Source organism: Labrus mixtus, chromosome 4 (genome assembly GCF_963584025.1).
Source record: "Labrus mixtus chromosome 4, fLabMix1.1, whole genome shotgun sequence".
NCBI lineage: Eukaryota > Metazoa > Chordata > Actinopteri > Labriformes > Labridae > Labrus > Labrus mixtus.
This window is the reverse complement of record NC_083615.1, coordinates 22,425,108-22,486,055: the sequence shown is the minus strand read 5'-3', so window position 1 is coordinate 22,486,055 and position 60,948 is coordinate 22,425,108. Positions and strand designations below refer to the sequence as shown.

The 60,948-nt window shown below is 39.6% G+C and overlaps 1 protein-coding gene across 1 annotated transcript; it reads left to right on the top strand.

Annotated features, from left to right (window-relative positions):
* Positions 1 to 368: 368 nt before the first annotated feature.
* trhr2 (thyrotropin releasing hormone receptor 2) lies at positions 369 to 28,905 on the top strand. Its single transcript, XM_061036395.1, has 5 exons — positions 369 to 751; positions 2,701 to 2,833; positions 3,133 to 3,284; positions 6,728 to 6,851; positions 26,786 to 28,905. The coding sequence occupies exons 1-5, from the start codon at positions 369 to 371 to the stop codon at positions 27,314 to 27,316; spliced, it is 1,323 nt and encodes a 440-aa protein (XP_060892378.1). The 3' UTR covers positions 27,317 to 28,905.
* Positions 28,906 to 60,948: the final 32,043 nt, after the last annotated feature.

The window sequence follows — 60,948 nt, the reverse complement described above, 5'->3', positions numbered from 1 at the left end:
TGACTCTGGTATACGAAAGTCCAAAGTCAACCCAAAGGTTGTTTTGTTCATTAAACCCCAGTTCATCCAATTAATTGAACTCATTTTCTTTTTCTATAGGTGACTCAAAGGTGGTGGCTGGATGTCCTGGGGTGATTATATTCATCATGCTTTTCTTTATAACTTCTCTACATGAGATAAAAAGAAGTCAGTGAATTTTAATCATTAAAGGAAATAACTCATAGTGAGCAAAATTAACAACTGTTTCCTCCTCTGTAGTGATTGACTCAGACAAACCTGGCTTTGAGTGGGAGTTAATGCTCAAAATGAAGAACATAATCTTTGATTAACGGACTGTAGGGGAATAATTCGGCCATTTATTAACAGACATGACTGAAAACTCAAGCTCCAGAATGGACACCCCAACAAACATCTCTCTGAGTCCCGGCATCTCCGTCTCTGACTCGTTGGAATACAAGACGGTGTCAGTGTTCCTGGTCTTGCTTGTGTGTGGCGTCGGCATTGTGGGAAACATCATGGTGGTCCTTGTGGTGCTTACAACGCGCCACATGAGGACTCCCACCAACTGTTATCTGGTTAGCCTTGCTATAGCAGACCTGACTGTGCTGGTGGCGGCGGGACTGCCTAACGTGGCGGACAGTCTGACGGGGACTTGGGTGTTTGGCCACGCCGGCTGCCTGGGGATCACCTATCTTCAGTACCTTGGCATCAATGTGTCCTCCTGCTCCATCACTGCCTTCACTGTGGAGAGGTGAGGATAAACAAACAATGATCTTTTACTGTTCCTATACTAAGCGGTTATTGGTATTTATTGGAATGCCTTTACTTTATACTGAACAAATTGTTCTGGGATGATACAATAGTATACAAACTCACAGATCCATCCATCACATATCCAAGACAAACACAGGGGGGTTACAGGGAGATGTCACAGATGCTAAATATAATATAATCGTCATATGACTGCTGTAAACTAACCCTAAGAAAACAAGATTTATATGAAACAAAGATCACAGATCTATAAAACAATATATTCTGAGGGATGCAAAAATGTAATTATATTTTTAAAGGTGAGAAAATAGGCAGGAGCAAAGGACCCAAAAGCAGACCATCCAAACAAAAGCTAACAGGCGTGATTTGGCATGTTGGCATGCAGGTAAAGCGCTAACAGGAAACAGAGGAGAAGGTAGGCAGGCACACTGGTCTGAATAACAAAAAAGTGAAGAAACAGGCAGGTTATCAAATTATCAAAATCATAAGAACCAAAAAACAAATGTATTAAGCTTAACAGAGAGGAGGAACTGGCTTTGAGCAAAGTAAATAGTCTTGTTTATGTCGGGTGAAGCTGATGGGTGAGGTTTCAGCTAACTGCTACGCTGAGTAGGACATGGGACAGGTGTCTAGCTGGAGAAAGGGGGTAAAGTCTGAGGGCATCCAGTAGAGAGGTAGAAGATGGCAGATGGATCAGGAGAAAGAAGCAAGAGAAAGGAACGTAGTCTGGAAAAAGTTAGAGACGGCAGGAGACAGGAAGTTTGAGATTGGGCTTGGGATGTGAGAATGGAAAGATAGTTTGTTTAGAGCCTAATCTGTGTCAAATGCAAGGATGGGAGGTTAGGTATAGGTTCCAAATGAATATTAACTCTCAAAAAATATCCTCATAAGCTCCTTTCACATATTCACCTCTGACGTAAAAAGCAAGTTGCAGAGTAAGAGTGTAATGTTGGCAACATATCCAAGATGGTAGACAGAGCAACAGATGTAACATCATGACAGTTTTTGTATTTATATCAATGAATCTTTATATTCACAGTATTAATGAAAGAGTGGAAAAGAACATGCTGGTGAGCAGGAAAGAGTAATAATGAGCTTCATTAAGGTCATATGAAGACATTCAGTGGATTGCATATCAGGTCTTGTTCTGTATTTTTGTCCAGTGTTCTGGAGTAAATCAGCATGCCGTTACATAAAATACACTGTTAACCTTGGATTAATAATGTCTGGGGTCAGTGATGTCCACTCATCCGATTTGATTCATTTTTGCAGGGACCATAGCCAATTAGTTGAAGCTATAGTGAAACGAGACAACCAGAAGTATTTGTTTAAAAGTTAGGATTTAGACATCTACAGTATCTTACATTTACAGCCCCATTGGTGACCTCAGGAGACTGCCCTTCCTGAGCCAAATCAGCAATTTAAGCAAACACAACTCATGTTAAACCGATAATGCCTTCTGGTGGTTGTAAGAATTGCAATGGGGGCACACCGCTGTTTGTTCCCCGTTTCATGAATCGTCGAATGTGCAGCAGCATTGATATCTGTGCATGCAATTTGCTTTATTAATATTACTGTAATGTATTGAATAATTGTCCCCTCTTATGCACAAAGCAAAAAAAGGGTTAATTAAACCAAACAGGGATTAAAAATAAATCCCTTGTACAACCAGGAGTAATAATATGAAGAACGGACTCAAAATATTTTCAATTATCCTACTTACTGCTGGGATGAATACATTAATGTCCTCCAAAACAGTTTTAACACAGCTACAATAAATGTGATGCCCTGCTTCAGCTTAGCAAGAGGAGGCAAGAGGAGGCCCTCAGTCACGTCAGCAAAATGTCAAATTCATGTTTCTGTCAGTTACATTATTACTTTGTATGGTCAAACAATGTTGTTGAACCTTCATTTCCTTTTTGCATGCAGGTACATAGCTATCTGCCATCCAATGAAGGCTCAGACAGTATGTACGGTTTCCAGGGCCAAGCGGATCATTGCCGGGGTTTGGATCTTCACCTGCGTCTACTGCATGCTGTGGTTTTTCCTTGTGGACATTCAGGTTAGACAATTATCTTCTGCATTTCCTTTCTTCGGCTGTTGTCTTGCTGAGGGCTGCAAATAGATAGAAAAGAATAAAGGTTTGTTTTTGACTCAAAACTGAAGGGATTGCAAAATGTAATCGAATTATGAGTCATAAACAGAGAAATAAATAAATAAATTGTGGGCAATAAAGAAGGGTTTGAGAATTCTGTACTTTTTTTGGGTAGTAGTAGTACTAGTTCAGATGTGAAAGCTTGTTCTGTGTTAGCCGGCGAGCATGTGTTAACGCAGTCTCTCTGTGCTAACTGTGTCATTCAGGTCAGCCAGGATGGACATGTGCAGTGTGGCTACAAAGTGAAACGCGAGCTCTACCTGCCGATCTACCTCATCGACTTTGCCATTTTCTACGTCATCCCGTTGCTTCTTGCAATTGTGCTGTACGGCCTCATCGCACGGATCCTCTACCTCAGGTAAGTTCTTTGAAATGTCATACTTTTAAGACTTGGAGGCAAGAAGTGGCTTTTTGGATAGGCCTTTTGTAGAGAAAAAAAAAACATGATAAAGCACCCTCTGTCCATTAGATGGAGAAAAACTGATGCAGTGCCATAAAGGATACCCAACATGACATTAAATCAAACAGAAATACTCAAAATAAATGACCATTTGAGACTTACTCTAAAAGTGTATTTGTCTCATAGAGTCTCGTGTTAAAATGTCAAAATTGACAGTAGATGTCTTTCTTATTCATGACAACTCTACAAATGGGGAATTAACTCATCTCATCTGTTTATAGATTTGAAGTTACACATTATTTTGGACGTGGCCCAGGCTGCCAGGAGTCTCAGAACTCAGCTAACTCTAGTCCCTTGAACTAGCCTTTGGAGGAATAAGAGAAACTGTTTACCCTTGAAAACATTTTAGCCCCATCCTGACTACTGTTTTGAGCAGTGATATTCACACCCCTGTGACGTTTCGCCTACATCTGTATATCGCAGAGGCGTAATGGGGGGACGAAGTGATCCCATCTTTGTACCGTCTTCAGAGGTAACAAAGGCTCTACAGAGGCGAGACAGTCTATGGGCGAGACAGTTTCAGAGGAGCCAGCAGGGGAGTGCAGCAACACAGAATGTGCGTGCGGGTCTGACTGTGTCTATGTGGGGTTCCGGCCGTGCCGTGCTTCCACAACTCTGTGAATGTGAATGTGAATTCACAGACAGGGACACCAATAATACAAAGTCATGGACTCAATATGAATGTACAAAGACATGATGACGGCTGAGCTTATAGTTACAGCACTTTTTCAAAAAAGCAGCCTGAAAAGAGCGAAAAGAGGATTTTTCAATCCCTCACTACTCAGGCAGCGCCATCCACTCATCCAATTAAGGTCCCTTCTGGTTTGAAAAAAAAAAACTATGGTGACAGCCACATCACTGAACTCAAGGCTTGAAAATGCCTGTTAACAAACCAAACTGATGTCACACTTCTAACTTATAGTTAATGTAGATGCTGAGTTGTTTTCAGTAGTCATACTTCCTTTAATCTGAGTTATATTTATTGGTTTTGTCTCACCCATAAGCGACAGTGCCGGTATATGTCTCCCCCCCACCTAGCTCTTTGAGATATTTTGGCATCTTGCAGCTTTTTGTTTTGGCTCAAAAGTGGCAAGCAGCTGTTGTCAGTGAAAAAAGCTCTGATAAATGTGCTGTACAGAACCTTGTCCGTATGAATGTCTACTCCAGCATATTAAATACAGAAATAAAATAAATATAAGGTTCTGGTTGCTTTTGACATTTCCTTTAATAACCATGTTTTGATTGGGAACTAGTTTTGAATTTTGGAAAGCATATTTATGAATGCCTTACATCACATCATGGGGTCCAATTCTTCATCTTTAATTCAAAAAGCCTCAGGCAGAAAAGAGAGGAATGGATTTTGTGCTGTTTAATTGATTTTCTGTTCAAGTTGTGGTGCCGCCACAGGTTGTCCCACAGGTCCTCCACGCTGTCACTGAATTGTTTGGATTAAACAAGAGAAATCCTGAAAAAGTTGTAGTTAAATTATATTACAAACTGACATTGAATATTAATATCAAGCTCTTGTATCAGTTAATGTTCCACCTTTTTTTTCAGCATTTCATTAGTGCAGGGTTTCTTTTCTTAACTGGAAAGAACCCTGAAGCAAATGTTAATCAAACCACCTCTCAACACTTGAAGTTTCCCTGCATTCATGTGGTGCCTGAATAATCTAAAAGTTCCCAACTGGGAACATTTGCATGAATGCTTTTTAAAAACTCTAAACAACATTGAATATCAGGGAAAATCTTTGTACACAGCTTGAGATGATATATATTTTTGCAGGCTGGTGAAGGTGAGGTTGGGTTGATTTGAATAAACTTAAGTAGTATCATACTAGCTGAGGAGGAGTGATTACTCGGTCAGAACTAGCTTTTGAATATTTTTTATTATTGCATGAATTGCATAGACTTTTAGCTCATGAGTAATTTGTATTACAGTAGGCATTTGGTTGTAAGCATTGACTGTATATGAAGATGGACAATGCGTCTCTGCCTCCTCTCATGGCACAAGGGGTAAAGCCAAAAATATCACTGACATATTGTGCTAGTGACATCATTTGGAGTCAGAGTTGTGGAGACTCAAGACGGGATTTGACTCCTGTCCCTTCTGAACAACACATTTAAAGGTCACATGTCATGCAAAATACATTTTAATATTGTTTCTGAAACCAATATGTGTCCCTAGCCTGTCAACAAATCCCCCAATTATGAGTAAAGTCCATCCTCTTCGTCTTTTGCCTGTTCCACTTTTCAGAAAATGTGTGCTCAAACAGGCTGTTTGGAGATTTTCTCTTCATGACATCACAAAGGGCAGTAACCCCTCCCCCAGGTGGGTGACACTCCCACAGCTAGGTGTTTGTTCTGTCCTCTGAGTCTGCCCTTTTACTGTAAACAATATGGCATGGTGCAAGGAAGCCGAAGCCATCCAAGGCCTTCCAGAGGGTTGTAGTTGAACACAGCTCACTTAAATTTAAAGCTTTAGACACAGAAACAGTCTGTTCTGAGCAGGGCTGAAATAGAGGGGGTTATAGGCATGATAAAATACAGGATCAGAGTGGATTTCTGGCAAGAAACTTCAAAGAAATATTTTGGGGACCTCTGAGACTTATTTAGACTTGAGACTTAAAATGAGTATAATATGTGACCTTTAACTTACTGATAAAACCAACACAGTGCACAGCAGAACAAATTCTTGTGCCGGTTTGAAGTAGACAGTCACGCTCATGGAAAGTTCAACTCCTTGTGTTTTTCAGGTTTCCTCTCCCTATTCAATTTCCACTCTGCTAATATGGTGCAAACACCACCGCAGTATCTGCTTTTGTCAACAGATTTCCACCAAGACATCTTATCCCTTTTTTCAACATCAAATAACAAATTGTTACTAAAGTTCTCAGAAAAACAAGAATACTCAATAATTGTAAAAACAAACTATAATGACAGAAACCATGTTTTAAAAAAAATATCAGACATTTATTTTGATTTATAGTTTGACTCTTGTCCCATCTGTTAACATGGTGGAGCCAGACCACATGATCTACAGTATATTGCAGCCAGTCAATAGTGGGAGCTCCAAATAGTTTAGCTTCACTTTTGGGGAACAACTTTATACAGCCTATGATTTTAAGTGTGAATTGCTCAACCGTGAAGAGAGACCTAGCTCAGAACTGAGAAAAAGAAAACAACACACCTCTCTGTAGTATGGCTGCTGTTTCCACATTAGACTTTTGCACAGGTGCACTTGAATGAAGGGTGAATCGACAAACCAAAAGTACCCAGCAGCCAGTGCCTGTTGTTCCCCTTTGGAATGATCACTCTAACCTGTTAATCATGTCCCTGCAGCCCTCTGCCCAACCAGCCTGACACCAGAGCCACCACACTGCGGCGGAGCTGCCGGGAAGCCTCTGAAGCAGGAAAGGGAGGTCGCCCAGGCCGGCCAAAGAGTGCGCTCTCCTCCAGGAAACAGGTTGGTCCCACATTCCCCCCTCCCCTTAACCCTTTCTGTGCCCCATATCCTAGCTGTTCACTCTGCTTTTTATCTATGAAGTAATTGCTGTGTGATACATTTGGTCACATTTAACCCCTGACACATCCTTACCTGTGTTTGTGATCTGCTGGGAATATATAGAGGCCATGATTTCCTCTTTAGTGTTGATGATATCACTGAAAAAGGGCTCTCTTGTTATCTCTGTCCAGGCTGTTGCGAGGCCCTGAAGATGATTTCGGTGGTAATGGCTTCTTTTCTTTAGGCTGAGTAATCAAAGATGCTTCTCAGCACAAAACTCCCTCTCTATAAGATTGCTGCTTTGTCTCTGTGTTCTCGGACGGAGAATAAATTCTCTCAGGCCTTTTGGTCTTAAAAGCATCTACCTTTGAATCCTTGTACCCATGAAAGAGGGTAATGATGAAGTTCTGTTTTAACCCTGAAGGGCATCATTTTTTGTCTTCATTTTGTTTCTTAACACTAGGACCATCAACATTCTAGACCCCCCTCCAAGCGCCGAAGTTAAATACAACTTACTTTTACCTACAAACCAAATAGGCTATCAGGATAAGGCAGGATTGGTAACCTTTTAAATGTCGCATGTCAATTTACAATATCTGTCGCTTTTTTAGTGCTCCGTTTTTTACTGCTGCGCCACGTCTCCTGTTGCTAAAACACATTCTACAATAATGAAACATACAGAACTTTTAGTCTATTATATTGTTGGCTATATTAGGCTATGCATTTTAATAAAAACACTGCTAAAAAAAGAGATAAATACCGATGCTCCTCCTCCTCTCTGCAACTGGGTTTGTTTCCCCAACATAGAGGAAATCATTGACCAACACACGCACGCCAAAAACAACAACAACAAAAACACGGCTATCTATGGGCATGACAAACTATATAGCCTACAAAAATAACTGCAGAAATCCATAACAGATGCAGCGGCGAACAAACAAACAGATGAACAAATGAACGATCGGCATCTCGGACAGCGCCGCGGCACGTAATGTACATACCTGCTGCAAAAGTGCTCAACATTTACGGTGCACTTCCCACTCACAGGGTGCTTGCACCCCTTGCAGGAGACAATGGTCATATTCTTCTTGCAGTGCGTGTTTGTCTGACACTGCCTCCTTCTCAGCTCTTGTGGATGCTGTGGCTCAGTGGGCACCGACGTCAGACTTGACACGCAGGTGTTCCTCTCTCTGTTCCTTTGCCGGCTCAAGAATGAGCATGTATCTATCTGTCTATGGTCTCTATCTATCTATTTGTATATCCTATCTATCTGTCGCTCTTTGTTAAATTCCTGTGCATATATATGAAGTCTATAAATAGAAACAATAACTATTAAAAATTAAAACGACGCGCGAAAACAATCCAGGGAAATGTATCATTTTCAACTGCCGTCAATATGAAGGCGGCGGCGGCGGTTAGAGGTATAAATGCTCAGAAATCTTGTGTGTTTTATTTTAGTTACACATATGCTTCAGAAAACATAGAAGACACATATTTAAGAAAAGTCATTGGATGAGAGGCTCATAGTTTTTATTTAAAAAGAGTTATTTGTATTATAAAAACCCAAACTGTCCGTCAGACGGTCTTGGTGGTTCTAGTGTTAAAATGGGATTTTAAAAAACAATAGTATTAGAGGTTTTTGTTCGCTATAGGTTTTTTCTTTTATAAACAGTTTTGCATATGACCCTTTACATAATCATGTATTCAAACTGTAAGGAAGAAGATAAATCCACTTTTCCCAAACTTTTTCACCATTTTTTTTTTTTTAAAGATTTGGAATTGCTGTGTCATATATATAAAGAAAGCATAAAAAAATGTCAGTGGGATAATTTATTAATTATATTGGATAGGTCTTTGGTTAAGGACATTTTTACTTTCAGGAAAAAAAGCAAAGAAAAATCCTTTTCAACATCATACTGTACACTCAACTAAGCATTTATTCTTTTTCCTTCATCCTTTTCTATTTCTGTGTGAATTTCTACAGGCTGCAGTGCACATCCCAGTCTTATTCAAGTAAAAACTATTAAAGCAATTTCATTAAAGCTGTTTTCACAAATACACTCCTCAAAAAATCAAGATATTCAGGAAGACTGCTCTGGATATTCTCCTGACCTGGCTGTTCACATATGCACCTCACAGCGGGGGACTTTCCCTGTCAGAGGAGAGGGGGGGGGGGGGGGGGGGGTCTCATGTGATAAGACGAGACGTAAAAAAATAACGCAAAAGAATTGGACGAAGCAACAGAGTCCGCTATACGACGCTATAATGAGAATATTTGCCTTTATATCAATGCTACATTTAGTTGATGTGGAAAAAATACTAGGAGGCTGGCAGGAGAAACTCTGTGTGAAGTCCGAGTGAACATTTGTGTTGTAACATGTTTTATACTTTTGTGAGTTTTCAGTTTGTGCTCTTGCAGAAAAAGAGTTCAATGATTCATTGAATCCATTCATTTATGACATTATCAACAAAATAGGGGTTATTCTCAAGTACCAAACAGGAAGCAGGACGCAGGATATTAAACATTTGGTAGTCTCCGGGGAGTACTGCTGTCACCCTGTGCTGACTGATCGTGAGACAAATGGTAAGTGCTGGATAGCCAGAGGAAATAAATGATCAATAGATCATAATTCTAAAAAATCTAACATTTGTTGCCTGTATCACAATACATTGCACAAATAAAGCGTGCAGTGTATAATTGTAATCTTGTAAGTAGGGATGCTGTTGAACACTGAGGGCTTTATTCACTTAGAATCGTTTGCAGAATAGCTAATAGCTCTGAAAATTGTGCATCATTTGCTCCCGCTATCTGCTCCGTCTCAAGGTGTAATTCACTTAGCATGTAGTGCTAATGATATTCAGGTGCAAACACGCCAAACAGTTTGCAGCTTGCTCCTGTTTTGCATCTGAATGTGGAGAGAAGCCTTAGGCACCTCCATCCTGTACAGGGTGCTGCTCCCTCATGCTGATGGAGATCTTTTGTGTCCACATGTATCTGCTAGATAATGAGCTGAAAGGCGGGGGTGAAACTTTATTTCAAGTTTATTGTGAGGCCAGACTGGAAAAATTAAAAAGGAGTTTCATCGTTTAAAACATAGCTTTTTCCCTGAATGCAACAAGCAATGGCAACTTAAAAGAAAAAACACTGCAGCCTCATCATGCCTAACGACTCCAGACCTCTCCACACGTGTGGTTTAGTATCATGTTGCTACAGTAACAGCCGGGGTTATATAACCTCTGAATGCATTATTAATAGTCATCTCAAAGTCATATTTACAGACGTTTTTTTAACAGATAATTCATTATCAAGTCACACAGAGGCTGTATTATCTTCCTGATCACAGGAAAATCTGCACATGACATCTCTTATAAACACTGTGGCGCAGTTACCACCCGGTTTCAACACATGGTCATTTTTCCACTCTAACTGCGTGTGACTGTTATTGCTGATGTTTGTGAATTAGAAGCTTTTTGGAATGAGGCCAATTTGCATAGTAAGGGGCCAGTTTTTCTCCAAATCACTGCATAGAGACTCATTGAAATAAGCTTAACCAGCACCAGCAAAAAAACAACAACAACAGGTTTGCTCTGTAGCGCAGTTATGTGTGCATTTAATTCTTTGTGTGGGTTTTGAGAATGAGACAGCGTTTTTTTGACTCATTTTCACAGGTTGAGTGGGCGCAAAAGTCGTGCTTCAAACTCTTTGAAAAGTCGTGCTTCATGTGACTTAAATCGATTGATTGTTTTTGAAGTGAAATGATTAAGTTGAGTAAATAAATTACAAAAGCGATTAACAATTCAAACTCTAGAAAAAAAAAATGTATGCAAAGTCGAAGTGTGATTGAGTGTTTTAATGTTAGTTGAGAAAGTCTTAAATCCTCAGATTTGTGCCCCTTGGCCCCCACCTCTGCTGTGCTGTCTGTTTGGAACCACCTGAGGGAAGCTGTTCAGGATTAGTTGTTGCTATGCTGTGCTGTGCTACACCCTGTGGGGCTTTATCCGACAATGCAAAGATGTTTTAAGGAATAGATGGTCCTCGTCATAATGTACAACAGCCAATATTCTTTTTAAGACCTCTTTAATAAGTACTACTTCAGACATGGAAATGTCAGTCTGTGGCTGATAGAAAGTGATAGTCCTCTTCCTGAATTAAGTTATGAAGGTACATCAGACACATGTCCAATACAATAAATAAATCCATTCTTATCAAGTGTTTGTTAGTTGAGAAAAGAAAAGTTTTATTAGGCAACATTGTATTAGTTAAAAATGAAATCTCTATGGTTTTAACCAATTAGCAGAACTGACCACCTTTAACATTCAATTCAACAATGATAAAATTGCAGCATTACTTTACCAGGTTTACATATTTCTGTGCTGTCTGATATTAGGGACAGAAAGCTGGATGTATCTGTTAGCAGAGCTTCTTGCCCTTGAAGAATAACACTACTGGCAGGACAGATTCCAATTAAAAAGGTCAGTCGCTCGTTTTAAAACTGAGTTCTGCTGGTACCAGGGCTTTGACGTGGCACGGCGACACATTGCTTGTCATGAATTCTTTTGATTTCCAACTATCTCCTTTTAATTTCCTCTCTGAGCTGTGAGAGTTCACTGACATGATGTCACTCAGCCAATTAGCTTCAACATCCAAACCACAAAAAGCGTGACCTTTATAGAAAAAAGGTGTCCACAATATATAACCTCTGAGAATCTTTTTTGCTTTTACATATTTCAATGTTTTCTTTGATTGATTTTTCAGCCACTGGTAAGCCACTCTAAAGTAATGTTTTATGAGCTGGTTCGTGGGTTTTTCGTGTTGTTCTTTCACCGGATGAGTGTGTGAATGAAAGGATTGATGGTGCCAATGTTTGGTGTAATACACCATAAATCATGACAATACAACAACAACAACATCAACAACAGCAGGGAAGAAGGAAACTGCTACCAAGTAATCATATGATTGAGAAGATGAAAAATTGGTGAGACACATTGGAAAAATTTAATGTAAAAAACATAACTTTGTTGGATGACATACAGGTACCTCTTAAGTATACAGTCAAATCCATTTTTTAATGAATACTTCAATACCAAGAATATCCAAGATCATCCACTGCTGTCCAAAGATTTGGTGATAAATTCTCTACTTTGATAAATGTTTAACTGCCTGTAAAAAGTTCAGGAGTTTCTCTTCTTGTGCAAGTGTGAAAAAGCTGCTGCTCTATGTTTTTTAGGTTTTGCTGCCTCCAGTTGGTTGACATATCATTTTGTAGTGAACTATGGCATCTGCCGTATTGTAACAACACACACACTACTGGAAAGGTTACTTGTTGCAAACAGTTCAAATTAGGCCTGTAACCGTATTTTCATTTGTACAGACTTCATGGTTAAGTGCATGCAATCATACAACAGATACACCTGAGTGGATAGAAAAGGTAATCACACATGGACGTATTCACACCCCAAATCCAGGCGGCAGTAATGCTCGTATGCTAACCTCCTTTAAACAACAAGTGAAGGAGATAAGGCAGACAAAACAAAACACACAAGGAATCAGAGTAATATGACTCCGCTAATCTAGAAGAACCGCCTGCTTCTTTAAATCAGTTGTGTGGGGAAACGTGGGGTTCACAGTGCAGTCGAACACATGGAATATTTGAATTCATATCATATGGCATCACCCAAAGGTGCCAATGACGGAGATAGGCAAAAGAAGGACAATCCTCCAAACAATCGTATCCACACTGTTTTTAAAAAGCCACTAAATGTGAAAGCAGAGAGGGTCAAAGACATTACTGAAGCTAATATATTTTTAAGCATCTGGCGCATATGACCAGGCTTCAACAAGACCTCAAGCCTCATTACAATGTCCCATACTTTGTTCCCATAATCCACTCTGATGTCCTTTAATGGCGTACACAAGTGGTGATTGAGCACGAATAACCGCTGTACCACTAACAACTGTGACTGCACACTTGACAAATCATAAATATGGATATGTCCAAGGCTGTATAATTTTTGATGTGAGATATTTAACTGGTCTTCTAGAATATATCGCTGTGTGTTTAAACCGGACCCTCAGATAGCGCTATTTGGGTACTCTCCATTCTTACATAATCAGTCTCTCTTTGCAGAGATGTATGGAATGGTAATTGCTAAGAGAGTGATAACAAAGTCTGTCAGACACTGTGCCTTAGTCCAAGACCTGGCTAACTGACCTCACTTGTGTACTGCACATGGAGAAAATCCGCTATGGCATGATGGACAGTTTTTTAATATTTTCCAGCATCTGGCAGCCTTTTTTTGATTACCTTGCCCGATTAGATAGAGTTCCCGGACAAAGGTTTTACAGCCCACTACTTACCTTTCTGTAAACGTTTGTGTTGAGATATATTGTGCTAGTGATGCAATGTAGCATATGTCCTGCAATTAAAGCCCTGTTTTGTTTGGTTTTTGTTGTCCCGTACCGTGCTTAAGTACAATTAATTCCAATTCAATGGGAGACCACCATTTGCTCAGCTGGCTCAACAAATCTGTGATTGAGCCATATTGGCATGTATAGTATATTGGCCCATCCATCCATTTGTCAAACTCTATGTGAGCTTGATGAACATTGAAATATAAATTAATGAAATGCTTTCCATTTTCTTTTTACATAAGAATTCACATTTGAACCGGAAACTCATTCTCTGTTGTGTTTTTTTCCGAGTAATGTGACACTTAGAACTCCAATCTGACATATTTTGATTGGGAAAGTTTACACCACAAGATTTTTGAGCAGCCACTACAGCCCATTTTGTGGCTGCAGGCTGAGTTTAGCACAATTTTAACTTTTTTTATTTACCTATTAGTCATTTAGACCCTGAAACGTGCAAAAAGTGAAAATCAAAAAGAAACAAAACAACCCTTCAAACATAGACCCTATCATGTTTGGGGTTTGGGTGCTTTACCTTCCTCTACAACCTTTAGCATATGTTGTTCCTGTGTCACTTTGCAGGAGACACAGACCCTGCAGGGACTGAACTCTTATCAAGAGTAGGAAGGAGATCTCAATCTCATGTGTTCAAGAGGCTCCATCTAGGAGCAGCAGATTTGCATAATGTGATTTGGGATTTACATTGAAGTGTGCTCAGTACTGCAGATGATTTTACCCTCAGTTCTATAACAGGCACTTCATGCTCTTTCATTCATCTTTTGATAGGCCGGCTCAGTCAGATGGGAGATTGATAAAGTTGTGTATGCCAAAGAATGGCACTTTTATGATTGGAGATTAATATAGCACATTGTGCTGTGAGATTGCTGTATGGTTTTAATATCAGAGGTTTTTCATTCCTGTGATCTCCTCAAGTGCATTTGGAAGGAGAGAACTGTAAGTTGCCACAGGCGAGCCAATGGCATTGAAGGGTAACATTCTTTGACCCAATGTGCCCATGGCTGGAATCAGTCACTAAGATGCTCTTTCAAGCACAGAATCTGATCTCTTTGTATTAAGTCTCCTACCTAATAATTTCAGTCTATATGCATACTCAAAAGTCACCAGACACCCTATGCTTATTATTTAATTATCTCAGCACTGAAATAATTGGAGTGCTCTCCTCCCCACCTAATCCTGTTCAATTAAACACTTTTCTTTTTATCTACCTGTTGAGGTGGCTCCCACTAAAAGCCCCTGGAAAACCCAAATCCACAAAAAGCTTCTAACAATTTTATTTATGATCTTATGTACATACAATAAACGCTGTAAAAGTATTAGAAGTTACCTCCCAACCGTTTTGAAGATTTTGTCATTTAAGTTTTTGTATATTTTCTGACTTTAGGTTTTAAGTGTGCGATGTTAGCTCTGAGATTTATTACGCAATACATTTCAAAACAATAATAAAAACATACATGCATGTCCTACCCAATCAAGTGCAACAAAAATACTCTGCTCCTACCGCTCAGCCTTCATGCTTCAGTGGGCCATTCCATTCCTGGCTGCAAATCCACCGGTGAGGATGACAGCTTGTCTTGCGGTGGTTTTGTAGAGACAGAGGACTACATTTTGGCGAGCTGTGCCATAGTCATGCCAAAGAAATCCTGCATACTGCACTCATCACCCCAACACTGGTTAACCAATTTTGTCTGGAAAGCTCCGGCTTTGCTTTGCCTTGTCTAACACCTGGAGCGGTGTCCTGCTTCTCTGCATGTCAATCTCTGTTCCTGCCCACTGAATGCCAACAGTTGTGGGCTAGAGTCCCGCCTCGCTTGTTGTCTTGAATTGAAGTTTCTATTCAAACAAACCAGCGTCGTCAAAGTTTATTTTCCAATGTGGATGATTTTGACATAACAAGAGAGAAATGATATTAAAACGTGACGCTGCAAGGTCTGTTAGCGTGGCTAGGTATCCCAGGATGCTTTGAGCAGCAAGTCAGATGGTGGCAATGGGTTGCATTATACGATGAATGGGGGCAAATTTTGAGAAACATAATGTGAACTGCCCCGCCCACACAGTCCTAAGAAATGACCTAAGCTGCAAAATAAGTGGTTTTTGAACAAGGTTTTCTAATAGTTATGAATGTTAATTTTCACTCATATTCAATATATTTTTGTATGCTCAATGATACATTACGATCACATGTGCATTGTCAGTCAGGTTTCAAGGGGCTTTTACACTTAAGGCATGGAATATAAGCCTTTTCTTCATTCAAATTTGCTGAGAAGATGCATGTGCATTGGATACCAACCTGCCACAAAACTGATACCAGCAGGCAAAAAGCAACCACATGTTAGATGAAATGTGAAAGCAGGGTAAAGGTGGGTTATAAACTTTAAAATAGCCACAGATTGAGACATGGATGGAAGGGTCAGGCCGGGAGGGAGAAGGTGTGTAGCATTACTTGCTACTGATAAGACTAATCACTTGAGTCTTACAGGCTGACTGGCTCTCCCATTCTCTGTCTCACAGGGGTTTATAAATGTCTGAGCTGTTTCCATGGTCACAAGCCAGGGGTGGGATGAAGTGGGGAGGAGGGTCAAGGCATGCTGACTGTGTTTCACACACAAAGAAACGCTCACACCAGCACCACTTTGCCTCTGGAGGTGGAATGCCGATGCTGACCATTTATATTTGTGGTTTCGGAATTTTTCATGTTTAAAATGTTGTGCTTTTTAGCCGTTAAAATACCCTTAATGAAAAGACAGTCACGACTTCGTTTTTTATTTATTACAGACTGGGAAAGTTTCAAGTTACTTAAAGAAGGTGTATTACTTATCCATTTGAAACATAATATACCGGCATTGATGCAGGAAATTAATAGACTGTATAAACATGTATGTAGTCTCACTGAATTCACACATCAATTTCTGCAGAGGCGATTCTGTCCCGTATAGTTTTTACAAATAAAGATAACCAAACTAACCTGATCAAACAAAGAAACCAACCTCGCTCTGCTCCGTATCAAATACGCGCTGGGTCTATTTTCGACGGAGCCCGCTGCAAGCACTTGTCAAGCTGAACAGAGTAGATCGAGCAAGAGACAGATCGAGACATAAAAACAGAAATGGGAATGCACAGAGAACCCAGTCAATTTCAAATAAAAAAACAATATAGAGACTCTCAATTGTATATCCCATCATCACTCTATCAACATACCTCAAAACAGGCACCAAACAAACAGCAAATCAACCTCGGAAAGACAAAGCAACATGTTATGTGCATGTTGTTCTCCGTATTCCCGCGTGATCTTGTAGTTCTCCTTTGATAGAGCTCCTGCTGTGCCGTGCTTCTGCAGCGTTGTAACGCAATGTGAATTCACAGACTGGGACACCGTCATTATGTTGTTGCGGAATCAACATTAATGTACAAAGATGTAATGACATCTGAGCTTAGGTACAGCACGTTTGTGCAAACACAGTATGATGATAATGTTAGTAACCCTGACCTAGGCCAAGATGTAGACTAGGGCTGGGAATCTTTGGGTGTCTCACGATTTGAGTCTAAAAGTCTATTTTTGAATTAGTACATACTTCAAGATCTACTCTGGGCGGCAGTAGCTCAGTCTGTAAGGACTTGGGTTGGGAATCGGAGGGTCGCCGGCTCAAGTCCTGGCACGGACCAAGTCCGGAAATTGGTCTGGTAGCTGGAGAGGTGCCAGTCCACTCCCTGAGCACTGCCGAGGTGCCCTTGAGCAAGGCACCTAACCCCCCCCACCAGCTCAGGAGCGCCCACTGTGGGCAGCCCCCTCACTCTGAGACCTCTCCAGTAGTATATGTCCGTAGGATCCTGTTTGTGCATGTGTGTGTATATTTCAGCCTATGTTTGTGTAGCATGTTTACTAGACAGAGTGTAAAAACGAATTTCCCCTCGCGGGATCAATAAAGTATAAATTATAATTATTACTCCAGTCATCTGTGAGACTGGCTGAATTTCTTGCAGCTCCATTTAGCATTCTACTGAGTTAAAGAGCTAGCGATAGCACTTTGGAGGGTGTGACTGATTAGCACTTCCCCCAGATTTTGTGAAGTTATGATTCCATTTTAAATCTCAGAAGATAAGAATCTTGATTTTTATATAAATCGATTTTTTTCCCCACCTCTAATCTAGACTGCTTTGATTTTGGGGGCATTAAGAAATGTTGCCTCGTCACTTACTGCCAGACCTCAAGAACCATTACTGGGGCACTCTATGAGTGTTTTTAGGACTGTAAGCTATGACATGTACCATTATCTAAAACCATAGAATCTAAAAAAACATAAGCCAATAATGTCTTGGGAGTGGCCGGGAGGCCAACCAGACGAGCAGAGCCGGGTCAAACTCTTGTGATATCACGCATTGACTATTGCAACTCTCTACTGGCAGGTCTTCCTACAGCACTATCAAACCCCTGCAGATGATACAAAATGCAGCAGCACGACTGGTCTTCAACCTTCCTAAAAGAGCACATGTCACTCCGCTGTTCATCTTCTTACACTGGCTCCCAGTTACTGCACTTATCAAATGTAAAACTCTGCTGTCCAATCGGACTCAAAGCTGAACGTTTGCACTTACTGACATTGTTTCCTTTTTTTCTAGATCCTTGCTTGAGTTGTACTTACTCCCTGATGTACGTCGCTTTGGATAAAAGCGTCTGCTAAGTGAATTGTAGAATTGTAAAAGCCCAGGGACAGAGTCACTGGGGAGTACAGGGGCAGGTACACTGGGAACCCGGGAGGCCAAGGTAGGAAAATCTGCTGCTGGGGCTGAGACATTGGCTGGCACACCAACTCCTGGGGCAGTGGAGACTCTGGGGTGCCGGACAGTGGAGACTATGGGAAGCTACACTGTGTACTGTAGGTAGATAATGGCGATGTGAGCCATTATGGCCTGGCCTCCACGATTACCAGGTTAAATTGCCAAGCAAGTCCTGGTTTATTGAGACTGCTTAGCCAATGGATGAGCATGCTGGGAAGGCACAAGACTGGGAAGCAGGAGAACTGAACAAGTCTCCAGTCCACTCAGGGAGTGAGCCTCTGAACCATGGCTTTGAGAGGATTTCCATCTGAGCTGTAGAGAGGGCTTCCTCTCTCTGTACTCACTACAATTGGCATGTGTAAAGTCATTGCGAAGGCATTCCAAAATCAAAATAATAATTCTGATGGGTCCATTTTGGTCAGTTCATTCTGTAACGTGTAGAAAAAACTAAAAGAGGACTTTTGTGCAGAACTAAAAAAAGATTTACTTAAACAAAAAGGCAAAAACAAGGCTTGTTTTTAAAATAAAACAATTTTAGTTTTTCAAGTCACTTTTCATTGGGTTTAAGACTATGATGAATAAAGTAATTTAAGTCAATTTTAAGGTTACTTGAGGGATGAAGGGATGAGGGGATAAAGGGTGGGGGTAAGGGTTAGCTGTGCTCTTTTTTCAAACTGAATATGCTTTGCCATAATTAGCTGTGCTCAGAGTTGTTGCAACACGGTGAACATGCAGTGCGTGCACACATTCAGCCCATTATGGAAGACTTCTATCAAGATAAATGACCTTAGAATAGAGTGATGGGGCAGCAACACAGTATCTCAACTTGCCGTGTTGTGTCCCCATGAGCAGTATCCCCCCTACAGGAGATCAAGCAGGTTACCTTGAACTTTTAGAGTGATGTTGAAGTGTATGGCAGACTTGTCTTTTGAGGCAGTGACCTTTAAAGTTGCACAAAAGTTGTGCTGTCACAATCAATAAGAAGAGAGGTGTACCAATAATAAAATGCTCCCTCCTGTAGTACACATCAAGTTGTTCTTTGTCCAACTAAAAATATAACCCTCTGAACTGTTTTTGCAATTGTCCAGAGATCAGCACTTGTCACGAGCTGAGCAAACTGAGTCTGACCTTGTCTCTCTGCTTTGGGGTCATTTGCCCACTTGAGTGACTTTTGAGCTTCTGCAGAAGTGCCTTGTAGCTCTCCCACTGGAGACCACTAATGCCCAGTCAGGAGATGACACAAATCCTTGAGACTGCCTTTAAGACAAGTTCAAATGGAAAGGAAAAATACTCAGTTTGAGAGTTTTGTTGTTGTTTCATTTAATGTCAAACCATATTTAGGAAAGATGTGAATGTATGGTATGGAGGTAGCTGCAGGGGAACTGCAAAAAATAATTTTGACTGGCTTATGTTCAATGAAGTGTGAGCACACAGACAAAACGACCTTTGCTGACGTAGCAAAAACAGTTGAGGTCAACTGATGATATTCAGTTCTTAACTAAAATGATCTTGTTCCTTGTTATTTAAAAAGAAAAATGAATGAAACCAGAAATTAACTCAGTGTTAAGCAACCGTGATACCGACTGCATTTCTTATGACCCAAACAGGTGACTTTTATTATATTATATATATTATTTATTATTCTCCACAAGACTTTAGGTTTACCATTTGTCATGTTTACGGTACACAAGGCCTACACAATGTTAGGGGAACAATATTACACAGTTTTGTGGAATTTTTGACTAATTCTGATTGAATACGAGATGTATATAATACATGTTTTTGCATTGAAAAAATGTGGTGTCATCTATCCTATGTGACTCAGTATCATCTGGTGTATAATTCAAAATGGTCACACTAGAGGCCTAGTTAGTAAAAACCATAAAACTTTGTATGGCTCACAAGGAAAATAAAATCAGAAAAAGTTACAAGAAAAGTGCTGATTACAATTAATCTTACATAAATGAAAAGAATAAAGATTACTTACTTTGTTTGATAATTAAGAATCTTACAAAATATTCAGGTTTGCAAGGTAATATGCTGTATCTTAGAGAAGCTAACACTTCAACATAGCATGTTTCCATAATGTCTGATAGTAAGGTCATTATATGATTAAATTCAGTGGATGTCTAACATATTGCTTCATTAGCCCTTTTTCCTACATGCACATCACAGGAGCCAAGAAATGATTCAAAAAGAAGCGGCAGACGAAGCAACAGAGTCGAAACCAACTAAATGCTCTAGTTTAAAGGTGATTCTGCAACTAGTACCAAGATGATGGAGCACACGCTCTAAAAGACAGAGTGAGTTCGTAGAATAACATACACGCATAAGTCTGTCAGATTGAAGGCTAGAGCTGCTGAGAGCTTTAGGTATCAGCAGAAGATAAATAAGAAGGCACTTCATATAGTATGGCCTTATAAAGAAAAAAAACAATGCGCCATCCTTCAGATGCATGTGGAAGAAAAAAAAAAAAAAAAAAACTACTATCTCATAAAAAACACAATGATGAGCACAAAAACCCAAACCAAAGGCAAATCACAATGCAGCATGGTACACTGAGTCCAACATTTCTACTGAGCATGAGGTAGCATGCATATAAAGAAAATCGTCGTAGTCAATCACTGAACAATTTGTTGCTTGGATGAGTTTCTTCCTAGCAATTAAATAAAAACAGCTTTTGTTTCTGTAGAAATAAACTTTTTTTTTTTTTTAATTTAATAATTTTTTTGTGTCCACATATGCTGCTCACACCAAAAACTTCAGGAAGTTTCCAGGGGCCATATACAAGTACTTGTACTAAGTATAAGTGGCTCCTCGTGACAAAATTCTAAGAAAATTCTTAGAATCAGGACATTTTCTAAGAATTTTCACTCAAAGTTCAGACTACATCCTTGTACAGATAAAACTTATTCACAAATTGTCTTAGCCCTTAAGAGAGCTCCTGAGGTGACAAACTGTTAGTAGTAGTGGGGGGAACTTTTAACAGGATGATGAGTTTCTCTAGCTGAGGAGAAAATTGAGAAATGTTCTCCAAACAGGACATGAGGAATCATCTTTTTGACTCAAAGCGGGCCCAACAGACAAAAATGATTTGTGCAGACATTTCAATCCATCTCTGACTTTATTCAGTACAAAGTGAGACATGCATGTTGAGTTTCTCGACATGTGCTTACCTCCACAGGTGCATCCGATCACTAATTAAGGTCCTTTACATGAGGTAACGATTAGCAGGTGAAGAAGCTGCTGCACAAGTGGGCATGTGATTTCAAACTTTGTGCAGGATAAATTATTTTAATGTACGTCTTACAAATGATCACAAATGATATGTTATGTTAATAATTACATAATGTCTGACTAGATTCTATGTCTAAAAATGTTAGGCTTAACCAATCACAGCTTCTGAAAAAATGTCTCATACCTAGCCACAGGGTCAACCACACTTCCTCACTAAGATAAAAGTTTGTGTCTCTTCCTTGCTCAGAGTTGCTCTGAGAATGTTCCTAAATCACTCCTAAGCTAAAAGTCCTTTCTAGGAATTTTTAAGCTAAGTTAGGTGCTCTCTGAGATGATTCTCAGAGTGTCTGTGAATATGGGCCCAGGAGTTTTGTCAAAATTTTAAAGCACTATAGGCTCTTTTACAGCCAATGAAAAATAATACAACATTTGAAAGCTCTTTTACAATGCAAACCTAGTGAAACACAACTTACACTTAATACTTATTTTCAGGCTCATGGGAAAAAGATTCCCATCTGTGAACTAGCTCATTGGCTTTCCAAGAACATAAAAAGGTAAACAGGTATACACGAATTGTAATCAAATATTATGAACCCTGTTTTTTTGTTTCATTTGAATACTCTGTCTTCTTTTTAATCTTTTTTCCACAATAACTTTGATCTCCTATTGGTCTCCCGTCACTTGCTATGCCTCTTTGTTGTCTCTTAAATTCAAAGACACAAAATGCCAAATCTAGCTAAGAGGCCTTATTTACCCCATTATAATGTACTGAGAGACATCCCCATCCCCCAACAATCAAAACACTGTCTCTTCAGTGACTGTTTATGCAATATCCAGCATGTTGCTGATGACTCCAATAATCATGAAGCAATCACAGCTAATCACAGAAATTATAACCATATTAGGCTGGGCCTTGGAGCTTTGGCACAAACGTTCAGCTACTTAAGCATTTCTGCACAGTTTGTTGATTGTTGTGGATGAATATCAATGTCATTTCAAACCAATTTTAATGGCTCACTGTATCACACCATATGAAGAACCAAACAACACTGCATTTTTTTCAATGCTGAAGCTTGTACAATGTGCTCTTAGCATTAGTCAGCATAGATCAGAGTTGAGTTTGGGCAGTTATGACAAATGTAATTTGGACTATCACAGATCAAACAGGTCCGGATTTGTTCTGAATATCTCCTTTCACACATACTCAGCTGGATAATGCAGAATGTGTTATCTACTGGAAGAAGTCTGTGTAGCAGCCCTCGACCAAGACAACATATGAGGAAGCGTGGAGTTCGATTGATGCGATTTATTTATTTCATTTCGAGCACCGTGAAACTAGAAAAAAGGCAAAATAAAGCCAGGGGTGCTCTGCTCGCTGTAAGTGACAAGCCGAGTGTGACGCGTGCGCTAAAACGTGTAATGTTCATGTTCATGTTCCAGGGTGGAGCAACAACAAACAACCCAAATAGGCTCCTTTGGCCACTTACAGTCTGTGCAAAGTCCAAAATTGCACCAGCACATTAATTTTTCATTCTCATGTTGTAGCTGTATCAACCCCAACATGGTCAACAACACAGTTTTCCCGTTCCCTCTGTCCCCTCTACCCCTCATCTTCACTGAAAAAAGAATCTCTAGCAGTTGGGATTCTGTCACACACACACAACAACCTCCTCTTGCTGTGTGGTAAATGTAGAATAGGAAAGATTCAGACATCGTTCGACCTGATTGTCCGGAAGTTGTGTGATTTAATTTGTATAAATGGCTTCGTTCCCACATGCAGCTTCTCTGAGTAATGGCCATTTAATTCCTGTAGTGCATTGCCTGTGGCGCAGTCTTTCTCATGTAATGGTCCTGCTATTATCTGGACGTTCCCTTTCACACATGCAGCACACAGCGAGAGACTGATCAGTGTAAGACATGTTTTCCACTACTGGAAACATCTTGTTTGGTTTAGGTGAGGGGAGATGCCTGGGTAGAGCGTGAATGAGAAGAATAGGCTGATATCACTATTACCCAAAACCAATTATCTGCTGTGTTCACACATCAAGTCGTGGACATTTAATTAACTATGCTTGTGCGATTGCATGATGTCTGTCCAATTCACAATTGACCTTGTGTTCTCGCATGCAACTCCTCAGAGTAATTATTTTTGGGAGGGTAGTGCATGTGAGAGGGGGCTTAGGTATCTGTTTTCTTGCAATGATAGACCAAAACTGTGTGAATAGGAGAGAACAGGAAAAAGATACCCACAATGTTCAGGTATCAATGGGTTCATTTGTTTAAAAAGTGAAATATTGTGCACACATGCAGCTCATCCCGAAATCTTTTGGGATGAGTTTTGTGCAAGTGTGAACAAAGCTTAAATTTGATTTGTTTAAGACTAACAAGACAGCCCCCTTGTTTATTTTTGTAGTTTTCCTATGGCTTAAGTTCCTCTCACAAGAGGTTTAAAGTCCTTGGGCTCACTATTCCCATTCAATTCTTGGTCTGGGCACAAGTTCAATTGTTTGAATAGTCACTTAACTTTTTCTTCACCATGGTGGATGCTGGTGTTTGATGGCAATTCCCTCTGATGAAGGATGTTTAGGTCCTTGATGGTGTCATCTCTGAAAGACAAGCATTTCTCAAGATTGGACTTTGTTTCAACTGACCTGGATTGACCAATATAAACTGACACTCCTACTCTCTTTTGTGTCAAAGTCTGACCTTATTTCTTACCTGCAATCTCTTAAATAAATGTATCACTCTGATTGTGCGTTTTAGCGGATGCTCTACTCTGCTCTGAGGAGAGTTATAGAAAGAGCCTGAAGCTTGTGTGATCGGACACTTTGTTCATTTGTTCGTGTTCTCATCAGAAAACGCTTTCTTAAAATGCTACTCAAGAGCTCCCAGTGATGAACAAACAGCATGAACAGTCCGAAAGCACTCAGCATACATTCGAGACTCTTCTAATTCACAGAAGTTGTCAGCCAACAGTGAGCCCAATAACCTTAAACCACTTCTGCTTAAGCTGCTGCATCCATAAGTTCACCCCTATTTTAATGTGACATACTTTACAGAGGATGTATCTTCTGCATAATAGCTTTAAAGGGATTGACAGAGATTAACTCATCAATTGCATCTAACTATTAAAGTCTATGGTTCAAATAGTACCAAACACAAAGCTTTGGGAAACTCAAAAAATTTTTTAAAGATTATTTTTGGGCATTTTGTGTCTTTATTAGAGAGATAGGACAGTGGATAGAGTTGGAAATCAGGGATAAAGAGAGTAGGGAATGACATGCGGCAAAGGAGCCACAGGTCGGATTTGAACCTGGGCCACCCGCTTGAAGGACTACAGCCTCCATACATTCCATACATGGGGCACGCACTCTAACCACTGCGCCACCAGAGCCACGGGAAACTCAATTTTAACCTGGCTTGAGTTGCTGCTTTAACTGAAACTGTCAAAACAACTTTGTGACTTCAAGACGAGGTGGCTGTCTTATTTGATGATGCTCTTACGCGACAGACAATTTTACTCTGCATTACAGTGACGTGTCTGGTTATTTGTGTTGCACTGTTGTGTGAATGAAGAAATTACTTCAATTCAATTCCCAAAGCTAAATAAGACTCATTGTCAGACAAGGGTCTTTTCTTTTTTGTCAAATGGTAGGCACTTCCAAACACAGCTTCAGTTTCCTTTGTGTAGGACTTAGTCATCGCCCATTGCGTTCTCAATGACTGCTATTTTCTGTTTGTCCGCCATCTTCACAGCTTGAGTGTGTGCCTCGGTAAAAGCGTGTTTCCTCACCTTTGTACCATTTGCTGACAGTCTTGTCTCTCTGAGTGAATCGATCCACCGTGGACCATGTACGGAGCCTGGGATCAGAAAAAGCGTACTACAAATTGTTCAATGGCCCGGTTTTAGAGTTATGAATCAGTTCACTGAGGCTTTGCTTCCTATCACTGTGTTCTTATTTTATTCCCTGAGACTCTTAGTTTGACCTTTTAACTCCCGTGAGAATAATGTAAGCTAAGTTGGCTCCCCAGTTAGCGTAAGTTCACTCACAAGGAAAAAACAACATTGTCCGAAGTCTCCGCAGCAATTTGCAGTTTTCCACCTCAAAAACAAAGTCTTTTTGACTCAATATGAAGAAGAGTAGTAGTACATTTTTACAGATCCAGGCCTCTGTGGACCAATTCACTCAGATCTGTAATGTTAAGATCTGTTACCAATTCAGATTGTTTTGTCTTCACACTACTACAATAAACAGAGAGACATGTTATTTTGAAATAAAATAACTATAATTATTTTTTCTCAGTTTCATCAAGTGAAAAAATTACTTTGGATTCAATTAGCCTATCAATTTGTATTAAATTAATATGACCAGGTTAATCCAAATGATCAGATTGAATGGAATGGAATTATACAGAATAGTTTAATACTTCAATAAACCATCCCTGCCTCTCCCATAACGTACAACATCATTTAAGTCCTGCTGATAGAAAAAAGGTGATTGTCATGGCTGTTGCTCCACTGCAGTCAAAGAGACTTGGGCTATCTTTAGCTGAGCTGCTAGCTAGCACCAATGTTGCTAGCATCACTCTCGTTAGCTGAGCAGCAGAAGTCGTTTTTTATTAAAGCTAATTTTTGTTTGGGCTTTTTGCTTAATCTGTCTTACTTTCCTTTTCTTTATTTATCACAGAGGGATATTGTATTGGGTTGTATTGACACAGGGTAGGCAGGTAGAATGCAAGCAACATTTTTTTTTATAGATGGCAAAGTATGACCCGTCCTACTTTGTCTTTCCCTGCATTCATGTGGTGTCAGACACACTGGGAAAATTAGTTTCCCATTTAAAATATGCACATAAAAGTCTGCTCAAGTAGGAACAACAACTCAGAAACTCTGTAAAGAATTAGGTGTGTCATCACATGGAGGGCTAAAGATGTTTTTTTAATGTAAAAGTACTTTAGCTTCCACAGTTTTTTGTTGTTATGACAACATTCTGACCTTGTGAACTGAAGCATGTGAAGACACTGAAGTCAAGAGAATGACGCAGTTTTATTACATGTTCAAAGATACCAATGATTTTGCACCAATTGATATGAATGTCATCCTCCCCCCTACTTGTTTATAACAAGTAGGGGGGAGGATAACTGCTGCATTCAAACATTTGCTCACCCTCTACTTTCTTGTGGATTTTTCAGTCGGGGAGCTGGCTGAAAAAAGTCTGGAAGGGTTAGCCAGGGTAAAACAGTTGGAAATGTGTGTTCACCCATGCAGCCCACACCCCAAAATATGCATATTTTTCAGGAGTCTGCATGTGCAAAAGGGCAAGACACACCTGCTGTATAGTCTCAAACAGAGCTGTTCCACTTTAACTGTAGTTTAAAAAATCTCAAGAATTCATTAATGAACAGTCCATTCAGTTTGACCGTAATTAACCTTTTCTCTGCTTAATCCATACAGGTGACAAAGATGCTGGCAGTGGTGGTGATCCTATTTGCTCTTCTTTGGATGCCCTACCGGACTCTGGTTTTGATTAACTCTTTTGTATCAACACCCTACCTTGACGCCTGGTTCATCCTGTTTTGTCGGACATGCATCTACGCCAACAGCGCTATAAACCCTGTGATATACAACGCCATGTCTCAGAAGTTCCGCTCTGCATTCCGTGGGCTTTACCGTTGTCAACAGCCAGACGTAAACCAGAGGACGCTGTCGCTGATCCAAACTGGATTCAGCACCGTCAGAGACCCACGAACATCCCAGCCCAGCAGCAATGGTACAAATGGAAAGACAAGAAAAGCCATCCTAAGTACCAATATGACATCAAAGCAGAATGGAAGGGGTCATCAGGAGTCAGAAAGCTTAAGTGACAAGAAGGCAGAACATTCCATCGATATCAGCTCAACTACTTTTGGTTTAGCTTTGAATGGAAATGAGAAGTCAGATTGGCCTCCATCAAACGATACCACAGATAAGCAAGAAAACATGTAAATAGTTTCACATCACCATAGTATGATGATGAATTTGTTATAACCACTGATATCGGTCAAGAAAACTAATTTAATAGTGCTGTTTGCATCCTATGACAAACAGCTGTGGATCACTTATGAAGTGAAGGTCCCTCATGATGAACAATTTGCTATCTAAAACACTGCATGTGATGCAATTTCAACTATCCAAGTGAGAATATCCATAAACGAGGCTAAGCGCTACTGAGTATAGAAAGGATTCTTTAAAACACTAAGTTACAGTATTAAAAGCCTTTATTACTACAACTGCTTATGTTTTCTTAGCTGGCAAAAGATTTCTCCAGTTTATTCGTTTAACAGCTCAGAAACCGCAAGAAGATTTTTTTGAGAAAGCAGGTTGACAACAGTTTGAAGAGAAATGACACATCCAGTTTATTTAGTAATCAGAAGGTTTTCTTGTTCACTGAATAGTGTCAATAGGACGGTTTTGATTTTCGGATCCACTGTTTATTTCAGGTCATAAACACATAGTGGCTGATGAGAGTGAGTTCAAATGACTGCACACGGGACAGTATAGACCGCTCAAGAATCATTAAGTAATTCTTAAACTGAATCATGGTCACCCTTTTCAAAGAAGCTGTGATTTTGTTAACATCAACTTTCGGTTACAGAGAGAAATCAATCCTCAATTTCGCGGAAGAAAGCCTTGTGATTCTTTGACCAATATGTTGCCCAGACTCCTGCCAAAAATGACCTTTCATACTCTTTTACTGTGCCAACTGATGTAAAAGGCACTCCAAATAACAGCAAGCGTACAGTGCTGATATAGGTCATGAGAATGGTGCCTGAAGCTTTATTTTCTGGAGTGCTGGGCCTCCAGCCAAGCTGCCAATTTTTAGACTTGTGAATTAAAACGTGTTATGATGATTATAATAATTATTACGATACTGATAAACATTACAGTTTTGTAAATAAATCGACATTTGTAAATCAATTCATTTACAGCGCACAACAAATGTGCATGATGTGATGATTATGCTAACTGACCAGCAAGAGATACATTCAAAAACTGTGGATTTTAGCTTTGCAACATTGGAACAAAACTTTATATTCTCTAAATACCTCTGGATTTTAATGTGTGCTAAACTTTGATTCCTGCCACCTATCACCACAGTATAACAGGTTCATGTAATCTGTCATGAATGTTAAAGCACCTGTGATTTCACTTAGAGGTTATTTCCCCCCACAAAAAAGAACATTCTCATCCTGCTTTCTTTTCTGTCTAAAATGTTTCTCTTATTGAGAATCTTTGCCATGAAAAAAAGGATTTAAAAAAAAAAGGCTGTTTCTGTAGCATGCTGTTAATCACTTCACCCGACACCTACCCTGCTGCAGGGTTTAGAGGCCTTAAAAATATCAATCTAGAAATAGTCAATGGTTTTGCTGATGCTCTTGATTGCTTATGTAAAGGTCAGAAAAAGATAAATATTAATTTCACGTCTGTGGCAAGGGAAAATATTCTGATACAAATGTAATGTGACACATCGTCTTTCACTTAAATTATTTTTTTTCTTCTGACATTATACATATAAAGCACTTATTTGGTTTTGATCTCAGCTAACTGCTAGCATATTTGTTATTAGTTGATACATTTTTTAACTTAATTCAATAAGGAGTTTGATACTTACCTGCAAGTAAGGTTGTAAACTCACAACCAGAAGACAAATTGACACATAACGCAGTTATTCAAACCAGTTCATTGATTTCTTGCTTGTTAATACCTGAAAAAAGTTTTTTTGTTAATTCAAAGGAAAGGAAAACATCTTTTAAGCTTTATATATCTTAATGAAAATATATGATTGATGCTATCAGCGATCACTGTTGAGGAAGAGCTCCTTTGTAACACAGGTTAGGTTAAGTTTCTTTGCCTAACATTTCTCCCATGATAAGTTGAGAAAGAGACACCCTAGTACAGTGGTTCTCAAACCGTGGGGCGCAACCCTAGGGGGACATATCCTGGGAGGTTGGCCCATGCAGGGGCATGACCAGGGGGCTTGATCTTTGGCCACCCTATGGTGTAACTCTATAATCACAAGCTATAGTTGGCTATATTTGCATCATCAGAGGCAACAGGATTTATGTTAAAAAAAAAAAAATCAACTACTGTAGCTATCTTTACATTTTAATATGGGACGTTTCCTTTTTTTTTAAGTTCCTTTAAACATAACTTTTGGAGTCCTATTAGAATTAAACTGAGAAGATTACAAAGTGACCACTCTATTGAGTTACTTTTTAAAGCAAACATTTAAGATTGAAAGTTTAATTTATGTAAATAAATTCATATGATATTCAAAGTAAAAAAAAAAAATCTTTTATACAGTCGTTTATTTATATTTTAAATATTTTAATGGAAGAAGTTAAAGAATATATCATTCACTTATGTAGAAAGCACAAATAATTGCTATTCTTACACATGTCATGGCAAAATGAATGTTCACAAACTTGATGCTATTTTCATAAAGTTAAACTTGGCACTTATAATTGTCATGTCCCCCTTTTGAGAACCAATGCACTAGCAGGAGGCAGCTATCTTTTCACATTTTACATACATTTAAGTACATGGTAAATAGATTAGTATTATGAAAACAACTCTTCCTGCTTCAAATCCTTGTACTGAAATAGGCTGTTCACCTCCTGGGTTAAAATACTGGACATACAATGGTAATCAATCTTTTCCCAGATCTTTGTAAGATGACTGTAGTTTGAATGCTTCCTGTTCCTTTTTTGTTTCTGCATATTTATTGTAAGCTTTGTAAGCTTTTTGAAAAGGCGCAGAAGCATTTGCTTTCGTTAAAGAACAGCTGTGAAAGAAAAAAACATGAATCATTTTTTTCTTACCCACATAGTGTGAAGGAATACAACAGGTACTAGGGACTATGTACTGAAGAAAAAAAAAGTCCATAAAGGCTCAAGTCTTATAGAAAATTGTTATTACTATTAGCACTGAAATGTAATTATTTTATGTAATTTATAGTCATTTTAATTTGTTGAATTTCAGAAAACTCAGTTCAAGTGTAAATGTAAAGCGTTGTACAATAAGTGACATTTTCAATGACGTAGTCAGTGAATAATATGACGATGATTTGCTTCCATAAACTTGTCCTATAAGTCAGCCAACCCTTTAATTGATGCGAACTCCAGTCACCAAGTGTCCCAGAAGATACTGGGGGCCTATTATATCTTAGCACCTTAGCATACAAGTAGATTGTATTCAGTGTTAGGAAATATTTTAGTTTTCTGTCATTGTCATTTAAGAAAGTGATTGTAACCTTTCCCATTAGACTCCCTGAAGATTAAAAATCTAGAGAGCATTAGTTTGACCAGTTGGTGGTAAGCAATGCAGAACTATGGGAAACCAAGTCTAACCTCTCAAAAATGTAAAAATGGCCAAAATAAATGTGACCAGTTGTTGTTATTAGTAGTTTCTGTAAATCTTTATCTAAGTGCTGTAAGTTACTTTAGCGTAATGATTCGATTGCTTTTCTTTGATTTCTAAAAATCCCTGTGTGCATGTGCATGCATACACTGATTATTATGGATGTTGATGGTTTATTATACACAATGTATTTGTGTTTGTATGCTCCAAAACATTTGCTTTCTCGCCCATAGTGACCACCACAAACCAAATAGCATTACCACATTCGACAGACCCAGGCACAGTTAATATGAATCAGCCAGGTATTGAAGAGGTCAAAAAGCTTCAGCAACACTTGCAGTACGAAGATCAACTTTATTAACAAATTAGACCTTTATGCACCTTGGTAGTGGGTGAAGATGGACTGGAATCCAACAATCTCACTCTGCTTCTTCAGTTAGCCAGGTATTGACAACGCTGATATAAACTTACCTACCACATGGTTCCTAATGGCCCTCCAAACCCTACCAGTGTATACAGATTGGCAGCCAAAAAACAAGGTATCAATTGGGAACCTCCCTACACTGGTGTTTTGTTGGTTTAGGCCCACGTCACCTCAGAGAGGCTCAACAGTTAGCTCCAGCATCCCGGTACCACCTGTTTCCATGTTCAAACTTCATTGAGCTAATATTAACGCTAATGTTAAGTTTTGTTAGTAAGCTTAAGTTTGTTGTTGCTATGATGAAATTGATCGTAAGTATGCGACGGTCATCATTCATCACCCTTGACCTCGCCCCAATATACTTTATTTTTATTTCTAATATGAATACATATGCCGACATATGCATTTTTTATCATTACTACTGTCACTTTTTCTGGGAAAGCAAAGACAGCATGACATGTCAAGACAACAATGGTATATTACTGTCCTATACAGTAAGGGTCCTGAGATACTATACTATTAACACTGATTTCTTCAGTGTCTCACTGATATCTCACTGAAAAGAGCAGAAGTCTGCCCCTACAATGAAGTCGAAGAGGTTGCTAAAATGCTCCATTGATTTTTATTTCACAAAAACCATGCCATTCACTTCCAAAACACAAATGATTATTACAGCTTCAAAGTTCACACATGAATGATAATAACTGATTCCTTTTCTTACTAAACTGTATCAAGGGACTACATTTATGATCAAAAATCTGGTTAAGAGCCCTAATTTAGCCATTTATAACCCATGGTCCAGAGTGGATGGTGCAGGTCGTGGAAGGAGGGAAGGTTGAGCGTGTCCTGGTGTGATGGCATCAACAGAAAAAAACCCATAGAGTGGAAAAATGATTTGATGATTTAAAGCCAACCAAAGAAGATGTTAAGCTTAAGCAGCAAAACATGGATTGGACATGCCCTATACCCTTCAGCCCCATGTGCTTTGGATCATATAAAAAGTGTTTTAAATTACTTTAAATACAGTTTAAAGCCACATGTCACATTTTAAACATGAACCAAATTCACTGTTTTATTGATGTAGTTTTTGATTTCACTATGTTTATATTCTTATGAATGTGTAGGTTGCATGTGCATGAATTGCTTATCAGAATATAAAAGAGGGAAATGCAATTCAGGTTCGGCCAATTAAAATGTCCTTGTTGTTTTATGAAGTCTCTGAGAGCTAATGGGAGAACAAAGTGGAACAAGCACAGTGACTCATCAGCTTATTCCTGCACTGCGCACTTACCAATACACTTTGAAATCATTGATAATGAATATAGTTTATCTTTTCATTTTTTGTTTTAACAGTGTGTGGATTGAGTGAGAGTTTTATTGTCAAACTACCTTGGACATTTGACTAATGTGTGTGTGTGTGTGTGTGTGTGTGTGTGTGTGTGTGTGTGTGTGTGTGTGTGTGTGTGTGTGTGTGTGTGTGTGTGTGTGTGTGTGTGTGTGTGTGTGTGTGTGTGTGTGTGTGTGTGTGTGTGCGTCATTATTTAGCCCTGGAGAGCTGCTGATTGGTTGTATTTCAAATATGCTGTAACTATCAGAGTTTAAAATGTGTTTTTCAAGGTTTTAAGTGTTGTAACAGCAAATCTGTTCAGTTTTTGTTTGAAAAATGTGAAATCTGCTCTAGTCTGTGGTTTAGTATCTTTGTGCAATACAGGGGCTTTCTTTCTGTATTTTAACAAAATACATTCAAAATAAACATTTGTTGAACCATCTCTCAGTCACAACTCTTTTGGTCCCATATTAGTTACATGTTTCCTACACTGATACATCATGTTCATATTTTTTGTATTAACTTTTAAAGTTAGCCACATTACTATGGTTACAATAACAGCTTGCATAGATTCTGTAAACCTCTTGAATATGCATTACTGAAATACAGTCTTTAAGGAAGCTATTCCCGCAACATTTCTATTCAATGTTGATTCTCATGGCATTTTTTATTAAGCTGACATTATTCACTCTCAGCTTGATCATTTCATTGTTTTGTAGATGCTACTCTGTTATACTTATAAATGAAGCCAGTTGAAACCACTCAGTAAAATCGAGTAGACGGCGCTCCCTCAACCTTCAGCGAGGTGATCGGGTCAACATCCCTGACGCCCAGCCAACATCATCGGACTTTGTCGCCCCCACAACCATCGCTTACCTGCTCAAACCTCCACCTCAGCGCCAAGGAAGTGTGGGCAACAGGAACACTAGGAATATAAAGGAGGAATTCTTCCTGCATCTTATCCCATCTCCCCCTATCCCATTTTTCTTTTGTGACATAACAATGAGTAGGGTCTTTTACCTGCTCTTTTGTAAAGCATCACAAGATAACATTTGTTATGAATTGGTGCTTTACAAATACTGATTGATTGATTGATTGACTACAACACATCTACTTTGATCTGGAAGTTCTGTCTTAATCATGTGCTTCAACTCTTACATAAAGGTTTATTAACAAAAGCCTGTTTTTAACCGTTCATAACATAGCTTTAATGTGGGCACATACTGTCCATTAATGCTGCAAAAAAAGAGAAGAAGATGCATTTGTTAATAAATCTCTTAAGTCTTTTCAGGTGGTACAACATGTAGCAGTACTATGTACTGACATGAACTAATAAAATAATTCTTATATCCTTCAATGCTTTCCTGAACTGGCTCACTACAAAAGCATTTGTATTTTACTTCCGTTTTAGTCATATTATTAGTCATATTTATATTACTCACAGTTATCACAGTCTTCAGAGATTACAGGCATTTTTATACAAGTCAAGCAGTCAAGTTAGTTCATCTCTGTCTGTGTAGCTGTGTGTCTGCGTGTCTATCTGTCTGTCTGTCTGTCTGTCTGTCTGTCCTTCCGTCTGTCTGATGAAAAACAGGACCCACATGAACCAAAAACAATCTTCATAGGAAAATGCAGGGAAGGTCAGCTTTGTTTTTGTATGTCAGCCAGGTGGGGGTTGCTCGAGGCAGTATCACTCACCCCTCTTAAAATAGCATTACATCAACTCATCTACAAATAGCTATAGAGTAGAAGCCTTTATTGGGTCTTTGTAGGAATCACATGTAGGCGCTCTTTGGATATTTCCGGATTGCTGTGCTTGTAGCATTAATCAAGTTATGACTCATGCATTGCCTAGGGACATCCTCACAGTGGTTTGGATGGGGGGGCTGGGGAAAGGGGGATGTGACTCCTACTCTTTATTTGTGAGTTTGTGCAGCAGGTTCAGCTGCTTTCTTCAACAGACACACAAGATGTTATAGAGAATACTAAAGACTAAAACACAGCATAAACTTACTCATAAGATCTATAATCATTAGATTAGATTAGATTTAGATTAGATTTATTTATAATCAGCAATGGGATAAAAAATTGTAAACACATTTGACAAATCTCATTAAATCTTATTAATTCTGCAAACTGCATTTCCTACTTTGTCAGTGCACGGCTAAAAATAGTCAACACTATTCTACCTGAATTATATGAAAATTATATGTAACTTTTCTTGAACCCTTGCAAATTGTACTTCTCCATTTGTTAGCACTACGTGTGTTTTCTAGATCTCTCTGGGAGTTTAGTAACTGAATTTAAAAAAGCTGTGTTTTTTGTTCCTGTTGAAATATTGCTCAGAAAGTCTTGCTCAGTGTCGGTGCAATTAGCTACATAGTACTGCCTGTGTGTGGTGGGATGTTGCACAACTGGAAAGATGACTTTAAAAAACACCAACCCTAAACTGGCTACTCAGTTAAAGCAACATTATGTAGGAATTTGGTTTGGTGTGCTTTGGTGCTGACGGATGGTCTCTGATTGCAACTGTACTTTTGTCAAACACACTTGGGTATACCCAAGTATAAGTGTTGAAAGATTAAGCCAATGCGCAAGTGCAAAATCCTGCAGTATGTTGAGGGGCTGCTTGAGGCTGGCTTCAGAAGCCTCCAAAGTCAACTACACACCACATAAAAAAAAGCTTGTTTTTATGACAGAAATTAACATGTTTTACGGCTTTGTACAAAAAGCTATATTAGTCTGATTAGTTATTGTCATCACTGGCACACACTAATGAATGGTGAATTTAAAAAAAATGGCTCCGTTTTGATTTTGATGTATGTTATCCATAGTAAGGCGCATAGCTGACATGATTGACAGGTGGGCACGATGTAATGGTTTGTCAAGAGGCTTAAACCCCGCCTCAGCTGCGGCTCTTAGCCTGCCGTTAGGTTGACTGAAAGTTAGGGTGAGACAGGATGTCCTGCATTTCCGCATCTGCCGATGAGCCCCCGGAGCCCCCTGCCATAACAGATGGCTGACGTCACTCATGCGTCGTCCATTAATATTTACAGTCTATGGGTAACCCCAAGCAGGAACCTCCGTTGTTGAAAAGTGAAAACAATGCGGAAGTGAAAAGTCCTGCAGTACGTTGAGAGTCTGCTTGAGGCTGGCTTCAAGAGCCCCTGAAGTCAAATACACTACACATTCAAAAAAGCCTGTTTTAACAAAAGAAATGAACATGTTTACAGCCTGGTAAAAAAAAACAAAATGATATTGGTCTGATTAGTTATTGTTGTCATGGGTTTAGCACTGTACGAGGGTGTTTTTTTTTTCTAAACTTACTGTTTTAATTTCAGGAGCGAGTTATTCTCAATAAGGCTCGTTGCTGACCTGATTGAAAGGTAGGCATCATGTAAGGGTTTGTCAAGAGGCTCCTCCTCAGCTCCAGATCTCAGCATGGCAGCTGCTGCCGATGAGCCTCCGGAGCCCCCTGCCATAACAGATTGTAACGTAACATATTACATATGCATGGTTGCAAACATGGATGGAACATGACCCCAAGAGATCCTTGACGCTGAAGGCTTTGCGTGTCACAAAATGGGCAGCACATTTTGACAACTGCAGAGCCTTCCTCACAACCGTTGACTCTGTAGAGAAATTGGACAGGATTCAGACCAGTGATGTATTGGATGGGGGGCGGGGGTGGGGGGGGGGGCGGGGTGGAGGACTTGTCAATCACGTGCTTTTTTGCAATTTGTCTGTAAAGAACATTTTGCTGTATTTAAAGTGACTTGAAATAAGCAATTGAGATCATAAACTCATTAGGAAAATGTTTACTAAGGTAACAGACCAGCTCAGAGGAGGGCTAATTTTCCAACAGACTTGTACACAATCATACTTTTCATGACCTTGGATGACTTGGAGGTGATGGCTGTGTCTCAGGAATTTCACTCCCCTGGAAAGAGACAAAGATATATAATAATAATATATTGTTTTTTTATAGCGCTTTTCTAGGAACCCAAAGACGCTTTGACAAAATATGAAACCATAAAAACAAAACAAAAAGCGACGAGGACAGTACAATGAAGAAGTAATGTAGGGGGAGGGGGGGAGTTAGTGGTTGTAGGCAATGTTGAAGAGGTGAGTTTTGAGGGATTTCTTGAAGGAGGTGAGTGTGGGGGAGTCTCTAATGTTTTTTGGGAGTGAGTTCCAGAGGGTGGGAGCAGCAACAGAGAAAGCCCTGTCCCCCCAGGACCGAAGGTTTGTCCTGCAGGGGGGGACAGGAGGTTTGCATCTGCAGACCTCAGAGTGCGGGTGGGAGTGTGATCGGTGGAGGAGGTGAGACAGGTAGGGGGGGAGCCAGGTTGTGAAGGGCTTTGAAGGTGATGATGAGGAGCTTGAAGTTGATACGCTGGGGGATGGGGAGCCAGTGGAGGTCATGAAGGACGGGGGTGATGTGGTCTCTGGTGCGGGAGTGTGTGACGAGACGGGCTGCAGAGTTCTGGATGTATTGAAGTTTTTTGAGTGAGTGTGATGGTGATCCGTAGAGGAGACTGTTGCAATAGTCTAATCTGGAGGTGATGAATGCGTGGGTGAGGGTCTCAGCAGCTGAAAATGAGAGGGATGGGCGGAGGCAGGCGATGTTTCTGAGGTGGAAAAAGGCTGTTTTGGTGATGTGTTTGATGTGTTTGTCGTAGGAGAGGGTTTGGTTGAAGATGACACCAAGGTTACGGATGTGGGGGGAAGGGAGCACTGTGGAGCCATCGATGGTGAGGGAGAGTGGTGTGTGTCTGACATTTTTTGTCTTTTGTAAAAAATGTTTCCTCCCTGATCTCTTCTGAAAAAGAAATAGCCAAAGGTTGATGAGTTAAGTTGATTCTGTTTTCTGGGTGAAATGTGCAGAGACATGTTGTCTTGGGGTAAAAAAGTTTTTTTTAAACTTTGACTCTGGTTAAGGTAAGCCCATTAATAACTGCTTACTTAACATTACACTAATCAACCCGACTTTGTCGTCAAATGTACTTGGGTTGGTACCCTAATATGATACCACTCTACCCCTGTCCCAGAGGACCTAAAAGGTCTGGATGCCTCGTTAGGAACTACAAAATCTGAAAGGTGTTTTTGCCTAAGACCATTAAGTGCTCTATAAACGAGGAGCAGGATTTCAAAATCTATCTTTTGACTCGCAGGAAGCCAGTGTAATCGCTGAGGACTAGTATTATGTGTTCTACTTTCTTGGTGTTGGTGAGGACTCAGGCAGCAGAGTTCTGGATGAGCTGCAGCAGTCTGCCAGGTTTTTAGTCAGACCTGTGAAAACACTAATACAATAACCGAGTCTGCTGAATATTAAAGCATGACCATGTTTCTCTGTGTTATCTTAAGACATACAGTAATTCCTTTGATTCTTGCTATATTTTTAAGATGGCAAAAAGAGAGAGAAACAAAGAGACATTCTTTGGTATGTCCTTCTGAGATCCTTGGGCATAGGCACAGCTGAAAACTCTGGGTTACAGAGCATTCAGAGTTTAAGCCCCAAAGCTCTGAAACAAGCTGTCAGAGGAAATCAGGTAAGCAAACTCAGTGACCATCTCTTCTTAAAACACATTTTATTGGAGAGCTCCTCTGCTTTATGTGCTTGTTTTATCCAGGGGAAGCACTTGGAAGTTTAGAAAACTGCTCTACAAAAATAAATTACCCTTTTTATAGTGTTAGTATTATGTTCATCAACGACTTTGATGCAGCATTTGCACCCTATGTACAGAGGACAAAGTCCTCGTAACAACAGCCATGTGTTCGAATTCGACTGTTGCACTTTTTATACCTTTTTCTTTTTTTAGAGAGAGGGTAGATAAAAGAGTTGGAAATCAGGGGAAAGGGGAGAGTGGGGAATAATATGTGCTGTGGCAAAGGAGCCACAGGTCAGATTGGGACCTGGGCTGCCTGCTTTAAGGACTGTTGGCCTCCCACCAGGCCACCAGCATCCCACCCACTTTAGTATTATAGGTATATCAGAGCTAAAAACATACAGTGGACATGACCCCACACGAACAGATAATGTTGCATCAGCGTCTGCAGCTATGCATTAGCAATAAGGAATGCAGCCAGCAGAGCATATTAACAATTGGTGTTTACTCAGATGGCCCTTGTACATTACAGGTGGTGGAATGACTCATGCATAATGTATAGGCATTATGGTACATGAGTATGAATATTACATGCTGTCTGTGTGGCAGGCTACATTTATCTCTTTTTATAGAAGGAAATGCTGGTGCATCAGTTCAACATTTTCCAAGAATATCCATTCTATTTTAAACATACACTATCTGTTCATTCAAGTTAAAAAAAAAACATTTGTCCATATTTTAAAGCCTCTTAAAAATGTACAGCATTCCTTCTTGCAATCCCTAGTTGGTTTCTGGGAACTGCTATTTTCTAATCTTTACAAATCAGACAGCAGTCAAAAGCAGTTGACTTAACCTGTGTATCTAAATTTTACTGTCAGAGATATTCAGACTTTCAAGGTCTCAGATTGCACCATTTGATAAAGTGACAAACCGTGAGGAAATGCAGCTCAACCGGGAAACTAACTTTGGACATGTTTGTGTCATCATGATAACTTTGTCCTTTTTCTTCTTCATAATGTTTGGAAGCGTCTGGCCCTGGCAACCGCAGAATGGCAATCAGCTGTAGACTGTAAAATGGCAGTGGACACATCCTTTGGTTATGAAAAGTAAAGTCAGTCAAAAGTCAACAAAGAAACTCTTAGGTCACTGTGTTTTTCTTTTTTTCCTTCATTTCGTTTTGTGTTTGTTAACCCCTCATTACTCTCCAGCTTCACCCTCACATCCAAATATTTACAGCCAGGATTATAAGGACCATAAAACTACATAAAAAGACAGACAACAGACCTCTAAAAGTAAAGCCAAAAGATTTAGAGCTCCCATCTGTGTTCTGTGGCTCCACCAGCCAGATCCCCTCTGCACATGGCTTGGCACCAATTGACGTTACCAGGACAATATGTCAGTGCCTGTTGCGAGGGTGTTTTGGCTTTATTTCAAACAGCAGAAGAAGTTGGAGAAGCATTGCATCTGCAAAAATAGCCAGGGCTAAATAAATGTCACTCAACCCCAGTGGCATAAGGTAGTAATGACGGGCCCCAGTGCAGGCTTTTATGACAGGTCCTTAGGCTCCGTAGTTAGGAAGCACACACATACGCGCACAAGATATTCACATAAAAGAGATGTATATATACAGTACATAGTACCAACCATGGGTTGGAGACTGAGGACTGCCGAGCAATCTCAACTCTGAAACAGGCCCTGAATAACAGCAGTTGCGCAGGAAATGCAAATCCTATGTCCATGTTGTAGATGATCATGAGACATTTTTGCCTTGTCATAAAGCTCTGCGAGCTCAGGGGTCATAGAGTGTAGGGCCTCAAGTATGTTAGAGGTTGCTCACATACTGTTCAATCTTGAGTGATTGAAGCTGGGTGATTATTGTTTACAGATTAAAGTTAAAAATGGTTGACTGTGTTGGATAGCAGCATGCCAAAATGTTCTTCTGACTCTTTTTCATTTCTGTCTGAGCTTTCCATTTTTCTGTGATGTGATCTTTGACTGGTCAAAAGCACCAAGGTACTCTGACAGGCCCTGTATGGTGTTCTCCAACAATGTCACTGCCTTCTTTATGTTAATGTTTGTTTGTGGCTTGGAGCATGTTAGAGACAGCGTTTACACTCTTCAATACTTTGGTCTGCAGAACCACTAGAAAAAGTGAATTTCTCCATTTTTTTCTTTAGTCAGCACGCTCATCGTTTTAGTCATTGGTCAGAAATATTTTAGTCAGTGCTTTAATTATATACACATACAGTATCTGTACTGTAAAGCAACAACAGACTTTTATCTAGATGACCAGCGAATGGGGCAGAGTCGATTTGGTGTTACATCCGAGCTGTGAGCTCTGTGGAGATGATGCCATTGAGCCTTTTGATGCTGTGACCCAAAAACATATATATGTTTTATGGTGTCATAAAACTGTGCCACTTCTGGAAGAAAATGTCACTGCATTGTTCAGCACTAGGTTGAGGTTTTGTCCTGAACAGTGTACATATGTTGCAACTGGCTCCTTTGCCCTTAAACGCCACTCACATTAGCTCCTCCCTCATAGAATGGTCCATGACATTTAGAAATATCAAGGCCATTTTATTGTAAGGTCAAGTCTCAAGTCACATGTGTGTGCTACCTAAGTGCACCTTGAGTCAGAGTCTCAAATTCAAGTCCCTCTCTCTCTATGTAAATGTGTAAATATTTATATATTGTTAATGGGCAGAAGGGTTCGGATTAAATAAGTTTAAACTTCTTCCCACACTTTTTTCAGATTCAGTAAATTGAATTAACTAGGTGTTTGAAAACTTCTTTTGTATTATGTTTTTCCTTGGGGAAAAAAAAACTGACAAAATAGATTATGCAATAAACTGCTTCTTGTCTGTTATTTATAAGATTTCACTCTTTGTATCGAGTTGCTTCTGTTTCTTCCCCTCTCTTTTACGAATCCTCTATGTATTTCATTTGTTTCTCTTCCTTTGCTGTAGTCTTTTGGAAGTGTAACAAATTGGATCTTACTCCTGGGGCATGTCTGTACTGTAGATGCCCTTGGGAAAGAGGAAGCAGACCTAGTGGATGAACCTGGCATTTATTCAACCCCTCTAGGTCAGAGTCCTTTGCCCAAGGGCCTCCTGTTTTAGCTGGAAATGTGGCCAGTTTGTGTGTTTTGGTAATACCATTTGACTTCAAATTTCAAATACAACACATGCACAATGTGTAAATATATTTTCACTAAACCTTAATCATGAACAGCCCTGCACAACTATACAGCTCTTGCATTGCACCTTTTCTACATGACAGTAGGATACTGCGTTTATAAAGCTTTTTGCTTCTTATTCTACGTCCTCTCCTTACGCATTCCATCTATTTTTTGTTCAAACATAACACATGCACCTTTCAAACCTAATGTTTTTATTATTGATGCGAGTTATAAAAAAGTGTGAATTCAATTTTAGATCTTGTAAATATACTGTTTAGGCCTTTTTCAAATCCTTTTTGCTTTTTTATTAATTTCATTCAACTTTATTTAATCTCCCAATAAGCCATCATTTATAATGACATTGAGAGTACATTTAATGGAGTATATTCAAAACAGATATACACTTCTTGAGAATAGTTATAAGTAACACTTAAATAAAAACAAACAAATAAACATGCATAAAAAGTTGAGAGAGTTATAAACACGCTTTTTTGGATTGTTTCTAAATTGACCTATGGTAACAATGGAACTCATTTTTAATGTGTGTTGTAAAGTGTTCAAGGAGTGTGCCCAAGGATATTTTCACAAGGTTTGTGCCTTAGTGCAAGTAGATCCATAAGCTTTGCATAAAATAAAACTTAAAATGGTTTTAAAAGATGAGGATCCTCAAGGCACCATGGTGCTTGGATTGATAATTCTTCCCTTACTGTAGCTCTTTTCAACCACACGCTCAGCAGGGGCTCGGTTGAGTTCTATCAAGGTGGACCAACTGATCACAGCAGGGGGCATCTTCAATCGTTTTTAAAAGGGATCAAACTCAAAGAAAGAGACAAATCTTTTTTTCTCTGTTCCCATCAGAAAACGTGATGGTGGTTATAGTCGCAGGTCGTTCTCTGAAATGTCTCGGCTTTTTCAGCTTACACAAATCTCTCCACAAAGCGAGCCCCGTGATCCCGCTCCTGTAGATTACCAAGAAACCAGCCGACTGCTGAGTAGATGAGAGCAGCCCAATCTCAACATCAGGGAGCAGCAATCTTCACATCAGGAGAGCAGCTGTAGGAGAGCAAGGAGAGAGAAAAAAAACAGCGGATTGAGAAGTGTCCCTGATTTCTGTTCTCCCTGTGCTATCACTGGGCTGCAGACAGGTCTTATGGGATGAAGCCATAGAGGAGCAGAGATACATATTGATGCTATTAATATGCAGTGCTAAAGTTAGATGGCCTTCTGCTGTTCGATTAAAGCAAAACTATCAAACTTGTAAATGTATGTCAAACTTATTTACTATCAAAAACACAACCATTGTAGATATTTAGTTTAAAATTTAAGTACCACACCATCCCAACTTTTTTGCCTCTGCAGCCTAATTTGACTGATCTGGCTGTGGCAGGTACAAGTAGGCCTACCATCATATCTGTGACACTTAGCATTGGGAGGAGATGTTAAAATAAGTTACAACCACTAGTGTAGTGATGCCTTAAGAAGTGGGTATACTCTTAATTTTTTTCCCCAAATGTATTTTCTTTAAGTGACCAGTCCAGGATTAACGGACTCTGTTATGAATAGTACATGGAAGACTACGCTTGCATAATTTAGTTAGTGCATAATCGCCAATTAGAGATGGAGTAGGGAGGGTCATCCCTTTACCATCCTAAAAATGGCAGCATACTACGGAATATTGTCAATCAATCATTGGTGTGATTTGGGGGAGATTTAGACGTGGGTATACCCTATGGAGACTGAAAAATAACTGGTTATACCTGCATATACCCTGCACTACACCACTGGTTACAACTACATCAATAGCTTATAGTTACAAAGCAGAAGCATCAGATATCTTCACTCAAATAAGGTTTAAGCTTTTGCATGTTCAGATTACAAATCTTATCTATCGCTCATCCTGACATTAGTAGGAGATCCTGTCCTTTAAGCAAGGAGTTCAAACATCCACTAACAGAAGATTATTGTCTTTTGCATATTGCCAGTTACGCCATGTGTAATGCATGGAGGTGTAATGGTGTGGCTAGGTCCTTCCACCCCTGATCCGGCATCGGAGGTGGCAACAGAGGCGTGATGGGTGAAAGACGGCGGCAATGCGTGACATCAGAGCCAGAAGTGTGGAACAGTGCTGTGTGTGTCTGCATGTCTGAGTATGTGAAGCTCCCACGGTGTGATTACACACAATGCATCCACTTCCTTAACGCAATGTGAACTCACACACTTAGGCACCAATTTATACACAGTTATGGATGTATTGTGTAAGTACAAAGGCCTAATGACCGTGGACCTGGTTATGGCTCAGTTGTGGAATCACAATCTCTGCAGGGCTTATGTCGCCCAAAAGCTTGCTCTCTAAACCCATTCATGCATAATGTTACACAGCGAGTGTTAAGAGCTGTTAAGAGAGTTATAGATCTCTAATAATAATAATAATAATAATAATAATAATAATAATAATAATAATAGCTTGGATTTATATAGAGCCTTTCAAGAAACCTCTGGCCTGTGTGTGTAAATAAACTGCACTCCTGTTGCAGTTAGCTCAGAAGCTGTGAGTTAAATCAAAATCTTTGCCTCTGACCATCTCTTGACACGCCAGCTCGCCACATTGGTGTCAGAAGTGGGATCAGCCTTGTCAAGAAAATGGAGGAAGAGATCCAGGAAATTGGAGTGAGCTGTTGAGTATAACTTCACCTCACTGGAGAGCCTGGTGGGGGAGAGGGAGCAGCCAGACAGCATGGAAAAACATAAAGTTAGTATAAATAATAATCATAATTATACAACACTGGACTGTAAAGACAGACGGTGATTTTAGCATCGACAAAGGAGTAGCTAAGGCCTTAACTGGCATCTAAACAGTCATGAAGGGACTGTGGTGAAGCTGCTGTTAAACACACTGTGGTTCTTAAAACAAGGCTCACACTGTTCTATAACAGGAGAGTTACTAATTTGTGCAATGTAATTCCAGCATGATGCTGCTTTTGTCTCCCTGTTGTGCATGATGTCAAATATAGAAAACAACTCTGCCTTTATCTAATCAGGGTTAAAAGCTGATCCTCCCTGATGCCTTTTGCTTATGTATGTGTGTGTTAAGACTCAATATAATGACACCAACAAAAGTGGGATTAGAGCTTATAAAAGCAGAGCCTATGTCTTGACAGCAGTTAGAGGCCCAGTTTATGTGAGGTTGGGAAAGAGACACAATGACTGACTGACAGTGATTTAAATGCCACGCTTGGTTTGACATTTAGAGACTCCATAGGGGTTAAGTAAGCTACTTAGTTCTGTCGTGATGCTAGTTGAATGGTTAGAACAGGCAGAGGAGCTTGTCTTTGCCAGATTTGAATTGTTGTGTTTTATGGTTTTCTTGATAATATAAGAACGTAATCTTAGTAAGAGTGTAATCTAAATAAATCAGTTTAGGTTTCTTATTACTTTATGCTTTTGTGTCGTATAGTTAAAGATATAGTGAAAATATTTTGTTGCTCTCTGTCCATTCTTCAGAAACTTGACTGGTAAAATTACATTGGCACCATGACTTACTACCCAGCAATCAGAGGTGGGCACTACACAGTCCATCAGAAGTTTAACTTTAATATCAGTTAATCTGCTCATTCTGCCAATCTCATCAATAAACAACAAAAACATCAGCTTTTTGCAGTGTTAATAAATTGCATTTCTTAAGAGGGCATGAGGACTTAGACAACTCAAAATGACACACGTCTCTACGGTGGCTGGGAAGTGCAAAACAAATTTACAAAGTGTGAAACACTTTTACAAAATTTGAGACAAATTGACATTTTGAAAAATATTTGTACATTTTACAAAACAAAATAAAAAATAAAAAAAACACTTTTACCAAGGACAAAACACTCTTTCATTTCATAAAATACATTTACAAGTGGCAGAACACTTTTACCAGTCCCCAAACAAATTTACAAACGACAGAAACTTGACGTAAATGGAATGTACCAAATGCAGAAAGTAACCTGGACGTGATTGAGAGTGGGGTCATTTTGTCTGTTTTGGCGGAAAGACATGGCAGACAGTAAAACAGAGTGATACCTTAATATTTACAGTCCATGATGGATATGGAGTTTATGGTGACAGAAAGATGTCTTGTAGCACTGCTCAAAATGATTCCCATAATAACGTAGCTGTATGAGTTATTATGTATGAATGTTGTTGTTGAATTCTATATAAGGGCTGACTGTCATGCTAGCGTGATGCTTTTTTATCATAGCTGGGACCGGAAATGTGGTTAGTGAAGTCATATACGAAAGAGAGGACATGCATAATTATGTAGCCAAAGGCAAACCAACTGTCAGGTTAGTAGGCAGTATGCATACTGTTTGAGTATGGAGTAGGCAGTACCTGAAGATAATTTAGATGTGCGGTTCAAAGTTTCAAAGGTCCGTCCATCATGAATAAGATCAACAAACAAATATAAACACGTGACAGTGGAGTATCATGTATCATGCCCTCTTAGCCCAGTGTCCTCCTCACTGTTCATTGTTAATAATGGAAGGTGCTTATGTCTCATGGTTATCATCTGCAGCTTGTTTGTACATGCACTTGATATTGAAAAGGGTTCATAATGTGGGATTTGACGAGTACTCCACTGTTCTTCAATCTCTGTGGTTTAATCTCATCACAACACTTATGTGACACCTCATGCATTGACATGGCTCTTATTCCTGTATCAGCAAAAGTAAAATGCATTTGCAATAAAACGATGATTGGCGAGTTGAAAGGACAAAAAGTGCTTGAGGTCTCCTTAGCCTTTCTGTCCTGTCCTGAAGTGGCATGAAGTGTGTTTATTCTAAACATACGGCTCTGTGCCCTGTGCAGCACACTTATACACTCAAAACAAACAACACATTTCTGATCACAGAGAAGATGGTGTTACAGTATTAACAAAACAAAGAAGCATTTCTAATTATTGTTTTATGACATAAATAATATAATAATATTAATGGTATGCACCTGTGGCTACCTAACCCATTTTAATTTTTTTTCCATCATCTACACTGATTTTACATGTCGTTTCGACCCCCTTCATGAGAAGCCCAAAGGAGAGAGAACCACACGATATTTAACTTTAGTTTCATCAATCAGATCAACAATCTTACTTCAAAAAATGCCAAAGTAGTTCATGTAAATCAGTCACATCAGTGATGTGTGTAAATTCAAGTCTGTTGAAGTAACTAATCAACTATCAAACCTAAACCACAAAGCCAGTGGTGTAGAACAGGGTATACCCATATGTACAGCCTGTAAATGGACTTGAGCTTGTATAGCTCTTTTCTAGTCTTCTGACAACTGAAATCACTTTTACACCACAGGTCACATCTACCCATTCACACACTGATGGCAGAGGTTGCTATGTGGCCATCAGTTCTAAACTAATCCCATCCAAACACATTCATACACCGATGATGAAGCATCGGGATCAAGTTGGGGTTAAGTGTCTCTCCAAGGACACATCGAACATGTGGCTGCAGGAGCTGGGGATCGAACCCTCGACCTTCAGGTTGAGATACAACCGAGTCTACTACCTGAACCACATGCCCATGTATGTGTTGCCTTCTCATAGTACAAAACATAAATGCATTTAATTTCTCAAAGACACACATTCAAATGTATTTATTCATTTATTTACATTGGCTCCCCATTAGTTGTTACCCCAGTAACAACTATTCTTCCTGTGGTCCATACACACATGTTAATTAATTAATTCATTTCCATACACACATGTTAATTAATTAATTCATTTCCATACACACATGTTAATTAATTACAAAGGTTTGAAATCACCTTAACATCAGCTCATAGGAAGTCGATTTATACATTTTCATCACATTATCCCCCTTTGAGAAACAATTATTATGGTAGTTTGTGGTCATCTCCATCAACATCTTGCTTAGTCAGTAAAGCATCAATTGTCTGACTACGATGACTTCACGAGAAGGAGAAAATCAACTCAAGAAGAAAGGAAACAGGTCAATAAAACCATATTTAATCCCCAAAATAAACGTTAGAACTGTCCCCTTATTGTTGATGAAAAGACTGTTGAGCACATTTTTGAATCACTGACTAATGTTTGTCCATGATGCGTTGAAGGGATATAAGGCTCTTCCCAGTTGGGTGCGCTCATATTTGCCTTGTGTATCTAGTGTGTTTTTTCTCACCGTTCTGTGGGTTTGAAATTGTAAGATGTGGAGGAGTCTTTTTAATCGCTGTCAGATTTGTTTTTTGGATGGCTGTGCCAAAGAACAGGAACTAAAGATTGCAGACCACTATCAAGTTGAGATCAGGGATAAAAGGCTCAAGGACACGTTTAAGTCTATCTTAAAAGCTAATTTATATAAGATACACATTTTGCCAGGGACAGCAGGAGGTAGTGTTCAGAGTGTTGCCTTTGTCTCCGATCTTGTCTGGTGTATGTTTGAACAGCACAAGGAGTGTGAGTGTGTCCATGTGACCTTAATATTCAACCTGTAAAAGAGGTGATTGGAGACTTGAAGAATTGATTGTTTCAGGCTAGTCATGATGTGATTAATTTTTCTTCACTTTTCAGCCATCATTAAGAGACCACAGTCAGCATGGGGCTGATTAACAAGAATATTACACCTCTTTATTTCTCACTTTCTCACTGGTTAGTGTTGTACACTGAACCCTCTGAGAACCTTTGGGAAGATGTGAAGAAGAGTAAATGACCTTGACATGTGACAGCAAATGAGAAGATTCACCGGTAACAACGCTTTTTATCAGGTGAAGAAGCCTTGTGGGCGAAATGCTTTATATGTTTGAGTATGTAATTAATAAAAAGAAGTAATGCAGCCTTATTGTGTGCGGTTAATCTTCTCATTTGCTGTCAGGATGATGTTTCCTGCCATCACCTGCACAAAGGACTGACAGTGCTGTACACAGGACGTTTGATTGATGAGTTAATGCTTATTGAAAAAGTAAACTTTATAATTGAAACATTGTGTGTTTTTATTTAATTATGTTTTCATCTTGCCCTTTGCTTTTATGGACAGTGAAGATGTCTTAGTTTTTGGTCTTTGTCTTGAACCAGATGTAAAAAAAATGGATTTTCAACTCGTGCACTTATGGTTACAGATAACTGACTTTCTAGAGTGTATAGTCCAGGACATTTATTTCAGTCGATAAACACTTAAATAACAGGAACATAACAGTTTTCTTTTCAAAACCAAGCAATAAATGATCTCAGAACTGAAAAAAAAAGCAAAACCCTTACAACCAAAATAAAATGTTTGCAAATGTAAAACAAAATCATTTTTGAAAAAGGATTTGAAGCTGTGTCGATCAATATTTGGTCTCTGTAATCAACAAGTGTGTTTAGATGGCCTTGAGTGTCCCGGGTTTTGATCAGGTTTTCTAAAGTATCTTCGTAATTCTGCATGTAAACATCATGTCCCGATTTCAGAATCCAACAAGAGAGGTGAGGTGAGAAAGAAATGAGGACATGTTTAATGTTTGCTGACGCTCTCTTCTCCTGTAAATAGGCTGGATACTGTACGTCATATCTGCAACCAGTGTTGGCATTTAAAAGTGCTAAGTGTGGACTCTCTGCAGTCACTCACCTGATCGTCATCTGTAATCACCGGCTGCAGCATTTATACCCTGGTTCAACTCTCCCAAGCTGCCAGATTATTTCCGCCTACACCGTGGTAGAGCGGCTTCGCAGTATCAGTAGACTTTTTTGTGCTTTGGATACCCGTCACTAATAATTCCCTTGTCTTCTTTATTCCCCAGTGCCTCCAACCAACGAGCTCCAGCGCCTCACCACCCAGCCTCTCATTCAAGCCTCACCAGCCTTCGCCAGCCTCACTTCAATAAATACCCCTTTACCCACCACCCTGTTTTCCGGTCTTGCTTTTGGGTCCACTTAAAAACCTTTAAGATCAGAACAGCTAAGTCTGCAATAAGCCACAGTGGTCTCATTTTCCCCAGATTTCACAACTGCTGCAGTTTGTGTTACAGGGACATGAATAACCAGGTTTCTCTGTGTGAATTCAAATGTCCACGTCCATATTCTAAAAGTGATCAAAACAGGAATAATGCTGATCGGGATAATCAAGTCCATGTTACTCAACCTAACATAGAGCATAGACCTGCTTGTTTGAAGTGTCTTGAAATAACATTTATTTTAAATTGGTGCTATTCAAATCGAGTTTGATTGACTGAAAGGATTTCAAGCTGTGTTTGAAGAGTTGTGGGGAATGAGGTCCTTCAGAAACACATTTGTCTGGTTCGCAGTTTGGGTTATTTAACTCAAGAGATTTCTTGTATTTATGTTTTTGTTCTTTGTCCTCTCCCAGTTTTAAAGTGGGTTATGCCACTCATTTTCAGTCACTCGTCAATGAAAACTGACTTTGACGGGAACAAAACAATCCTGTAGATGTCAGATAGAGAGCCGTCAAAGTCACGAATCCCCCACACACTACAGGAAGTCATCCAGAGCACAAAAACATGTGATCAACATTTTTGATTCATGTTAAGCTGTTTATATAAGTGAGCCTCTCTTCTGAATCTAATGACAAAAAGTCTACTTATAATAGAATAGAACAGTCCCCCCGAGCTCTTGTAGCTCACCTCTTACTGGATAATCACCATGGTGATTTTACACCGCATATCTTAACTGTTGCAGATAATAGAACCAATATAAACGAACCAAACACAGCCACATAATTATCTTGATCCTCGACCTCTGTGTGTAGTAGTCTTAGGAGGGTTGTTAACAGTGTTCATTTTAAGACAAAATTGATGTAGAACGTTCCTGGTTTTTATGTTAGATTACTCAAGTGTACTGTATGGAAGAGTAACATCTTTTATTTCGGATGTGCAGATTTTTCATCTGAAACAAACTGCATTGAGACCTTTTATTCATGGTTCAGAAAACAACAAAGCAGGGAGGCTTTGAGGTTGTTAGTGCTGAACGTGTCCTTTGCTTGGTCTTTCATTCATCATTTACACTCTCTCTGTAGCTGAGTTGTTTCCTATAATTGCTCTTTCCTTTCTCTTGACTTCACCTTTTCTTTTTTTTTTTTTTTACTTTTAAAGCATATTGTGTTATCACAGTGCTGCTGCAGTTGCCTTAAGGCTGATTTAGGAGCTCAGGAAATTCAACATCCTTCTTCCTCTTTCATCAATAATTCACACTAACTAAATCCTGTTGATGCAACGTGTCTTCCAGTCTGCTTCCACAAACGCTTTTTCTTTGAGCGAGGGAGGATTAAAGGAGATAAGCAGAGATGAAAAGGAGGTGGACAAATGTATGAAGGGAGGAGAAGAAGCAGGTATATTTTGACTCATTTGCACATGTTAAACGTAGAATATGTAGAATTTTATTTCAATGTTTACTCTAAAATATCTAAATTAATCAAAAATTACTAAACCTATTTATATTTTTGAGTACTAACATTACCTCAAATATTTCCAACAGAGACAGAGAAATCTGTAATTTTATAGTTGTGACAAGACGTGATGACGTGCTGCCATGACAGACACGATATGTGTATCGTTGCCATGGAAACACTGGATGTTACATCAAAGATCACTACATAGCTGCCTTACTGTTGCTGTATGTGCTGCTGTGATAAAAACCTAATGTATACGATACTTGGATACATCATCTGTAAATATATTCTCTTCCTCCTGTCTGTTTCACCCGTTCGACTTGACTATGAGTAACTCAAGAGTTTGCTTTCATCGGGGTCGGGGTGGAAAAGCGGGGAAAATCAGTCCCATGATTCCGTCAGCCTCGACGTCAACTTCTGCTGGGACCAGATGCACATCGGAGACAGGATGAACAGTATTTGCAATACTGTATATTGTTCACACAAAGATGACATTAACTTACTGTAAACTTTACAGTAAGTTAATTTAATATTTCCTTCACTATTGAGAATATGGATATTTTCCCCCTATTGCTTTTCTGTATTTATGGCATGTCACAAATTTAAATGCCAAAGACATACAGTTTTGTTTCATATTTGGCATATATAAAAAAAAAGCAGAAATGTTAGTGTTTTAGATTTAACACAGCTGTGTGCAGTTGGACAAGGAAATATCTATTCTTTTGGTTTTTAATGTAAAGTATCATTTTAAAAATATATTTTAATGCAGTGCTTCATTTAAAAACTGTAACTGAAAATTTGAAGGGGACGTCACGCAGCGCTGCACGCTGTGTTGCATGCGCCATCCATCTTCCGAGGAATTCCTCTGGTTTGTTTACTACCTGTTACATGGCACCTGTAATGAAAGACAAAATGGTTTAATGGCTTAGGTATGATCAGGAAGGGAAAACCTTATTATTTTTATACTTGTCATATATGTAGAGAGAAATCCATGACAATCTTCATACTTATTGTACGTTGCTATGGGGAGGAAAGTAAAAGCTAAATTTATTACAGCACGACTGGTCCATCAAGCCTACAAAAATAAACTGTTCTTTCCTGACAGAAAAAATGACTACTGCATTAGACCAAATGTGTTGATCCAACCTCAGTCTAAAAATAAGTCTAAGATGATAAAATATTTTACATGATTAGTCACTGATTTAACAAATAAATTGTGCTTTATTTGCAGGTAATTTACTCCCAGACCTCAGTGAGGTTCAAGGGCTTGGAGTTTAATGGTTATAATAAGCTCCACTGGTGAGGTGTCAACAGCCCACTCTACCTGCATGGCAAGTGATGCTGGGACTTGCACCCACATTGGATCCCTGCTTTAAAAGTGGAAGCCACGGTCCAGTGCAGGGAATTGCAGACTGTAGCAGGCAAACCTGCAAACAGGATCCTAATATCAACAAAGTGCAGGGTGAGATAAATTACACTTCTTCTTCCACTCCAAAATAGATACAAAATCCATAGTTATTGAAATCATCCTGCTGGGGCTTGAAGACCTGTGCCAAAAAGACCACTACACCATCACAGCTTCAGAATTAACACAATTACATGCTGATCTCCATAAAGCAGGTGGCAAATATATGATATTGAGTGTGCTGCCAAACTACTGATAGAAGTTAATAGATGCTGTGAGGCCTGTAACTAATCTCAAATCCCTTCTCTGCCTGCGTGACACCAGTTTAGATGGATGAAAGTCCTCAGTTTTGAAACAACACTGCCAGTCGCTAACAGCCCAAGCAGATGTTTTTAAAGGAACAGGCAGAAAAGATCAAAAGGAGTACAGGCAAGCAGCCGAAATAATGGTTTGGTTTGCTGAATAACCGCCTCCAACATGCATGCTGTTTATGCCACTGACATCAAGTTACCAGCTCTTTCAACAGTTGAAAAAGTTTGTTATCCAAAGGACAGCAAATGTAACACAGCTGATGTCACTTGAGGTATAACAAATGAAGAAGAAGCAATGCAGACCAACATTCAACAAACAAACATAGCAGTCAAGTGGTTGCAACAATTATTTTTATTTTCATAAATAAGTACTGAAATGTCGTCCAGACGTTAAAGGCTTTATATGCGATTCTTCACACTTCAATATAATAGAAATCAAGTATATCCTCTGAAAATAACTCTGTGAGTCATGACTGTCTACAATGAGTGTAACACCCGAGTCCCACTGTCTGTGATGTTTTCCGAGTTTTTTTTCTGTTTGTTGACATAGCCGGGACGACGGCTGACTCCTCCCCTCGCGAATAAAAGTTGTTTAATTGAGGGACTAGAGAAAAGAAGAATAACATACTGTACTCACTGCTAAACTGTGTTTCTAGATCACGCTCATTTCGGGTAAATTTACATGCAGTGTGAAGATACGAGCATAATAAAGATCGCTAGCATTCGCATGCTAACCCACAATGCAATGTTTTGATAACATGCTGGTGCTCAAGAGTGAAATCTGCTGGATCAAAAAAATCGCATATAAAGCCTTTAAGTAGTTTTTACAGTTTTTTCTCTTTATAATTGTTGTTATTCTCTTTACCTTAACCCTGGGGGAAAACGTCATGAGGTTAAGGAAAGATGTTAAGAGAATTCATAAAGGACTTAGGGAAAGGTGACCGCATTTCCACTAGGCTATATAATTACGCGACGGCGGAGGACAGGAACAACATCACCAGCACTGAAAAGCAGACAGAGGAATGGCTGAGGAGGATAGAAATATCAGGACTTCCAGGGAAATTCAAAGCGTGGCTCTAACAGCATTAGTGATGTGTAGTTCGTGAACGATTCGTTCAAAACGAACGAATCATCTGGGTGAACGAACTGAACTGAATCACTTACTGAAAAGAGTCGTTCATTTCTCAACTTCAGTTGCGCTCTCCTCTCTAGACCGTAAGAGTCACTCAAAGCCCACCCTCCCTCCTCTCCTCAGTCAGTACAGTGTGTGTGTGTGTGACTGAGGCTGGTGACTCGCAGTCTCGCTTGTTCACGTTCAGTCAGTGTTTCGTTCACTGAACGTACTGAGAGGAAGAGAGTGACTCGGAGGCGGAGCTCTCGTTCAGTACGTTCACTGAACGAGAGCCCCGACGTGAATCACTGAACGAGAGCTCCGACGTGAATCACATTCACCGAACGAACTGAGAGGAAGGGCGGAGCTCTCGTTCAGTGAACGTGATTCATGTCGGAGGCTGTTGACAGTGTATGCGATTCCAATGACAACCGTGGAAGGAGTGGAGAGGAAGATCAACAAGCAACTCTGAAGGTGACTGGGAATCCCTCCAAGCTTCACTTCAGTAGGCCTCTACATAAGATCAGGACAACTCCAACTACCTCTGTCATCGGTGGTGGAGGAATTCAAGGTGGCAAAGTGCCGAGTCGTAATGACATACAGAGACTCCCAGGACGCAGAAGTCAGACATGCAGGTGTTACTACATGAGCAGGATGCAAGTGGGCAGCTGACACGGATAGGGGAGGCAGCAAAAAGAGCCTCTTGCTGGTTGATTGAGCAGGAGAGAGGAGCCAAGCTGGAAGCCAGGAGGAGGAGATGGGCAGGGATTTGGCCACCACTGCCGACCCGCCAACTGGAGGATGTTACCGCTCAGGGTCGAAACATCCAATGAAGGTTGGACACCGTCTGACGACATGAACTCCTGCTGGCCAAGGCTACATTCACCTGGGGTGAATGAAGGGGAAGCATCTTTTGATGGAATAATTTTTTAACATTAACCCAAAATAAGTATGATTGTATGAAATTAATTGTTACATTTATGCAAGATATAAGCTACATAATGTTTTAGGCATACAAATGTACAACTGCATAAAGCATTCTTAAGTGAATGAAACATGTTGAATAAAAAAAAAAATCTCTTATCCCTTCATCCCTTACATTTTCTGCATCCCTTTATGGTCATCGTTCATTTTCGTGAACGGTCGGATGCCCGACTCGCTTTAAATGTTGTGGCCGCAAAGGATTTTGGGACGGCATATCTCATCTCCTTTGCATTGACCCACCTTAGCTTTTAGAGAATTCGAACAGCTCTTATCATGGCCGCCACTTAGATGCTTCCGGGTCAATTCACTCAGTTAGGAACCTTCCTAAGCGAAAAAGACAATTCGAAAGCACCAGTCATGTTTTCCCATCTTGTCAATCAGCCTCGCCCTGATTGAGCTCACCTGTGTCTCTTTATCCCCTGACTGTCTGTGTGTTTAATCTCTGTCTGTCCTCCCTTATGCAGTTGACTGTGTATTCCTCTTGGTTAACTCATCTATTGAGTTCTTTGTATTTGACTTTTGCCTGCTTTTTGACCATGACTTTTGCATGCTCCCAAAGATTTGTTTGCTCATGTTCTTGGATTTCCTGTGTATCGAACCGGACCAAAAATAAAACTTCCTGTTTGTTCTCTGCCCTGTGTAGACTTGCATTTGAATCCTTTTTGTGTGTACTTTGTTTCAGATGGTCACAAATGCACGGAGATTATTCTCCAAATCTAGTCATTAAAAAAAATTAACACATCTCATCTTATTTTCAAAGACATGTTTCTGAATGTAAATAAAGTGGCCACAGTGTATATAATAGCATGAAAAAAACTCAGGATACTGGGGTGACTTTGAGTTTGTCACGGATCGAGAAAACTAAGAGGAGGACCCAGATGCAGGATTCACTAAAACTATTTATTCTTTAAACAAAAGGCAAACAAAAACTTACTTCCAAAAACATCCAACAAGAGAAGGCGCCACGGGTAAACTGACATGCAACAAATGACACTGACAAACACATACAATAAACTGACACAGAAGGGAAGAAACACTGAGACTAAATAGACATGGGATAATCAGACACAGGTGAGACTAACAAGACACAGGTGAAAACAATCAGGGCAATCAAGGCAGGGAGAAACACAAGACCAGAAACACTGAGTACAATACAAAATAAATCATGAAACACTAAAGACACACAGAACTCAAGAGTCTAACAAAACACACTAGAACACAGAGATACACAAGGATAATAAATGACAAAATAAAACAGAAAACACTGAAGACAAAACTAGGAAACCATGAACACTAGGAAACATTAACACACAAGGGAAACAAGCAACACTGGGATAAAACTCAAACACAAAACCAAATCATGACAGAGTTATGTTGTTATTATTCTAAGAGGTAATGAGCAAGTACTTGTAGGTAGGTGTGTGTTTATTTAAAATTTACATTTGAGTCTATAGTTCTGTGGTTTTGTTAACTGAGAAAGACATGCCTCAAAATAAAAAATGTTCACAAATGTGATTTTTTAAAAGACTTTATATTGCTCTTTGCATGTGGCCTTCAGTTATTCAAACTAACTATGACCAAATGGACAATAACAAGGTTAACAACTGGATTTTCTCCAAAAGAGTCTTTGAAATTTTAAAGACCTTGCTCTTCTTTATTAACTAAATTTTTAAGGTAATTTACAGTCAAACATAGTGTTCATTTTTCTGGAGATTCTGTCCATTTTCTTTTTCAAGAACATCATTTACTTTTACTTTCAACACCCACGTACAATTCATATCCAAAAAATGCTGTTGAAACTTAAGTACAAAGAATCTGAGATACTTTACGACTTTAATATTTTTCACTTCTACTTGTCATTTTCTGGTGTGGTATCTGTACCTTTACTCAAGTATGGCTTTCAGATACTTAGTATGCACAAATGCAATTTAAGAGATTTGAAACGCATCTTAAATAGTTCCTTTTTATCAACCTGCACGTAGGACTTGATTCAGTTATTATGTCAATATGTCTTCTCCAATCTTGCATAATTTCAATTTCATGACCCATTTCTGGCTTTCTATCCTTTTAGATTTTTTCCAGTCTCATTATAATAAAGGAGAACATGTTTCCTTTTCCTCTGAATTATCTAATCAAGCATAATCAACCCTTTGAACTCACAGCAGCCAATTACTTATGAGAGTGCTCTTTAAAAAAGCAATTGAGTGCACCTGCGATGAGCTGCCTTGAGCTAATGCTGAACCCAACATCCATCTAACACCAAAACCACATGTAGTGCCCGATGAATGCTCTGTTTGATTAGAATTTTTGATGTACAGGACTCTAGTCAAACTGTCAGAAGATGAAACACATGGAAAAGGTGATACTCAAGTTATCCAACCAAAGTACACTTTAAAATAGCCAGTGTGTGTGAGTCACACACACTGGCTATTATTACGCTTAAAAATGTTAACACTGATACTAAAACTTGTCTGAAAATGTCTGTTGAAAAAGTTAATTTCTTGATTCGTCATGTTTTACTGGACAGAAGGAGACACATTTAGAGGTATAAAATGATGGTTATATAATTGGATAATGTATTGACACAATCTGTTCACATATAGTCGAGTTTATCCCCGTGACGGTTTTGTATGTTAAACCAAACCCAGACTGTCTGTACAGGCAGAGAGAGGTTTTTGCACTTTCCATGAGTCTTAAAGAAAAGTTAGGTCTTATTAGAACATGACTGAAGTAGCTCTTTCGTCACAATGTTGAACTGAGTTATAACAAATCTGTATGAAGCTACTTTTTCTGCCAGAGCCTGAATATGTACTTGGTCACTTTTAACGTGTTTTCACACCTGCAAGAAGTTGTTCCGAAACAAGGGGGCGTTTCCCCTTCAGCACCAATAGTTTGATCGTATGTGAACGCAGCAATCACAATCTAAAGCGGAACAAAACAAGCGAGCTGAGGTTACATGGAAGAGGTGGTCTCAGCTCGCTTCCAATTGAACCCTGTGTCAAGTGGCATAAAAACAGCAAGAGGACTCATGAATCCCTCTGTGTACTATTCTTTATAAATCCAAATTAACTCATTGGATATGAACCAATATTTAATGAAAACTTAACAAAGATGTGAAAAGACCACAGAGACGTCGGCTCAAAGTCATCAGTTAACATGGTCACTAGTGATGTGTCGTTCGTGAACGATTCGTTCAAAACGAACGAATCATCTGGGTGAACGAACTGAACTGAATCACTTACTGAAAAGAGTCGTTCATTTCTCAACTTCAGTTGCGCTCTCCTCTCTCCCGTCTCGTGTCTCTCTCTCTAGACCGCAAGAGTCGCTCAAAGCCCGCCTCCCCTCTCCCTTTCATGTCAGTGATACGTACTGACTGACCCAACAGGACGGAGTCGGTCGGGAGTTCTGTGTCGCTCAAGCCCGCCCCTACTTCTTCCTCTCATCTCTCGAAAATTGAGGAAGTAGCAAATATTTTATTTAACATTTAGGTGTCGCGAAAATGTATGTGCTTTTTATAGCTGCTATCAGTTTGCAAACAGCTTTTATATCCAACTCAATTTCACTCAGCTGACTGTTTTAACATCCACTAACGATGGTCTCAATTCGATCACGTTTCAGTCAGTACAGTGTGTGTGTGACTGAGGCTGGTGACTCGCAGTCTCGAACATTCACGTTCAGTGAGTGATTCGTTCACTGAACATACTCAACGGAATTATTTTTAATTAGATAAAATGAAAACAATAAAAAATAAAAGTGGGAAACATAAAAAACAATAGGCTATCAAAAAGAAAACTGTGAAAAGTTTTTCAGTGAAAGTTAAGATCTTCATTGATTTTCTTATAATAATTTTCAATTAAGATTAAGTGTGCAGGTTTGCATTGATGAATGATGAAAGCGCTGAGCCGGCTTCTTCTCTCTGAAACTATCTGCCCCGTTTTACTGAACACTCTCTCAGACGGGACAGATATGGCCACAATGCAGTCTCCTCTTCATTAATTCGCACAGTCTGGGATATACCACCCTACCTGTGTTCTGGATGGCCTTCACAACATTGGCAGAGACACAGGCAACAACTTTATCCACAATGTTCCACTCCTTTGCAACCCTCAAAAGTTGATCTGCCAGATTGTCAGCCGTGTGCTGTCGCTCATTTCGAAACAATCTAGCAGGACGGTAACACTTTTATAGTCAGCGATGAAATGACATGTCACAGACATGAAGGAAGTTGTTGTTCTGGATGTCCAGCAGTCTGTGAGACACACTGCTTCAGCTTGATCCACTCTTTCTGTCCTCCTGTACAACTCTGGCATAATGGAATTTGAAAGTGTTTTACGGCTTGGCAGAACACAGTTGGGGTTCAGTTCCTTTGTGTATTGTCGAAATCCCTTACCTTCAGCAATGGAAGAAGGCTGCAAATCAAGTGCGGTCATCTTTGCCAGCACCTCATCCATTGACCTTTGCCTCATGGGGTCAATAGGCCTAGACACAAAGTGAGTGAGGGTGGCTTGTGCACGCCTTGCCTTGGGCCTATCTGTTGCCCCTGTGTGGATACAGTAGCTGAAGCAGCAGGAGCAGTGCTAGTACTGGCTGGAGTAGTGCTTGTGCTGCTGCTGTCTTCTACAGTAGGAGCAGGCTGAGGCTCTTGAATGGTGTTCATGAGCTGATTCACCAGTTTGTTCACTTCTGTAGGCTTTCTTTTTGAGTGGTGTCGGACATTTGACGGGTAGGCTCATCTCTCAAAATATCGTTGATATATTTGACCTCATCGCTGTTGCAAGTCAGTCGTTATTTAAAAGCAAAAATAAAAAACAATCACTTGCCCAAACATGAGGCCCCCAATAGATGGTAAGCATGGAATGTTTTTGGAAAGAAAAACAAATGCTCATAAATATCTTTAAAAAAGGATTCGTCTCCTGGATCTGGAACGTATGTACTAACCAGGCCTTACATTCAAAATAGCTTGCATTTTTTCATTTAAATGTTCTAATTGCAGGGTTTGTCTTATTCATCATTTAATCAATTTCATGTTTTTTTTCTCTCGATGCCTGCCTTTTCTCAGTCTGCAAGCAACTGACGCTGCCATCATTCTGGATACAGTGCTAATGAGTCAGTTAGAAAGTAATGATTCAAATTACTTGGAGAATAAGCAGGCCTATTACTGCCCACTCATACGTTATGCATTTGAAAAATTATAATTTGTGTATATGCCCACTTCATTCCTGTGTTCTATAAGATTAATGTCAAAAAGCAGGGATCCTCTATGTTTCTACACATCTTAGCCTCATCTTAGCCTTAAGTGACCCAGAGTCCTAACATACGTATTTAAAATGAAAATACAAAAAAATTCAATGCCAATGCTGATCAAAATGTTCAGGTGCTGGTCATGTAGTGGTGTACCAGACCAACATAAACATATTTATTAAGTGAAACAGAAGGACTTTAAATAAACGGTTGTTATCCAAGGTCTAGTTCCTTGGCTCCATGGAGGTGGTTTAAACCTTTCAACTGTTGGACTACTAGGAGGTTTCCTGAAATGAAAGACAACTAATTGTTATGGTTTAAACACAATTCTGGACACGAACACAGCTACTCACAATTAACTGAAAGTTTCTTTGACATGCAATATAAATGTGCAGGGGAGGGGGATGAGTCTTTGGGTACCCACTGGCTGGTGAAAGTTCAATCCTTCGCTCAGTGCGAGCATACTCGAGTGTCCCAGTGAGTGCAGTGTTGTCCTCGGTTGGGGTCTGGCTGAACCAGGATGGGAGCCGAGGAAAAGCATCTCTTAAGCTCCTTGAAGGCCTCTTCAGCAGCAGGTGACCATGTAAAGGGAACAGAGGGAGATGTTAGCATGGTGAGTGGGACAACAACCTGGCTGTAGATAAGTACAAATCTGCGATAGAAATTGGCAAATCCTAGAAACCGCTGTAGTTGGCGGAGTCTGCCACTCCGTAACTGCGTTTACCTTCTCTGGATCTGCCTTTACTTGACGGCTCTCCACTATATACCCCAGGAACGAAATAGATGACTCATGGAAACTGCACTTCTCTGCTTTCACAAAAAGTTTGTTCTCTAACAACCTCTGAAGAACCTGATGCACATGAACAATGCGCTCTTCGAGGTTGTGGGATAAAATCAAGATGTCATCCAAGTAAACAAAGACTCTTATTAAGCATGTCGCTTAGGACATCATTTACCGTAGCCTGGAAAACGGCAGGGGCGTTGGTCAGGCATGACCAGGTACTCAAAGTGACCTAATGGTGTGATGAAAGCTGTCTTCCACTCGCCGCCCTCCTTAATCCTGACAAGGTGGTAGGCATTCCTTAGATCCAGCTTGGTAAAGACAGTGGCTCTGTGAAGGGGTTCAAAAGCAGAGTTTAGCAATGGCAGAGGATATTTATTCTTCACAGTGATATTGTTTAATCCACTAAAGTCAATACAAGGTCTTAGAGATTTGTCCTTCTTACCCACGAAGAAGAAGCCGGC

Excerpts from the sequence above, each read along its gene's own strand:
- trhr2 (XM_061036395.1), top strand. The coding sequence starts at position 369 with ATGACTGAAAACTCAAGCTCCAGAATGGACACCCCAACAAACATCTCT. Across the intron at positions 752-2,700 it reads ACTGCCTTCACTGTGGAGAG|GTACATAGCTATCTGCCATC; the intron begins GTGAGGATAAAC and ends TTTTGCATGCAG. Across the intron at positions 6,852-26,785 it reads CGCTCTCCTCCAGGAAACAG|GTGACAAAGATGCTGGCAGT; the intron begins GTTGGTCCCACA and ends TAATCCATACAG.